This window comes from Lampris incognitus, chromosome 11 (genome assembly GCF_029633865.1).
Source record: "Lampris incognitus isolate fLamInc1 chromosome 11, fLamInc1.hap2, whole genome shotgun sequence".
NCBI classification, from domain to species: Eukaryota; Metazoa; Chordata; class Actinopteri; order Lampriformes; family Lampridae; genus Lampris; species Lampris incognitus.
In genome coordinates, this window is record NC_079221.1 from 51,350,933 (window position 1) to 51,423,021 (window position 72,089).

The window sequence follows — 72,089 nt, forward strand, 5'->3', positions numbered from 1 at the left end:
AAACTGACAAATTTGAAAAGAATATTTAATATTTTTTTTATTTGTGCATTAGTATGAAAGCAGTAATACAATAACAATAATAGAATAGAAAAACAGACAATGCAACTAATACCATATATTAGAAGAAGACCAAGAACAACATATTACTATTATATTTTTATTATTACTATTATTATTATTATTATTATTTTATTATTATTATTATTATTAATGGTGATGTTGTTGTTATAGAGCTTACCGTATGTCCCAGCTGGCAGATCAGTCACTGTGAAACAGAGGGAGGTTTTTGTACGGCTCTCTATCACCGTGTGAATACCCGCTGACTATTGATAACGTGGACACTCTGACAGTAGTAAACTGCTGTATCCTCAGCCTGGACTCCACTGATGGTCAGGGTGAAGTCAGTCCCAGACCCACTGCCACTAAACCTCGATGGAGTTCCTGACTGAAGAGTGTTTGCGTTATAAATGAGGAGTTTAGGAGTTTCTCCAGGTTTCTGTTGGTACCAGGAGATACGTGGATTGCTCTGATAAATATAAGGGGGTTGACTCAGTTTGCATGCCAGACTGACTGATTCTCCTACATTGGCAGCTTTCATTGAAGGAGTCTGAGTCACAGTGACCTGACTGCTTGATCCTGAAAACAGAAACACACAAACAGACTGAAAGTGAAGGCCTTCATTGTCTCACATGTACATCTGGAAATATCTGTGAAAGGACAGATGTGTTACTCATTACATCACATAAACACATAGAATTCCTTTTTTCAGGTGTTGTTTTAACTGAAACTCAACAGTGTAAAACACAAACAGGGACCTGGTAGAAACAATGTGCAGGTGGGGAAACACAAACTGGTGAGATCAGAGAAAGATCTTTCAGGAGAGGAAAAGTTCAGATGAGGAAAACAAGGAAGACAGTGAATCATCTCTGCCGGTCTTACCTTGAATAAAGGCAGCACATGTCAGGATGAAAATGCTGCTCCAACACATGGTTTTTACCTTTGCTGTCACAATGAACAAGTGTTGGTGGCTTTGCTTTGGACTTGCAGAGTTATAAAGGTTTCATGAGCACTGAAGCATGTCCTTCAAATAAGAAGTGTCCTCTCTATGTAAATGAGCTTCCTGGTGAGACTGCTGTTAGTAGCAGATGTGTATATCATGTCCTGTGAGGACACACCGTCTTGTGTGTGCTACAGCCACTTATTACAGTAGTCACCACCACCTTCTGTGACTAATGCCAAGTTAGATGAAGAAGAAATGATCTTGGATTAAGAACACTCTATAACACTTCGTAACACCTTGAGAAGTTATGTGAAATTGTCATGCTTTGATTTCATGATATTCAGATTATACCGTTCACACACTCGAACACAAATCCAGTTCATGATGAAACTGGAAGAAAAAAAAAACTTCTCTCAGGGTTTTTCATTTATGTCCAAATACAAGCTCCCCTACATATGCCGATCTTCTTGTTTGTCTTTCAGCTTGTTTCCTGTTTCTCAGGGGTCACCACAGTGGATGTTACAGTTTCCATCGTACTGATGGAAACTGGGCGCAGCACCAATGGAGGCCGTTGTTAACCCAGGTCTTGACAGATCCGGTCTGGTCTTGTCCTCCCCTTTAAGTCCCTTAATAACCTAGCTCCTTCGTATCTTTCTGAACTCCTTCATATCCACACGCCCTCCCACACTCTCAGATCCTCTTCTGCTCTCTAACTCACTGCACCTTTGGCCCGCTTGACTACCATGGGGTCTAGAGCCTTCAGTCATTCTGCCCCCCGCCTATGGACCTCTCTCCCACAAGACAGTCACAAGACTGACTCTCTTTCAACCTTCAAATCTCATCTCAAAACGCACCTTTTCAAACTGGCATATTCAGTCTGATCCACGCTTCATTGAGTTTGGTGCAGATGATGATGTTATACTTATCTGTTGTGTTAACTTCTTATTGTCTACCTGCTTTGTTTTGATGCTCTGCTGTCTGATACAGTGCTGCTTGTTTTTTACTGTGTTCTGTAAGGTGCCCACAGATAAAATGTTTTGTTATTATCATCATCATCATCATCATCATTTATTTATTTATTTATTTTTATTTTTATTTTTACTTATTTATTTTTAATCAGCAAAACGATTTGACAAAATTCACGCTGGATACCCTTCCTGACACAACCAGTAACCCTCTGGACGGGGGCACAGGTAAAGCACCGGTTTGGCGCCACATATACAAATAACCTCCCTGAAATCAGTTGCTATTGTCTAACATTCCTGATTGTTGTGTCCAGAGATGAACTTAATCCCAAATCAAGTATTGTCTGAGAAGATCTGTGCACCAATAAGAAACAAACAGGGGAGAACAAAACTGGGTGCTAACTGAAGCTACAGTCTACTACTACTACTACTACTACTACTACTACTGCTGCTACTACTACTACTACTACTACTTCTACTGCTACTACTACTGCTACTACTACTACTACTACTACTTCTACTACTACTACTACTGCTGCTACTAATACTACTACTACTACTTCTACTACTACTACTACTACTTTCGGCTGCTCCTGTTAGGGGTCGTCACTGCGGATCATCCATTTCAGTCTAATTCTAAAACAGTCTAAGTCTAAGACAGTCTAAGTCTAAGACAGTCTAAGTCTAAGTCAGTCTAAGTCTAAGTCAGTCTAAGTCTAAGACAGTCTAAGTCTAAGACAGTCTAAGTCTAAGACAGGGGCATGGACACACGTGCTGTTGCATCATGGTACCTTTTTTGTTTCTAAACTGTGTTGAAACAGTTAAGTTGTGTTCCACTTGATGTCAGACGTCAGAAATTCTAGCTGGTTGGTCACAAAAAGAAGTGCAGCACCTCCCAGTGGCCAGACTGGAAATAACAGGGGACAAATATGGACACCCACAAGAGACTGACGTTAATATGGCTGGCATTATGTCAGTAATATTTGGCAATGTAAACTGGCCCATTACCAAAGAAATGTATCAGCTGTGTTGTAAATTAATATTTCAAACTTGTGTTTGGCCATTTAACACACTGTTTTTATTTTTCATAACGTTGAGACCATTCAATGTTGAAAATCAAAGTTATATGTATTTAAGAGAAGACATTGTGAATAATGCTGTGTACTATTATGCTATACAGCCTTGCTGAGCTCTAATAAGTGCATCTTGGTGACCTACAGACTGAAAAGAAATGCTCTGAGTTTCACACTTCAACTTAAAGGACCAGACGACCCCATTTTTCCAGTAAGAAGTTGAAATTTCGGACTTTCCAGCACATCCGGAACACATAAGTGCATAGTGTAGTATATGTTTTTGTGCTCGCATTACAATGTGTACTCACAACTCTTTTAACAGAGATACGTATGTATGTGTTTATTGAAGACGTTGATCACTTCTCCTACTTCGGCAGCCTTCTCTCCTCGTAAACTGACATCGAGTCTGAGGTCAACCATCTCCTGAGTTGTGTCAGTGGTGCTTATGCCAGACTCAGTAAGAGTCTTTGAAGACCGAGACCTAAAGGCCCAAACAAAACTCCTGGTCTACAGAGGGGTGGTTCCCCCCACCCTGCTGTATGAAGCAGAGTCATGGACCACCTACAGCAGGCACCTGAGAGTCCTGGAACAATACCGCCAAAGATCCTTATGAAAGATGCTGAGGATCAGCTGGAAGGACAGACGCACCAACATCAGTGTTCTGGAAGAAGCCAACATGACTAGCATCACCACCACAATAATGCAGCACCAACTCTGATGGACAGGCCGTGTCATCCACATGTCCAACACACGTCTTCCCAAAGAGATCCTGTACCCCAGCTGAAGGAAGGTCAGTGAGCTCCCGGCAGGCAAAGGAAAAAAATCCGTTTCAAGGACAATATCACGCCCAGTCTGAAGAAATTCACCATCACATCGAGCACCTGGGAAGACATTGCACTGGATAGATGCTCCTGGAAGAAATCCGTGCAGGAGGTAGCTGCATGTCATGAAATGGAGCTCCACTGTGCTGCAGAGAAAGAACCACAGCACCACAAGGAGACAGAGAACAAGACTCAACCACCACCACAAACCACCACCACCACTTTCCCCTGTCCACACTGCACCAAAGTATGTGGATCGCAGATCTGCCTCTACAACCATCTGAAGACCCACAAGTAGACAAACCAATTGAGAGGACAGTCATACTCGCTTCGAGTGACCGCCGATGATGATGATGATGATGATGCATGTGTGTGCGTATGTACTTATGTTTAATGATAACTGTTGCTCAATTCTGATGGTTGTAAAGCACTTTGGCACAAACCTGGCTTGGTGTTGAGTTGCTCTAAAAATAAATGTGACCTTGACCGAGACCTTGTTATTATATCACATGACAGGAACATGTTATAGGAAATGTTCCATCATCTCAGCCTCAATAACATCCTCAAACATGTTATGAATGTTGCAGTGAGACTGTTATTCCTTTATTTTGAAACATTGTGGTAATGTTTCGTAAAATAAAATGATATAATCTGCTACCTCAACAACGTCCCCAAAACATCCTCACAATGCTGCAGACAAAACCTTCTACCTGTGTTAGAATACCACACTACAGGAAGTCTGTGATGTTCTCATTCATCCAGGTCATGGTTGTCCAAAGGAATTGAATCGAGTGCAGCTGGATTTGGTACATATCCGTGAAGAAGTTTCGCCTCTCATCCAAGAGGCTTCATCAGTTCGTGCCTTTCTGACTAGACCAAGCTAGTCTGACTGGCTGGTGATGAAACTCAGATATTTATCCTCTTTGGAGTCGTTATCAGAGCTATTGATGTCAATGGCTCTTTGTGATCCGATGTTAAGCAGCGACGGTCGTTGGAGGTGTTAGTTTTGACTTCGTTAGTGCTCCATTCAGTGGTCATGAGTCGTTTGGAGCCGTTAGTGAGCGACTGTTGTTCTTGGAGGCTAGGCTTCTTGAGTCTCCTGGGTAGAGATGAAAGGACGGCATTGTAAGTGGGAGGTAGGTGGTGTGGCAGACCTCCTCCTCTGTTGAGGGATGGTTTTTCCAGTTTCGCATAGATGGCTTCCTTCACCCCTCTTTCAAACCATCTATCTTCTCTGTCCAAAATGTGTACGTTGCTGTCCTGGAAGGAGTGTGTCTTCTCCTTTAGGTGTAGATAGACTGCTGAGTCTTGTCCTGAGGAGTTTGGCCTTCTGTGTTGGGCCATCCGTTTGTGTAGTGGTTGTTTGGTTTCTCCTATGTATAGGTCAGTGCAGTCCTCATTGCATTGTACAGCATACACCAGATTGCTTTTCCGGGTGTGTGGTACACGGTCTTTGGGATGAACCAGTCTTTGTCGGAGTGGGTTGCTGGGTTTGAAGTATACCGGGATGCGGTGTTTGTTAAACATTCTCCTGAGTTTCTCGGAGACCCCAGAAACATACGGGATGACTATGTTATTTCTTCTGTTCCTCTTCTCCTCATCGCTCACCTGGTTGGTCTTTCTGGAACGTGTTATGTTTTCACAAAGGTCCAACTGGGGTAGCTGCAGGTTTTTAAAGCTTCCCTCAGGTGTTTGTGTTCTTCTCGATGGGCCTGAGTGCTGCTGGGCACATTATCAGGTCTGTGTTGCAGAGTTCTGATGACGCTCAGTTTGTGTTCCAGAGGGTGGTGTGAGTCGAAAAGTAGATATTGGTCTGTGTGTGTAGGTTTCCTGTAAACCCCAATGTGGAGGCTCCTGTCTTCCCCAATGTGGACGTCACAGTCCAAGAAGGGCAAACTGTTGTACTTTACGTCTTCCCTTGTGAACTTAATGTTCTTGTCTACTGAGTTGATGTGTTTGATAAACGCTTACACCTCTTATGTTTGGATTTTGACCCATGTGTCGTCCACATACCTGAACCAGTGGCTCGGAGGTGTTCCTCTGAAGAAGTTCAGGGCCCTGTGTTCTACCTCTTCCATATATAAGTTGGCTACAATGGGAGATACCGGTGAGCCCATTGCACAGCCGTTTTTCTGTCTGTGAAACTGGCCCCTGTATTGGAAATACGTAGTGTTCAAGCAAAGGTCCAGTAGTTGGCAAATCTGGTCTGGGCTGAGGTTGGTCCTATTGTGGAGGGTGTTGTCACGTAGCAAACGTTGCCTCACAGTTTCCAAAGCCTCCATGGTTGGGATGCAGGTGAATAATGAGGTCACGTCATAGCATACCATGGTTTCATCCAGTTCCAGTTTTACGCCTTGGACCTTGTCCTCGAAATCAATGGAGTTTTGGATATGGTGAGGTGTTTCGCCCACTAAAGGGGTCAAGATGTTGGAACTCCATCGAGGTTTAGTGGCAGTGGGTCTGGGACTGACTTCACCCTGACCATCGGTGGAGTCCAAGCTGAGGATACAGCAGTTTACTACTTCCAGAGTCTCCACAGTATCAATAGTCAGGCTGTGTTCACACGGTGATAGAGAGCCGTACAAAAACCTCCCTCTGTTTCACAGTGACTGATCTGACAACTGGGACATACCGTAAGCTCTATAACAACAATGATAATAATAATAATGACAACAACAACAATAATAATAATAATAATAATAATAATGGTAATATTAATAACAACAACAATAATATTTATAATAATAATAATAATAATAAATTTAGCCACAAGCGGCGATTAATGGAGTCCAAGCAGTATTGCAGTCGCCATGTGTCCGATCTGTTTCATATTTGGTACATGGCTTCTATGTGCCACAATGAATAAGCCTATCAAGTTTCATGAAGATTGGCCATTTACACTAGCAGATATTAGCTGCTGAATTTTGATCGGCTGTTTGGCAGCCATTTTGTAATCCAGCCAATCAGCACTTTAGGCAATGTAGCCAAATGGGTCCAAGTATAAGTATACCAAATTTCAGATTTTTTGATAAAGCGGTTTTTGAGATGTCGGATTACTTGTGTCGCCTGTGTCCTAGACGATTACCGTAATTTTTTAAAATGTCGTAACACTTCCATTGCTTCAGAAACATGTGCCAGAGTATCCAAAACTGGACCAGATGGTGTCTGATTTCTTGCGTCCTAGCCGACTGCCGTAAAAAGAAAAAGTATGTCGTTATACCCAGGTGTCCTGGCGTGTGGTATGTAGAGCTGCAGCGCTTACACACCAAATAAGTCAAAATAGCGGGCAAACTATATGACTGACATATGTGGTCCCAATAACAAAGTTGTAGAGCACATTTAGATGCATAGGTCTGTGCAGTTTTATGTTGATCTGACTTATGGTGTGGGAAATACGCATGACCCTTTGTTATAGCGCCACCATCTGGCTGACATAGGTGATTTGTGGTGCCTGAGTAGTGAGGGGCCATAGGAATCCACGTACCAAAGTTGGTTGGTCTAGGACTTACGGTTGCTGAGCCTCACACACTTTTAGCGGAGAAAAATAATAATAATCCTAACAAATACAATAGGGTTCCACCAGCTTCACTGCTTGGACCCCTAATAATAATGTACAAATGTTCCTGTCATGAGTAATATTAGTATTGTGGCGGACACTAGGGGCTATGCCTCTCACCCAGCAGGGCTGTGAGCTGGGGGCGTGGTTTACGTTCCCGGGCTCGCCGGTGCAGGGTTGTTCCTGCTGCAGTTGGTTTTTGGAGTTGACGAATAAACATCAAACTCGCCTTCATCTGCTGTGTTTTTCCTCATCCTGCCACATTGGTGACCAGGCACGGCGCTACACCGGGGCTAGGGGGTGCTATAGCCACGTCACAAATCTGTGTAGCCCCAGTTAAGCCCAATCAAGCATTTTAGTATTTTTTATTTTTAAATATAGAAATATGTAAAATTAATAACCAGCCATTCTGTTCCCAATCCGATCCCTGGCTGCCTGTTCGTGCTGCGCGTGTACCCTATGACGTGTGTGTGTGGGGGGGGGGGTCTGGTGTGTGGGCTCGCGCAGACGCGCACGTTACGTTATGTGACTGAGCTAACTTCTGGCTAGCTAGTCGCTCATCTCGCCCATTGCGATAGACCGTTATTTGATAAAGAGAATAGTTCGGGTAGAAAATAAAAATCCAGACGCAGACCCTTTCTCCGAGGGGGACAAATAAGAACAGGGCGATGAAGATGAGTCGGAGAGGGAAACTCTTGAGCCACGACGTGACGGAGCACCAGAGCAGTTCCATGCTGCTATTGCTAGCTGCTCCACACTCACAGCCACCGGCACCGTTAGCTCCACTGTTAGGCCTATGTCTGTTAGCAGTAGCACAGCCACCGCTCCTCCTGACGTAAGCCCGTCATGTCACATATCGGGAAAGAACCCAAAAGCTGACGGGACAACCAGGTAAGGGAAGAATCCAGTCTTTATTGACGTGACCGATCTCGGGGGTAGAGCAGGAGGTGGTTCTGTGGCAGGTAGGCAGGCAGGCAGAAGTCCATGAATGGCGACGTTCCAGCGAAGACTGGTCCATAATGGAGGCCTTTTAAGGGTGAGGGCGATTGCCGGGGTGAAGGGGGGGTCAGCAGGTGTCAGCTGGTGTAGCAGGTGTCAGCTGGTGTAGCAGGTGTCAGGGGCGATCGCTTTGATGTCAAGGGCGAGAGGCTGTGACAGTACCCCCCCTCCGAGGGGCGCCACCGGGCGACCTACCAGGCCCGTCAGGGTGCGTCCTGTGGAAGTCCCGGATGAGGTTCGCGTCCAGGACAAGGCGACGAGGGACCCAACACCTCTCCTCCGGGCCATATCCCTCCCAGTCCACGAGATACTGCAGGCCGCTACCGCGGCGACGAGAGTCCAGGAGACGATGCACGGTGTAAGCCGGATGATCGTTGATCATACGAGGAGGTGGGGGCGGGGGGGGGGCGGGGGAACTAGAGGGCTGGTAGAGACAGGTTTGAGGCAGGACACATGGAAGGAAGGGGGAACCCGGAGAGTGCGGGGCAGCTTCAGACGGACCACAGAGGGGTTAATGACTTTGACAATGGGAAAGGAACCAATATACCTGGGGGACAGTTTTTTAGCGTCCGATCTCAAGGGTAGATCCTTGGTAGAGAGCCATACCTGGTCACCGGGGGAGTAGTCCGGAGCAGGGGTGCGATGACGATCCGCCAAGTGCTGGTAACGGTCGGAGGCCCTGAGCAGTGTAGCACGGGCTCGCCGCCAGGCCCGACGGCACCGACGGACATGGGCCTGGACAGACGGAACCGGAATGTCTACCTCTTGAGAAGGAAAAAGGGGGGGCTGATAGCCGTAAAGGCATTGAAAAGGGGACAACACAGTAGCAGACGATGGCAAGGTGTTATGGGCATATTCTACCCAGGGAAGTTGTGAGGACCAAGAGGATGGGTTGGCAGAAGCCAGACAGCGGAGGACAGTCTCCAATGCCTGGTTGGCCCTCTCGGCCTGGCCGTTGGTCTGAGGATGGAACCCCGATGACAGGCTGATGGTGGCACCGATGGCATAGCAGAAAGCCTTCCAGACAGCAGAAGTGAATTGGGGGCCACGGTCAGACACTATATCACGGGGAAGACCGTGGACCCGGAAAACCTCCCTGACCAGCAGATCCGCAGTCTCTCGGGCCGAAGGCAGTTTAGACAAGGGCAAAAAGTGAGCAAATTTACTGAAGCGATCAACAACAGTCAGTACAACGGTGTTACCGTCGGAGGCGGGCAGACCAGAGACGAAATCCAAGGACTCAGACTCCTCCCCATGCACACGAGACAGAGCATCGGGCTTGGCATTCCTGGAGCCAGGTCTGTACGTCAAAGAAAAATTAAAACGACCAAAAAAGAGCGCCCACCGGGCTTGGCGCGCGGTGAGTCGCTTTGCTGACTGGATGTATTCCAGGTTCTTATGGTCAGTCCACACTATAAAAGGAAGCTCAGACCCCTCCAGAAAATGTCGCCATTCCTTCAGTGCCAATTTCACCGCCAGGAGCTCACGATTCCCCACATCATAGTTCCTTTCAGCTGGGGAGAGACGGCGAGACAGGAAGGCACAGGGGTGTGTCTTGCCATCCTCACTGGAGCGCTGAGAAAGGACCGCCCCCACCCCAATCTCAGAGGCGTCTACTTCTACAACGAACTGCTTGGTTGGGTCTGGCTGGATGAGGATAGGAGCAGTGGTGAAGCGGTGCTTGAGGGCTTGGAAAGCTGCCTCTGCTACAGGGGTCCACAAGAACGGTCTGGAGGTGGAGGTAAGAGCGGTTAGTGGGGCCGCAACGCGGCTGTAGTTGCGGATGAACCGTCTGTAGAAGTTGGCAAACCCGAGGAACCTCTGAAGCTGCTTACGGCTGGTCGGGCTTGGCCACTCAAGAACCGCTCTGACCTTGGCGGGGTCCATTCTCACCTGCCCATCAGCCACGATGTAGCCCAGGAAGGTGACTGAGGGGGCATGGAATTCGCACTTCTCTGCTTTTACGAAAAGGCGGTTCTCCAGAAGCCGTTGAAGGACTTGGCGGACGTGCATGACATGCTCTGACAGGTCTCTGGAAAAAATCAGGATATCATCCAGGTAAACAAAAACGAAACGATCCAACATGTCACGTAGGACGTCATTGACCAGACTCTGGAAGACAGCTGGGGCATTAGTGAGACCAAACGGCATCACCAGATATTCAAAATGCTCCAGGGGGGGTGTTGAAGGCAGTCTTCCATTCATCTCCGTCTCGAACCCGGACCAGGTGGTAAGCATTGCGGAGGTCTAGTTTAGTGAACACTGTGGCTCCCTGGAGAGAATCAAAAGCGGAAGTCATGAGGGGCAGAGGGTACTTATTCTTGACTGTGATGTTATTGAGGCCTCTATAGTCAATACACGGCCGGAGGGTCTTGTCCTTCTTGGCCACAAAAAAGAACCCCGCACCAAGGGGTGATGATGACGGGCGAATAAGACCAGCAGCCAAGGAGTTCTTGATGTACCTCTCCATGGACTCCCGCTCAGGCTTGGAGAGGCTATATAGGCGGCTGCTGGGGAGGGGAGCGCCTGGCAGCAGGTCAATAGCGCAATCATAGGGGCGATGAGGAGGCAGGGAGAGAGCTTGCTGCTTGTTGAACACGGCTTGGAGGTCATGGTTCTCTGGAGGCACCAGTGACAGGTCAGAGGTCTCAGAGCTTGACACCTGACAGGGGACAGACTGAGGCAGAGCAGACTGGAGGCATATGGCATGACAGACGGGACTCCAACTTGAAATTCTGGCCGATGACCAATCAATATGGGGACTATGCTTAACCAGCCAGGGATGACCAAGTATAATGGGAACAAATGGAGAATTGATAACGAAAAAAGTTAACTCCTCTTGGTGGTTTCCCGACAACAGGAGGCGCACAGGCTCGGTCTTAGAGGTTATCCGGGCCAGGAGACGTCCATCCAGGGCAATAGCTTCAAGAGGCTGGTCCAGACTCACAGTGGCAAGACCTAGCTGCTTCACAACACTTGCCTCCAAAAAGCTTTCATCAGCTCCAGAGTCAATTAAAGCCAAAAGTTTAGTGGACTGACCTTTAAAACTGATGGTAGCTTGCAACTGGGTACGTGGACGAGGAGACAGAGGGCAGACAGTTGGGCTCACGAGGATCCTCCCCCTCCCTCGTGAGCGTGCTAGTTTGACGGAACGGTGAGGGCAGGAGGCGAGAAAGTGACCAGGCTGACCACAATACAAGCAGCTGTTCTCAGTGATGTGGCGTAGACGCTCCTACGGGTTGAGCCGGAAGCGGCCGAGTTGCATCGGCTCCGAAGCTGGGGAAGAGTCACGCCTCGGGCTTTCTCGGAGGACGGCAACCTCAGTCGAGCGAGCTCGGCCCCCAGAGTTTGGAGGTGTGGCCCGTGGTAAGTTGTTGTGACCAGGAAAGCGGTGTGTCCTCTCTCGCCTCCGCTCCCGGAGACGGTTGTCCACACGAATGGCCAGGGTAACCAATTCCTCCAACCCTCCAGGCTCGGGGTAGGAAACCAATTCGTCCTTTATGGATTCGCTTAGCCTGTTGGAAAAGCCGGCCTGGAGGGACTCGTTGTTCCATCCGCTCTCCGCTGATAGCGTACGGAACTCAACTGAGTTGTCAGCGACGCTGCGGGAACCCTGGCGGAGAGAGATCAGTCTTTTTGACGCATCCTTTCCCCGCACGGGATGATCAAAAACCTGGCGAAAAGCCGTGGTGAACTCTGCGTAGGATGAGGAAGTGGAGGCCCACATCTCCCACACCGCTGTAGCCCAATCCAGGGCGCTTCCCCGGAGAAGACCCATGATGTAAGCGACTTTGGCTCCATCCGTGGAATATGACTGGGGCTGCTGGTTAAACACAATCTCACACTGCATCAAAAAAGGGCGACAAAGTCCGATACCTCCACCATACTTATCGGGCGGGGCAACCCATGGTTCCTTAGCCGAAGTTGATGGCGCTGGGGGTGGCGAAGCTGGAGGGGCGGATCCCGGGCTAGCGGAGGCACTAAGTTGGGTCTGGATTCCGGAGATCTTTGAGCTGAGCCCACGGAGGGCGTCAGCCATCCCCTGTAGCACCTGGCTGTGCTGGCCGAGGACCGATTCCTGGTTGGCTACAGCCTGGCAGACCGTGGCCAGGTCTGTGGTGGGATGGTCTGCTGGGTCCATAGTGGCTGGAACGTACTGTCACGTATCGGGAAAGAACCCAAAAGCAGACGGGACAACCAGGTAAGGGAAGAATCCAGTCTTTATTGAAGTGACCAATCTCGGGGGTAGAGCAGGAGTTGGCTCTGTGGCAGGTAGGCAGGCAAGCAGAAGTCCATGAATGGCGACGTTCCAGCGAAGACTGGTCCATAGTGGAGGCCTTTTAAGGGTGAGGGCGATTGCCGGGGTGAAGGGGGGGTCAGCAGGTGTCAGCTGGTGTAGCAGGTGTCAGCTGGCGTAGCAGGTGTCAGCTGGCGTAGCAGGTGTCAGCTGGTGTAGCAGGTGTCAAGGGCGATCGCTTTGATGTCAAGGGCGAGAGGCTGTGACAAGTCACCTATTGAAAAACCAAGGCGCCCACTTCTTCAGCGTTATCCAGCCAGAAAAGTTGGACAGCAGGATCGCTACTTCAATCGTAGATGGTACGAGGATTACAAACGGCTGGAATATTCTATTTCAAAGGACCGTGCTTTCTGCTTTGCATGTCGCCACTTTCAACGTCCAGGAAACCATGGAGAGAAGGCGGCATTTACCCACTATGGCTACCAGAACTGGAAGACGGCGACAGGTTCGTTCAAGACACACAATGCTAGTGTGGAGCATAAATATGCAATGACAGCGTGGAATGAGTGGACTATTCAGAAAGAGTCTGGTTCAACAATATGCAATGCACTGAGTGATGGACATTCGAAAATAGTCCGAGCGAACAGAGAGTATATGAGAGCAGTTGCGGAGTCATTGCGTTACACTGCATACCAGGGACTTTCACAGAGAGGAGACATAGAAAACGACATGGCTGTCAAACAGGGAAACTTCCTTGAACTTTTACAGGTAATAGGCAAATTCGACAAAACAGTTGCACAGAAAATCTCAGATAATCCTAGAAATGCTAAATACACGCATCATGATATACAGAATGAAATACTAGACATTATGGCAAATAAGATTAAGGATCAGATAAGTTGTGAAATACAAGATGCTGAACTATTTGCATTGATGGTAGATGAGAGTAGGGATCTGCGGGCGCCGTGGGCAGTGCAAAAAACCCTTCCAGCCATCATTGCAACTTTAAATGACATCAAGTGGCAGCCAAATTCACGCAGATCGACTGACGCGCGGTCACTACTCTCACTCATTGATGCTGAATTCATCCTCCACCTTATCCTGTTTGAGGACCTGTTCCGCACAGCAAAGTTCATGTCTGACACTCTACAGTCCCCTGATCTTTTGCTCGAGACTGCCACTGACCTCGCACACTCGGTCATCACGAGCATAAAAGAAAAGCGCACAGAGGACTCTTGGAGAGCCATATGGAGCAAGGCAGAGGCCCTGTGCGCAATGGTCGGTGTCTCCGTACAACCCCCACAAGAGAAGAGACAATCCCAACAGCCTCGCCATCTACAGGACTTTATAGTTGAAGCTCCAATTCAAACAGAACATCCATCCATGTCCTCTCCGGATGAAACCCGAACGTCCTCATTCTACCCTGTCATTGACCGACTTGTGAATGTAATGACCCGACGCTTTTCCACAGAAGCAGGTCTAGTTATCATGGGAACGTCAGCCCTCAACCCCAAGCATGTCACATTCCTTCAAAAGGAGAGCCTTGTGCCCATGGCACATCACTATGGAATCAGAGAGGACAAATTGCTGGCCGAGGTGCACCAAGTGCGCCGGCTCTTGGAAAGAAAAAAAGAACAGGGCGAGACAGTTGGCAGCACACCTGAATTCCTGTCCATGCTTAAACCTTACAAAGACTCCTTCGTGGACATCTATAAACTTTTACGCATATCTGTCATACTGCCGGTAACCTCCGCGTCATGTGAGTGCAGTTTTTCCTGCATGCGGCGTGTAAAAACCTACCTGAGAAACAGAATGGCAAACCCTCGACTCAGCAACCTTGCCTGCCTGTCCACACATGCAGAAAGAACCAAGGCCCTGGATGTCCAGAAGATAACAGACTCATTTGCACTGAACCACAACAACAGACGCACTGTCCTTCGATAAAACAACACTTTGACTTGGTGAGTACTAACTGATTAATTTATTATAAATATGCCATAGGATATTGTATTGTTATGTGGTATTAAGTTGGCTAATTTAGTTTATTGTGCGCCTGTCGTAGGCTCATCTATTATTATGATTTTGCAACTTAAAGGCCTTTTATTTATTGACAGAGCCGCCGCGCCTATCTGGTGGTGGGAATATGATTCAATGGCGCTGATCTGGATCTGGAAGGAGCAACCAGACGCGTGCATAGGCCTTTTGTTGGCCAACAAGCACTTTTGCAAATATAATCGCTAAATTCGTTTTACAAGTGTGTGCACAGTGAACATGCATAGGCTAAATGCATTGCACTTCTCGTTGTGGCAATCCTTTGGATATTATTGATTTAATTTTACTGACGTTGTGATTGCCATGTCATCCAAACATTATTAGATGTATTACCAATGCACAGTTGTCTGTTTATGCATATGGTATAAATGCACTTATTTTTGTTATCGCATTGTGGATGTAGGCCTGTGTTGTTATTAATTGCGGCTGCATCGGCGCTGCCCGGTGGGAAAAAAAACCTTTGCACGTGAAAGGTGGTTTTTGTCATTGCCTTGTGATGTGAAGTTGCGGTCACTTGTATTAGGCTACACACTACACTATAGCTATTTTGTTTAATATTCTTTGGCCAAATTCAATTAAAAACGACATTTATATCGAATGTGCTGTGTGCCATATCTGTTTTTATTGAAAAAAACGAGAACTTCCTTCTAAAGTAACTCTGAACTTCTGAAAATCAACTATTTTCTTAGCACCCCCACGTATTGGTCTAGCCCACCTTCAGCACCAGGAGAGAAACAATCCTGGCGCCGGCCATGTTTGCATGGTAAAAGCACAGGCCGGGCTCCTGTCGCCGACCGGGGGTTGCCGCGGCGACCACCATGGAGTCACCAGGTGGTGGCGTGTGGGGGTGGGCAGGGGTGAGCGCGGACGCGCAGTGCTGCTGTTGGCTGGCCAGGAAGAACTTGTCAGCTTCTTCAGCTAGCTTGCGGCAATCGGTGATGCTGGTGTTAGCCAAAGCGGCCCGCACCTGAGCAGGCAGCTGCCGCAGAACCAGCTCGGGTGGCCTGCTGTCACCCAAGCCTTGCAGAGAAAAGAGGCGGTGGGCCCTCTCGGCGTCGGACAGTTCAAAAAGCTTCAAGAGGTGGTCTCTGAGCCCCTTGTATTTGTCTGCCGCCGGAGGATTTGTAAGGAGACTCACCACTCTAGTTGCAGTCCAACCCCCGAGCGCCGATACCACGTGGTAGTATTTAGTAGCGTCGTCCGTTATCTTGCGGATAGCAAACTGCGCTCCCGCCTGGGCGAACCACGTCGTTGCCGATGACTCCCAGAACTCTGGCAGTTTGAGAGAAACCGCGTTGATGTCGTCAACCATGTTCGTTTGAAAGATTGTCTCTGATAACTACCAAGAGACAAACGTCGGGGTCACCAGTGTAGAGGAGCTCAAGCAGGAGTCGTGACAGCTTTCTCTTTCGGCTACACAACGTGCACCATTTATTCCTTCCCCCATTACAACAACAAAAACCCGCGCAGCGGAAGTGCGTCACTGCAAACCCGAACTGGGAAAACAGCAGCTGTAAACCAACGTTCCTACCAGCTCAATAAGGGGAATTATGTAGCCCCATAACCACTACAAGGTTATATTTGGTTAAAATCATAATTCTTTACATTGCTCTCAAACAACAAGGCAACGTGACTGGAAACTCTGAAATCAGCAGTTTTCTAAATATATTGTGTGAAGCACCGACTTTTATCAATGGATGACCACATTTATTTTGTCCATTTTCTCAGGAGGCTAAACTCTGGTTTCAGAGGTTAGGGGATTCAGTAATCGTTCAAAGTAAATCTCACACTTTCATGTCATGTAGGATTTACTTTCCATTTTATTGAAATGGTACTTTTTGTGTGATCATAGGATGTATACAGATGTGAGGACAACACAAGAGAAACACTGACAAAACTGACAAATTTGAAAAGAATATTTAATATTTTTTTATTTGTTCATTAGTATGAAACCAGTAATACGATAACAATAATAGAATAGAAAAACAGACAATGCAACTAATACCATATATTAGAAGAAGACCGGGAAAAACATATTACTACAATTATATATTTGTTATTATTATTATTACTATTATTATTATTATTATTATTGTTATTATCATTATTGTTATTGATGGTGATGTTGTTGTTATAGAGCTTACCGTATGTCCCAGCTGGCAGATCAGTCACTGTGAAACAGAGGGAGGTTTTTGTACGGCTCTCTATCACCGTGTGAACACCCACTGACTATTGATATTGTGGTGACTCTGACAGTAGTAAACTGCTGTATCCTCAGCCTGGACTCCACTGATGGTCAGGGTGAAGTCAGTCACAGACCCACTGCTACTAAACCTCGATGGAGTTCCTGACCGAAGAGTGTTTGCGTAATAAATGAGGAGTTTAGGAGTTTCTCCAGGTTTCTGTTGGTACCAGGAGATACAGGGTGTCCCGCTACTATCACAACCAGTAGAAGCAGGTTGACTCAGTTTGCATGCCAGACTGACTGATCCTCCTACATTGGCAGCTTTCATTGAGGGAGTCTGAGTCACAGTGACCTGACTGCTTGATCCTGAAAACAGAAACACACAAACAGACTGAAAGTGAAGGCCTTCATTGTCTCACATGTACATCTGGAAATCTCTGTGAAAGGACAGATGTGTTACTCATTACATCACATAAACACATAGAATTCCTTTTTTCAGGTGTTGTTTTAACTGAAACTCAACAGTGTAAAACACAAACAGGGACTTGGTAGAAACAATGTGCAGGTGGGGAAACACAAACTGGTGAGATCAGAGAAAGTTCTTTCAGGAGAGGAAAAGTTGAGATGAGGAAAACAAGGAAGACAGTGAATCATCTCTGCCGGTCTTACCTTGAATAAAGGCAGCACATGTCAGGATGAAAATGCTGCTCCAACACATGGTTTTTACCTTTGCTGTCACAATGAACAAGTGTTGGTGGCTTTGCTTTGGACTTGCAGAGTTATAAAGGTTTCATGAGCACTGAAGCATGTCCTTCAAAGAAGAAGTGTCCTCTCTATGCAAATGAGCTTCCTGGTGAGACTGCTGTTAGTAGCAGATGTGTATATCATGTCCTGTGAGGACACACCGTCTTGTGTGTGCTCCAGCCACTTATTACAGTAGTCACCACCACCTTCTGTGACTAATGCCAAGTTAGATGAAGAAGAAATGATCTTGGATTAAGAACACTCTATAACACTTCGTAACACCTTGAGAAGTTATGTGAAATTGTCATGCTTTGATTTCATGATATTCAGATTATACCGTTCACACACTCGAACACAAATCCAGTTCATGATGAAACTGGAAGAAAAAAAAACTTCTCTCAGGGTTTTTCATTTATGTCCAAATACAAGCTCCCCTACATATGCAGATCTTCTTGTTTGTCTTTCAGCTTGTTTCCTGTTTCTCAGGGGTCACCACAGTGGATTTTACAGTTTCCATCGTACTGATGGAAACTGGGCGCAGCATCAATGGAGGCCGTTGTTAACCCAGGCCTTGACAGATCCGGTCTGGTCTTGTCCTCACCTTTAAGACCCTTAATAACCTAGCTCCTTCATATCTTTCTGAACTCCTTCATATCCACACGCCCTCCCACACTCTCAGATCCTCTTCTGCTCTCTAACTCACTGCACCTTTGGCCCTCTTGACTACCATGGGGTCTAGAGCCTTCAGTCATTCTGCCCCCCGCCTATGGACCTCTCTCCCACAAGACAGTCACAAGACTGACTCTCTTTCAACCTTCAAATCTCATCTCAAAACGCACCTTTTCAAACTGGCATATTCAGTCTGATCCACGCTTCATTGAGTTTGGTGCAGATGATGATGTTATACTTATCTGTTGTGTTAACTTCTTATTGTCTACCTGCTTTGTTTTGATGCTCTGCTGTCTGATACAGTGCTGCTTGTTTTTTACTGTGTTCTGTAAGGTGCTCACAGATAAAATGTTTTATTATTATTATCATCATCATCATCATCATCATCATCATTATTATTATTATTATTTACTTTTTTTATTTTTTTTAATCAGCAAAACGATTTGACAAAATTCACGCTGGATACCCTTCCTGACACAACCAGTAACCCTCTGGACAGGGGCACAGGTAAAGCACAGGATGGCGCCACATATACAAATAACCTCCCTGAAATCAGTTGCTATTGTCTAACATTCCTGATTGTTGTGTGCAGAGATGAACTTAATCCCAAATCAAGTATTGTCTGAGAAGATCTGTGCACCAATAAGAAACAAACAGGCGAGAACAAGACTGGGTGCTAACTGAAGCTACAGTCTACTACTGCTACTACTACTACTACTACTACTACTACTACTACTGCTGCTACTACTACTACTACTACTACTTCTACTGCTACTACTACTGCTACTACTACTACTGCTAGTACTACTACTACTGCTGCTACTACTACTACTACTGCTACTGCTACTACTACTACTACTATTGCTACTGCTGCTACTACTACTACTGCTACTACTACTACTACTGCTACTGCTACTAATACTACTGCTACTATTTTCGGCTGCTCCTGTTAGGGGTCGTCACTGCGGATCATCCATTTCAGTCTAAGTCTAAGACAGTCTAAGTCTAAGTCAGTTTAAGTCTAAGACAGGGGCATGGACACACGTGCTGTTGCATCATGGTACTTTTTGTTTCTAAACTGCGTTGAAACAGTTAAGTTGTGTTCCACTTAATGTCTGACGTCAGAAATTCTAACTGGTTGGTCACAAAAAGAAGTGCTGCACCTCCCAGTGGCCAGACTGGAAATAACAGGGGACAAATATGGACACCCACAAGAGACTGACGTTAATATGGCTGGCATTATGTCAGTAATATTTGGCAATGTAAACTGGCCCATTACCAAAGAAATGTATCAGCTGTGTTGTAAATTAATATTTCAAACGTGTGTTTGGCCATTTAACACAGTTTTTTATTTTTCATAAAGTTTGAGACCATTCAATGTTGAAAATCAAAATTATATGTATTTCAGAGAAGACATTGTGAATAATACTGTGTACTATTATGCTATACAGCCTTGCTGAGCTCTAATAAGTGCATCTTGGTGACCTACAGACTGAAAAGAAACCCTCTGAGTTTCACACTTCAACTTAAAGGACCAGACGACCCCATTTTTCCAGTAAGAAGTTGAAATTCCGGACTTTCCAGCACATCCGGAACACATAAGTGCATAGTGTAGCATATGTTTTTGTGCTCGCATTAAAATGTGTACTCACAACTCTTTTAACAGAGATACGTATGTATGTGTTTATTGAAGACGTTGATCACTTCTCCTACTTCGGCAGCCTTCTCTCCTCATAAACTGACATCGAGTCTGAGGTCAACCATCTCCTGAGTTGTGTCAGTGGTGCTTATGCCAGACTCAGTAGGAGTCTTTGAAGACCGAGACCTAAAGGCCCAAACAAAACTCCTGGTCCACAGAGGGGTGGTTCCCCCCACCCTGCTGTATGAAGCAGAGTCATGGACCACCTACAGCAGGCACCTGAGAGTCCTGGAACAATACCGCCAAAGATCCTTATGAAAGATGCTGAGGATCAGCTGGAAGGACAGACGCACCAACATCAGTGTTCTGGAAGAAGCCAACATGACTAGCATCACCACCACAATACTGCAGCACCAACTCTGATGGACAGGCCGTGTCATCCGCATGTCCAACACACGTCTCCCCAAAGAGATCCTGTACCCCAGCTGAAGGAAGGTCAGTGAGCTCCCGGCAGGCAAAAGAAAAAAATCCGTTTCAAGGACAATATCAAGCCCAGTCTGAAGAAATTCACCATCACATCGAGCACCTGGGAAGACATTGCACTGGATAGTTGATCCTGGCAGAAATCCGTGCAGGAGGTAGCTGCATGTCATGAAATGGAGCTCCACTGTGCTGCAGAGAAAAAACCACAGCACCACAAGGAGACAGAGAACAAGACTCAACCACCACCACCAACCACCACCACTTTCCCCTGTCCACACTGCACCAAAGTATGTGGATCGCAGATCTGCCTCTACAACCATCTGAAGACCCACAAGTAGTCAAACCAATTGAGAGGACAGTCATACTCGCTTCGAGTGACCGCTGATGATGATGATGATGATGATGATGATGATGATGATGATGCATGTGTGTACGTATGTACTTATTTTTTTATGATAACTGTTGCTCAATTCTGATGGTTGTAAAGCACTTTGGCACAAACCTGTCTTGGTGTTGAGTTGCTCTAAAAATAAATGTGACCTTGACCGAGACCTTGTTATTATATCACATGACAGGAACATGTTATAGGAAATGTTCCATCATCTCAGCCTCAATAACATCCTCAAACATTTTATCAATGTTGCAGTGAGAATGTTATTCCTTTATTTTGAAACGTTGTGGTAATGTTTCATAAAATAAAATTATATAATCTGCTACCTCAACAACGTCCCCAAAACATCCCCACAATGCTGCAGACAAAACCTTCTACCTGTGTTAGAATACCACACTACAGGAAGTCTGTGAATGTTCTCATTCATCCAGGTCATGGTTGTCCAAAGGAATTGAATCGAGTGCAGCTGGATTTGGTACATATCCGTGAAGACGTTTCGCCTCTCATCCAAGAGGCTTCATCAGTTCGTGCCTTTCTGACTAGACCAAGCTAGTCTGACTGGCTGGTGATGAAACTCAGATATTTATCCTCTTTGGAGTCGTTATCAGAGCTATTGATGTCAATGGCTCTTTGTGATCCGATGTTAAGCAGCGACGGTCATTGGAGGTGTTAGTTTTGACTTCGTTAGTGCTCCATTCAGTGGTCATGAGTCGTTGGAGCCGTTAGTGAGCGACTGTTGTTCTTGGAGGCTAGGCTTCTTGAGTCTCCTGGGTAGAGATGAAAGGACGGCATTGTAAGTGGGAGGTAGGTGGTGTGGCAGACCTCCTTCTCTGTTGAGGGATGGTCTTTCCAGTTTCACATAGATGGCTTCCTTCACCCCTCTTTCAAACTATCTATCTTCTCTGCCAAAAATGTGTACGTTGCTGTCCTGGAAGGAGTGTGTCTTCTCCTTTAGGTGTAGATAGACTGCTGAGTCTTGTCCTGAGGAGTTTGGCCTTCTGTGTTGGGCCATCCGTTTGTGTGGTGGTTGTTTGGTTTCTCCTATGTATAGGTCAGTGCAAACCTCATTGATTGTACAGCATACACCAGACTGCTTTTCCGGGTGTGTGGTACACGGTCTTTGGGATGAACCAGTCTTTGTCGGAGTGTGTTGCTGGGTTTGAAGTATACCGGGATGCGGTGTTTATTAAACATTCTCCTGAGTTTCTCGGAGACCCCAGAAACATACGGGATGACTATGTTATTCCTTCTGTTCCTCTTCTCCTCATCGCTCACCTGGTTGGTCTTTCTGGAACGTGTTATGTTTTCACAAAGGTCCAACTGGGGTAGCCGCAGGTTTTTAAAGCTTCCCTCAGGTGTTTGTGTTCTTCCCGTTGGGCCTGAGTGCTGCTGGGCACATTATCAGCTCTGTGTTACAGAGTTCTGATGATGCTCAGTTTGTGTTCCAGAGGGTGGTGTGAGTCGAAAAGTAGATATTGTTCTGTGTGTGTAGGTTTCCTGTAAACCTCAATGTGGAGGCTCCTGTCTTCCCCAATGTGGACGTCACAGTCCAAGAAGGGCAAACTCTTGTACTTTACGTCTTCCCTTGTGAACTTAATGTTCTTGTCCACTGAGTTGATGTGTTTGGTAAACGCTTACACCTCTTATGTTTGGATTTTGACCCATGTGTCGTCCACATATCTGAACCAGTGGCTCGGAGGTGTTCCTCTGAAGAAGTTCAGGGCCCTGTGTTCTACCTCTTCCATATATAAGTTGGCCACAATGGGAGATACCGGTGAGCCCATTGCACAGCCGTTTTTCTGTCTGTAAAACTGGCCCCTGAATTGGAAATATGTGGTGTTCAGGCAAAGGTCCAGTAGTTGGCAAATCTGGTCTGGGCTGAGGTTGGTCCTATTGTGGAGGGTGTTGTCACGTAGCAAACGTTGCCTCACAGTTTCCAAAGCCTTCATGGTTGGGATGCAGGTGAATAACGAGGTCACGTCGTAGGATACCATGGTTTCATCCGGTTCCAGTTTTACGCCTTGGACCTTGTCCTCGAAATCAATGGAGTTTTGGATATGGTGAGGTGTTTCGCCCATTAAAGGGGTCAATATGTTGGAACTCCATCGAGGTTTAGTGGCAGTGGGTCTGGGACTGACTTCACCCTGACAATCGGTGGAGTCCAAGCTGAGGATACAGCAGTTTACTACTGTCAGAGTCTCCACATTATCAATAGTCAGGCTGTGTTCACACGGTGATAGAGAGCCGTACAAAAACCTCCCTCTGTTTCACAGTGACTGATCTGCCAGCTGGGACATATGGTAAGCTCTATAACAACAATTAATTAACAATAATAACAACAATAATAATTATAATAATATAATAATAATAATCATAATAATAATAATGACAATAATATAACAATAATAATGACAACAAACAATAATAATAATGATAACAACAACAATAATATTAATAATAATAATAATAATAAATATATCCGCAAGGGGCGATTAATGGGGTCCAAGCAGTATTGCAGCCGCCATGTGTCCGATCTGTTTCATATTTGGTACATGGCTTCTATGTTCCACAAAGAATAAGCCTATCAAGTTTCATGGAGATTGGCCGTTCACACTAGCAGATATTAGCTGCTGAATTTTGATTGGCTGTTTGGCAGCCATTTTGGTAATCCAGCCAATCAGCACTTTAAGCAATGTAGCCAAATGGGTCCAAGTATAAGTATACCAAATTTCAGATTTTTTGATAAAGCTGTTTTTGAGATGTCGGATTACTTGGGTCGCCTGTGTCCTAGACGATTACCGTAATTTTTTAAAATGTCGTAACACTTCCATTGCTTCAGAAACATGTGCCAGAGTTTCCAAAACTGGACCAGACGGTGTCTGATTTCTTGCGTCCTAGCCGACTGCCGTAAAAAGAAAAAGTATGTCGTTATACCCAGGTGTCCTGGCGGGTGGTATGTAGAGCTGCAGCGCTTCCACACTAAATAAGTCAAAATAGCGGGCAAACTATATGACTGACATAGGTGGTCCCAAAACAAAGTTGTAGAGCACATTCAGTTACATAGGTCTGTGTAGTTTTGTGTTGTTCTGACTTATGGTGTGGGAATTATAGGCTTTTACGCATGACCCTTGGTTATAGCGCCACCATCTGGCTGACATGGGTGATTTGTAGTGCCAGAGTAGGAGGGACCGTATGAATCCACCTACCAAATTTGGTTGGTCTAGGACTTATGGTTGCTGAGCCTCAGACACATTTAGCTGAGAAACCGCGCCAAAACTAATACAAGTCAAAATGGCGGGCAAACTATATGGCTGACATATGTGGTCCCAATAACAAAGTTGTAGAGCACATTCAGATGCATAGGTCTGTGCAGTTTTGTGTTGATCTGACTTATGGTGTGGGAATTACGCATGACCCTTTGTTATAGCGCCACCATCTGGCTGACATAGGTGGTTTGTGGTGCCTGAGTAGTGGGGGGCCATGGGAATCCACGTACCAAAGTTGGTTGGTCTAGGACTTATGGTTGCTGAGCCTCACACACTTTTAGCGGAGAAAAATAATAACAATCCTAGCAAATACAATAGGGTTCCAGCAGTTTCGCTGCTTGGACCCCTAATAATAAGAATGTACAAATGTTCCTGTCATGAGTAATATTAGTATTGTGGCGGACACTAGGGGCTATGCCTCTCACCCAGCAGGACTGTTAGCTGGGGGCGTGGTTTACGTTTCCGGGGCTTGCTGGTGCAGGGTTGTTCCTGCTGCAGTTGTTTTTTGGAGTTGAGGAATAAACATCAAACTCGCCTTCGTCCGCTGTGTTTTTCCCCATCCTGCCACATTGGTGAGGGCAGATAGAATCCTTTCCCTATCCGGTTTGGGCGACGGGACGGCTGTGGATCTCATGGACAATATGCTGTCGCTGCTAGGCTCAGACGAAGGTGGATTCCTTTTCCCGCACGTTTTCATGCGCCAGCTCCCGTCTCCTGTGCGCGCGGCTTTGGCTAACTCCCCGTGTCTGGCCGCTGGTGACTGCCGAGGTTTGGCTGAGGAGGCCGATCGGGTCCTGCTGGCTACCAGACGGTTCTCTGTGCAGAGTGTGGCATCGGAGTCTCTCCAGCCGGCGTCGGAGGACGCGGACCCGGCAGTGGTGGCTGGAGTGACTGCCCGGAGACGGCGCGGGAGCGGCCTCTGTTTCTTCCACCGGCGGTTCGGCGGCAAGGCGAGGCGCTGCGTCCCTCCGTGCACGTTTGAGGCGGCGGGAAACTCCCGGGCAGCGCTCAGTAGCAGCTGTGGGCGCTGGCGGACGTAGTGAGCTGCTCTTCATTAAGGACACGATGTCAGAAAGACGGTTTCTGGTGGACTCAGGGTCGCAAAAGAGCCTACTCCCTCCTGCTAAGACAGACAGGTCGGCCGAAGGCGGCGGCCCACTGTTGAGTGCAGTTAACGGTTCGTCCATTGCGTTGTTTGGCACAAGGTTGGTGACTGTTTGCTTCCGCGGGCGCCATTTTGAGTGGGACTTTGTAGTGGCCGCCATTACTGTTCCTATTATCGGCGCGGATTTTCTGTGTGCTAATGGTCTGCTGGTTGATGCTGCAAACCGCCGTTTAATTGATGCTGTGTCTTTCGCCACTTTTCCGTGCGAGACAGGGGGAGCCGGGCCGTTAACACACGCTAACTTTTTAGCATTAGGGGATGTTTTTCAACGTTTGCTGGCGGATTCTCCATCGGTGACTACGCCTGCCTTTTCCACCGCGGTTACTAAACACGGGGTAGAACATTTCATTCCCACTCTGGGACCGCCAGTTTTTGCGCGCGCGCGGCGCCTCGACGCGATAAAACGGGCTCCAGCTAAGGAGGAGTTCGCCATCATGGAGCGTCTGGGTATAGTGAGGCGTTCCAACAGCCCGTGGGCCTCGCCGCTTCACATGGTGCCCAAGGCGGATGGGTCGTGGCGGCCTTGCGGCGACTTTCGCCGCCTGAACATCCCACACATTCAGGACTTTTCCATACGCCTGGCAGGTACCACTACTTTCTCTAAGGTGGACCTGGTGCGCGGCTATCATCAGGTTCCTGTGCGCGCAGAGGACGTGCCCAAGACCGCAGTGATCACCCCGTTTGGGCTTTTTGAGTTCATGCGCATGCCCTTTGGCTTGAAGGGGGCAGCGCAAACCTTTCAGAGGCTGATGGACTCGGTGTTGCGTGACCTTGCCTTCGTGTTCGTTTATCTCGACGATATATTAGTGGCCAGTCCGTCAGCTGAAGAGGACCTGGCGCACCTGAAACAGGTTTTCCGTCGCCTGGACGAACACGGCCTGATAGTCAACCCGGCCAAGTGTCAGTTTGGACTGCCGGTGATTGACTTCTTGGGTCACCGCATTTCGCCGCAAGGCGCGGTCCCGTTGCCTTCTAAGGTGCAAGCGCTGGCGGAATTTCCCCGCCCAGTCTCTGTTAAGGCATTGCAGGAATTCTTGGGCATGGTGAATTTCTATAACCGTTTCCTCCCTCGCGCTGCCCACCTCCTTCAGCCACTTTACGAAGCCCTGCGGCTTAAGAAGGCTAACGACCCAGTCGACTGGACTCCCGAACGGGTCCAGGCCTTTGACGGAGCTAAGTGCGCCCTGGCTAACGCTGCCCTCATCGCCCATCCCACACCCACGGCGTCCATAGCTTTAACAACCGATGCGTCTGACATAGCCGTGGGGGCTGTGGTTGAACAGCGCGTGGCGAATGCGTGGCAGCCACTCGCATTTTTTAGCCCCAAACTGCGAGACAGCGAGGGCAAGTACAGCGTTTTTGACCGGGAGTTGCTGGCACTGCACCTTGCAACCCGGCATTTCCGCTTCCTGCTGGAGGGTCGCCCATTCACGGCTTATGTGGATCATAAGCCGCTGACTTTCGCCATGTCCAAGGTGACTGAGCCGTGGTCTGCTCGTCAGCAGCGCCACCTAGCGGCAATCTCCGAGTTCACAACGGACATTCAGCATGTGGCCGGGAAGTCCAACCCTGTTGCTGATTGTCTGTCGCGTGTGCTTGTGTGTCCTGTGCACCTCGGTGTGGATTTCTCCGCTATGGCTGCCGACAGCCCAGCGACCCGGACGTCCTTGCCCTTAGGTCAACGCGTACCGGTCTCAAGCTAGAGGACGCTGTGATGCAGGAAGGCAGTCCTCCCCTCCTCTGCGTTGTCTCCACCGGCCGTCCCCGCCCCGTTGTTCCAGTGGCCTGGCACCGTCGAGTTTTCGATTCGATTCACTCCCTCTTGCACCCTGGAGTTCGGGCGTCGGTGAAGTTGGTCGGTTCCAAGTTCGTTTGACCTGGCCTCCGCGAGGACATCAAGGGGTGGGCAGCTGCATGTGTAGCGTGCCAGCGCGCTAAGGTCCACCAGCACACTAAATCGCCCCTCGAACCATTTCCGATCCCGGCCAGACGTTTCGACCACGTGCATGTGGACCTGGTGGGCCCTCTACCTTCTTCACAGGTTTTACGCACCTGCTCACAATGGTAGATCAGACCACCAGGTGGCCAGAGGTTGTCCCTCTGTCCTCCACAACATCCCCGGATGTTGCACGCGCTTTTCTTTCCTCCTGGGTCGCCCGTTTCGGCACTCCGTCAGATATCACCTCAGACAGGGGCCCCCAGTTCGTGTCAGAGCTCTGTTCGGCACTTGCGCGATCCTTGGGTGTGCAGGTACACCGCACTACCACGTACCACCCTCAGGCTAACGGCTTGTGTGAACGTTTTCACCGGTCGCTCAAGGCAGCTCTGTGCGCTGCGCTCTCGGATGGTAACTGGGTGGATCGTTTACCTTGGGTTTTGCTCGGGTTGCGCTCGGCTCCTAAGGAGGACCTCGACGCTTCCCCCGCTGAACTGGTGCTCGGTCAGCCGCTCCGCGTCCCTGGGGAATTTTTGCCTGGGAGTTCCGCTCCTCGACCCCGCCCGGCCGTTTATCCTTTTTTGTCCAACAGCACTCGGGTTCCAGGCCCCGTTCACCACTGTTTTCCGCGGTCGTTCGTGCCTGCGGAGCTCATGTCGGCTCGTTTTGTTTTGTACGGCATGATGCTCACCGCTCGCCCCTCCAACCCCCATACGATGGCCCATTTCGGGTTCTTGAGACGGGTCCTAAGGGTTTTGTGCTGGATATGGGTGGGCGTAGGGACTGTGTCACGCTTGATAGGCTTAAACCCGCGCACAGGGTGGCAAGCGAAGTTGTGTTTCCGGCCCAGGTTCCCCGTCGGGGTCGTCCTCCTTCCAGGACCCCGGCAGTATCTTCACGGGTTCAGCGTTCTGCTTCTCAGCCGGCTTTGGACTGTGTTTCACCTACTGTTTCGGCTGAGGGACGGCGCAGCCGTTATGGCAGGCTGCTTAAGCCTCCAGTGAGACACTAATTTTCTATCCAGGAATCCCTTCTGGGTGTTCGAGGGGGGCTGCGTGGGCGTGGTTTACGTTCCCGGGCTCTCTGGTGCAGGGTTGTTCCTGCTGCAGTTGGTTTTTGGAGTTGAGGAATAAACATCAAACTCGCCTTGGTCTCCTGTGTTTTTCCTCATCCTGCCATAGTATCACTATTGATTGTGTTTTATTTCTTATTACTATACTGCTATGGGCTTCTTTATTCAGCTGGTGGCATAGCTGTCCCATTTGGTACCCTACTGAGACAACTAAGTTAGCTGTCCTTTGCATCCACTGTGTTGTTGTCGTTCAACAATGCTGCATAGCACATGAGTTGTTTATTTTATGTCTTTATTTCACTGTCCTCCCATGTGACATAATAAACATGACTGATATGATTTATGAATAAAATAATAGTAAAAGCTCCATGTGTTTTGTTTCAGGGTGTAAAGGAGACACTTTACTGACCCAGACTCCAGAGTCTGTCTCAGTCCAGACAGGAGGTCCTGTCTCCATCAGCCAGTGGAGCCATTGGTAATGACTTAGCCCGGTATCATCAGAAACCAGGAGAAGCTCCCAGATTCATTACTAATTTCTATTGGGGTTTTATTTCAGGTGGTTACAGCAGCAGTGGCAACGGTTATGATTTCAGAATCACCATCAGTAACATACAGACAGAGGACACAGGAGTTTACTACTGTCAGCAACATGAAGTCTCACCACTCACACAGTGATGAAGACCTGCACAAAGACCTTCCTCTGATGAAAGACAAGGTGTCTGTAACAGCTGAACAGGACCCATCAGAAGACATTTCTAGATGAAACAGTGACTTGTCACATTAACCAGACTGCCTGAAATGTGTCTCCACTGATTCAGGAGATGAGCTACAAATATACAAGTAGGCTAACCCACCATATACCTTCAACGTACCCAACAATGTCAAGCCTGGTACTACCAACAACCAGAACAGTCCCCAAAGCCTTGACTGGCACAGGGACCACTCTCCTGGCAGGAAGTCCCTCTCGGTTCAGCGCCGGCGGATCTGGGAGTGACTTCACCCTGACTGTCACAGCAGTTCAGGCTGAGGATGCAGGGATTTCCTACTGTCAGAGTGATATCTGTGTTCATGGCTGAGCAACCACACAGTGATAGAAGGCTGTACAAACATCTGCCATGTAGGCAGGACCACCTAAGGTATAAGACAACTAAGCTGCCTCTTAGACTGTGAAGTCCTACGATTAACAAAGTGCTGCTTGGACACCAGGAGGACAAATCAAATTCTGCTTAGGACCCCAACAAGACTTGAACAGGTCCTGTTCTCAGGTGACATGTCAGTAGCACCACATGAACCCGTTCCTTTTCTTCCATACGTGGTGTCAATTTATGGACCTTTTTTGATCTTCATCTTTGGTATTTCAGACATTTATGACAGATGCATCTTGAAAGGACACAGTTAAAACACAGGGAACTCTACACAGCATTAACAGTTGATGTGTAGGGATTCACACAGGACATCTATTGCCTACAGGGGGCACACTACAGAGGACCATGCAGTCGGACAAAGGAAAAATGCAAAGTCTGAATGGCCAAGAAAACAGAAATCCCTGTGGGGACTGGATCAACATGTTGGCCACAGGATGTCCATGGTGGACAATATGGCAAGCTGTTCCAGCTTTTAATGTCCTTTATTATCATCACCAACTCATTTTTTTACTTGTTAAAATATCCAATTTTCATACCAGAAATTGAAATTTAAGTAGTTATAATTCACTTTTAAGTAGTTGAAATACCAGTTGTTGATATAAGAGGTTCAGTTGTTGATGTCACACATTTCTTTTTTGATATCAACAATTATGTTCCAAATGTTGATATTGCAAAAAAAAAAATATATTTCAATGATTGGCACTTTAACTACTTAATATCCCACTAATTTAAATTCCAGTTCTCACTGAAATGAATGGTGGAAAGTTGTAATACTCAGTAGTTATGGTTTAATTTGATGTCAAGATTTGAATTGTTGATGTGCAAAATTACATTTTAACTAGTTAAAATATCATTTAGAATATAACTTTTGATAGACAGGATACTTAATTTAGAATATAACTTTTGATAGACAGGATAGTTAAAATATAATTTTTGATAGACAGGATAGTTAAAAGATAATTTAGAATATAACTTTTGATAGACAGGATAGTTAAAATATAATTTAGAACATAACTTTTGATAGACAGGATAGTTAAAATATAATTTTTGATAGACAGGATAGCTAAAAGATAATTTAGAATATAACTTTTGATAGACAGGATACTTAAAATATCATTTAAAATATAACTTTTGATAGACATGATAGTTAAAATATCATTTAGAATATGACTTTTGATAGACAGGATAGTTAAAATATCATTTATAATAAAGCTTTTGATAGACAGGATAGTTAAAAGATAATTTAGAATATAACTTTTGATAGACAGGATAGTTAAAATATAAATTAGAATATAAATTTTGATAGACAGGATAGTTAATTTAGAATATAACTTTTGATAGACAGGATAGTTAAAATATAAATTAGAATATAAATTTTGATAGACAGGATAGTTAATTTAGAATATAACTTTTGATAGACAGGATAGTTAAAATAGAATTTAGAATATAACTTTTGATAGACAGGATACTTAAACTATCATTTAGAATATGACTTTTGATACACAGGATAGTTAATTTAGAATACAACTTTTGATAGACAGGATAGTTAAAACAGAATTTAGAATATAACTTTTGATAGACAGGATACTTAAAATATCATTTGAAATATAACTTTTGATAGACAGGATAGTTAAAATATAATTTAGAATATGACTTTTGATACACAGGATAGTAATTTAGAATATAACTTTCGATAGACAGGATAGTTAAAATATAATTTAGAATATAACTTTTGATAGACAGGATACTTAAAATATAATTTAAAATTTAACTTTTGATAGACAGGATAGTTAAAATATCATTTACAATATAACTTTTGATAGACAGGATACTTAAAATATAATTTAAAATATACGTTTTGATAGGCAGGATAGTTAAAATATCATTTAGAATATAACTTTTGATAGACAGGATACTTAAAATATAATTTAAAATATAACTTTTGATAGACAGGATAGTTAAAATATCATTTAAAATATAACTTTTGATAGACAAGATAGTTAAAATATCACTTAGAATATAACTTTTGATAGAAAGGATAGTTAAAATATAATTAAGAATATAACTTTTGATAGACAGGATAGTTAATTTAGAATATAACTTTTGATAGACAGGATAGTTAAAATATAATTTAGAAAATAACTTTTGATAGACAGGATAGTTAATTTAGAATATAACTTTTGATAGACAGGATAGTTAAAATAGAATTTAGAATATAACTTTTAATAGACAGAATACTTAAAATATCATTTAAAACATAACTTTTGATAGACAGGATAGTTAAAATATCATTTAGAATATAACTTTTGATAGACAGGATACTTAAAATATAATTTAAAATATAACTTTTGATAGACAGGATAGTTAAAATATCATTTAGAATATGACTTTTGATACACAGGATAGTTAATTTAGAATATAACTTTCGATAGACAGGATAGTTAAAATATAATTTAGAATATAACTTTTGATAGACAGGATACTTAAAATATAATTTAAAATTTAACTTTTGATAGACAGGATAGTTAAAATATCATTTACAATATAACTTTTGATAGACAGGATACTTAAAATATCATTTAAAATATACGTTTTGATAGGCAGGATAGTTAAAATATCATTTAGAATATAACTTTTGATAGACAGGATACTTAAAATATCATTTAAAATATAACTTTTGATAGACAGGATAGTTAAAATATCATTTAAAATATAACTTTTGATAGACAGGATAGTTAAAACATCACTTAGAATATAACTTTTGATAGAAAGGATAGTTAAAATATAATTTAGAATATAACTTTTGATAGACAGGATAGTTAATTTAGAATATAACTTTTGATAGACAGGATAGTTAAAATATAATTTAGAATATAACTTTTGATAGACAGGATAGTTAATTTAGAATATAACTTTTGATAGACAGGATACTTAAAATATAATTTAAGATATAACTTTTGATAGGCAGGATAGTTAAAATATCATTTAGAATATGACTTTTGATAGACAGGATAGTTAATTTAGAATATAACTTTTGATAGACAGGATAGTTAAAATATAATTTAGAATATAACTTTTGATAGACAGGATACTTAAAATATCATTTAGAATATGACTTTTGATAGACAGGATAGTTAAAATATCATTTAGAATATAACTTTTGATAGACAGGATAGTTAATTTAGAATATAACTTTTGATAGACAGGATAGTTAAAATATAATTTAGAATATAACTTTTGATAGACAGGATACTTAAAATATCATTTAGAATATGACTTTTGATAGACAGGATAGTTAAAATATCATTTAGAATATAACTTTTGATAGACAGGATACTTAAAATATCATTTAAAATACAACTTTTGACAAACAGGATAGTGAAAATATAATTTAGAATATAACTTTTGATAGAAAGGATAGTTAAAATATAATTTAGAATATAACTTTTGATAGACAGGATAGTTAAAATATAATTTAGAATATAACTTTTGATAGACAGGATAGTTAAAATATAATTTAGAATATAACTTTTGATAGACAGGATAGTTAAAATATAATTTAGAATATAACTTTTGATAGACAGGATAGTTAAAATATAATTTAGAATATAACTTTTGATAGACAGGATAGTTAAAATATAATTTAGAACATAACTTTTGATAGACAGGATAGTTAAAATATAATTTAGAATATAACTTTTGATAGACAGGATACTTAAAATATCATTTAGAATACGACTTTTGATAGACAGGATAGTTAAAATATCATTTAGAATATAACTTTTGATAGACAGGATAGTTAAAATATCATTTAGAATATAACTTTTGATAGACAGGATAGTTAAAATATCATTTAGAATATAACTTTTGATAGACAGGATAGTTAAAATATCATTTAGAATATAACTTTTGATAGACAGGATAGTTAAAATATCCTTTAGAATATAACTTTTGATAGACAGGATAGTTAAAATAGAATGTGGATATCATGAGTTTGGTATTTTGCCTGGATACTTGTGATGTACAGTGGGATTATAAGTAGGCTGGTTGTCATCCAGTTTCTGATAAGGAAATGGCTAAGTGGTGGAGCTGGAGTTAAAACAGAGGGTTAAAAGCTAAAACTTCCTGCCATATACACTAATAAGGCTGAGCTGCAGTACGTGAGCGTGTTGAGCAGCAGCCATCGAGGTGTGTCAAGTGGAAAGGAGGTTTTTGTACGGCGTCTTAACCAGGCTCTATCACTGTGGATCACTTTTGGTGGCGGCACTGAGGTCATCGTCTCATGTAAGTGATTTCTCTTGTACATTTGTGTGTCCATAGTCATTTTCTACATTAGCTGCTTCTCACAACGTGTTGCTACGTATGTCGAGTGTTGGTTTGGGAAAACAAAACTAGATTTTGATTTGTTTAATGATTCATTTGGAGTCAGTCGTGACATTTAACAGGACTCCAGGGTGGAAAGGCAATGGTTGAATATTGTAAAGTAGTCCATGTTATTCTAACAACATCAGTATGCCGTAGCATCGTCACATAACTTGACATTACAGCTTTAGTCGACCATTGGTTAAAGCCTGAACAATGCTGTCAGTTTGGAAATCTTACAAGACAAACTGAAATCACAATCTTCAACACTGAGCTTTTTATTCGACGTTTGGTCTCTAACCCGTGTATATTTTAGGTGTCTTGTATCAGTAAAAGCTGCCGAAATTGTTGCATGAGGATTGCACCGCAGCAGTGTAAATCAGCTGCAGGTACAACGGTGGTTAAATGAGCTTTACTCACACTGAACATGTTGAATAGAGGCTGCACACAGTGTACAGTCCCATGTAAAGCCGTGTTTAACTTACACATTTATAATCTGCTAAATCACTGGCAGTCTGAGAAATGAGCTCATCCATATTCACTTTATGTGCCACACACATTCATATACGCACACCTGAAAACTGCTTTTAAAACTAATTTTATTGTAAACTTGCAGAATATTTAACTGGTGATTTACAGCCTATGGCATATTGTTTATTTCATCCTTTATTTACTGTTAAGGTTGTAAAAAGTCATGTAAATTGTGAGTATTAGTCTAGTTTGTTGCCTTTAGTTACACACAGACGGGGCACATTGATACACATTTGTGTAAATGTGGCAGTTTAGCAGCATCACTCATTTTCAACTGTGGTCCTGCAGGTACAGTAGAGACGGCAGATTAAAGGAAACACACATAGACTACTGTACAAATAGATTATGGAAAACACACTGCACACATAAAGACATGGAAACAAAGACTACAACATGACACACTGATGCTGCATGTGCTTATTCACACAGCACAGTAGCATTAACATGGTCCTGGTGAGTAGTGGTGGTGCTGCAGTGCTCTCAGTAACACATAGTTCAGCAAGTCGGTGTATTCAGTTGTGTCTCTCTTTACAGCGGGGGTCTCAGTCAAACCCACCCTCTCCCTGCTCCCCCCCTCTTCTGAGGAGTTGTCCAAGGGCTCGGCCACGCTGTCCTGTCTGCTGAGCAGCTACTCCCCAAAAGGAGCGCTGGTGACTTGGCAGAAGGATGGGAGGGAGGTGACGGCGGGCGTCCTGACGGGACAAGAGGTGTGGAGCAGCACTGGGTACAGCCGCAGCAGCATCCTGACCCTCAGCAAAGCCAGCTGGGATGAAGGAGACCTCTACACCTGCTTGGTGGCCCATGATGGCCGCAGGCAGTCCACCGAGCTCAGGAGGACACAGTGCAGCGGCTAGAGAAACGCCCCCTACTGGCTGGAAGCAACCTTCCCTCAAACGCATGGGGTTATAAAAAGAGATGAATAAAAATGAGGCAGGGATGTGAACACAAAAGCCCCCTTGCAGTTTCTAACATGTGTGTGCTTAGGTGTGTTGTAGTTAAGTGTGTAGGGGTGAGTTTGGGGAGAGGGGCACTTTGGTTAAGTTCATCTGTTGCTTCTACTGTTGGTTTCTGTTGCTGAATGTATTCCTGCTTGTCTGCTGCTCAGAACTTAATAAAGTTTTTGTCAAATGATCCAGTTTTGTATTTGTTGGTTTGTCATGAATTTACAAACTGTGGCACCAGCTAAAGCTGAAATAAAAACCCTTTAAATAATTTACAAATCCTGGCCAGCCCACAGCAGGCAGGCCTGTAATGTGGGTTTATAATCTGCTGTAGTAACAAGATAGGGACTCTAACCTGCGCTGTAGAGAGTTCATCCCAGTAATGACAATAAAGTGAGATGAGCTTTTACACTTGTGTCATAGCTGACATGTTTATCCAGAGTGCCTCACTATGAGTACAGCCCTGACCAACTAGTCCCATCAGCATGTGCTCACCATATATACCCACAAGCCCTTGCTGGAGTTGGAAACAAGAGAAGTGCAGCTGCAGAAGTCCTGAAGGGAAGCTAATACTTCAGAGCAGCAGCAGCAGGACTAGGTTGGTCTGGAAAACACAATTAGAAATGGACTGTGGCATTACAGAGCACATATTGTTGACCATGAGCTGAAACAGAAGGGTTAGAAACCTGGTGTAGAGTCCCTCTGAGACGTGGACATGTGTTGACAGGGCTTATTCTGGCCCCAGCAGGGAGCAGTGAAGCTTGACTATGCAAACCACAGGGTGGAGGCAGCACACCACCCATTTGAGGAAGTCCCACAAGTCCTTCCTGTAGTCTACAGCAGAGTTTGCATATGGAGCATGAAACAAACACCTTCTGAAGTGCATCTCTATTCTTGGACCGGGGGAACCAGTGAACCTCGACTATGGAAATTACAGCTTTCAGACACGTTTCACCAAAGAACTGAGAAGTTTATTTCCAACATGATATAAAATCCTGTTTGGGGGAGAAACAAACAGTTGACAGGTGCTAATTGTTTGGTGTGTGTGAGGTTTAGAGCGGAGCATCTGTAAAAGTGTTGTCCTTCTGTCAGACAGACTTAAACTGTCCTTTAAAATGAGCTTGACCCGCTTAAACGTTGAGCAGCTTTTCTAACAGTGCTCTTATTTCAGATGGTCTTATGGTGATCCAGTAATAAACCAGTTTATCATCTTGCTGTGCTCTTGCTCCTGCTCATCTGTCATGTGACAAAGGAACATGTCTCTTCTAAGGTCTCTCTATATAATCTGACAGCAGTCAAAACCAGGAAGTGCTGAGTATGTACATTACACACTAATATTCCCCGCCAGCTGGCCATCATATTGACTTTCAGTCCTCTTATGAAATAACCGCCACTATTGAAATAATCCACCTGCTGTGATGTCATCTGGTAGACTATTGGTGATATTTCAGTCTGAAGGTTCACCTGAGCAGGAAATGATATTCTCCTTGGTAGAAGTATGAAAGTCCCAGGACATGTGTTAACCCTTTTAACTGTAAATGTGTGTGTATTAACAATGTGCTGCAACATGGCTGAGTAATGCAATGACAGTAAAACCCACTGCTGTAACTGTGGATAAGAGACTGATATAGACAGTCAGCAGCCTGCACCCGGACCACTCAGACAGTATGACACACATTCATGTGTATTACTACTACCACTACTGCTACCACTACCACTACCACTGCTACTGCTACTACTGCTACTGCTACTACTGCTACTGCTACTGCTACTGCTACTACTGCTACTACTGCTACTGCTACTACTGCTACTACTACTGCTACTACTGCTACTACCACTACCACTACCACTACCACTACCACTACCACTGCTACTGCTACTGTTACTGCTACTGCTACTACCACTACCACTACCACTGCTACTGCTACTGCTACTGCCACTACTGCTACTACTACCACTACTACTACTGCTACTACTGCTACTACCACTACTACTACTACTACTACTACTACTACTGCTACTACTACTACTACTACTACTATTACTACTACTGCTACTACTACTACTACTACTACTAGTAATAGTACAACTGCTACTATCACTACTACTACTGTTACCGGCCTAGACCTAGGGGAATCTGGGTGGTAGCAAGGATCCACAGACAGTGGGTACTGTGGACCGGTGAGGTGAGCTGGGTAGATGAACTGTGGATCATAGAAGAGAAACGCATGAGTCCATGTTCACTCCAGCTTGAACCAGTTTATTCTGAGCTGCTTAAGAAGCCTGGAGTAGCTTGACTCCGGGGATCCACAGAAGCGCTACAGCGCCCTCTACTGGCTTGGTGGAGAAACACCCTTACTGCATTGCAATTACGTATCTAAGTTAGATCTAAATATAAAAATAGGGGTGGGGGTATAGTTTTTAAGATAAACTTTTCATTGAGGCTATTTTCAACCCCTTACACTACCACTACCACTACTACTGCTACTGCTACTGCTACTACCACTACTACCACTAGTACTACCACTACTACCACCACTACTACCACTACTACTGCTACTACTACCACTACTACCACTACTAATACTACTACCACTACTACTACCACTACCACTACTACTGCTAGTACCACTACTACCACTACTACTTCTACTACTGCTACTACCACTACTACTACGACTACTGCTACTGGTACTACCACTACTACTACTACTACTACTACTGCTACTACCACTACTACCACTACTAACACTACTAGTACCACTATCACTACTACTGCTACTACAACTACTACTACTACTACTGCTACCGGTACTACCACCACTACTACTACTACTACTACTACTACTACTACTACTGCTACTGCTACTACCACTACTACTACTACTGTTACTACTACAACCACTACTACCACTACTACTGCTACTACCACTACTAATACCACTACTGCCACTACCACTACTACAACTACTACTACTACTACTACTACTACTTTCGGCTGCTCCCGTTAGGGGGCGCCACAGCGGATCATCTGTTTCCATTTCTTCCTGTCCTCTACATCTTCCTCTGTCACACCAGCCACCTGCATGTCCTCCCTCACCCCATCCATAAACCTCCTCTTTGGCCTTCCTCTTCTCCTCTTCCCTGGCAGCTCCATATTCAGCATCCTTCTCCCAGTATACCCAGCATCTCTCCTCCACACATGTCCAAGCCATCTCAATCTTGTCTCTGTTAGAAGACTAGACTAATACTTTATGTCTATCTCTGCGCAGATGAAGTGGATTATTAAACCGTTATAAAGAATCGTACTGACTACCGAACTTCTGCTGGAGGGAAAAAATGCAGCCTTCGTTTATTCGGTAGTTTTGGGAGATGAAGAAAAATGAACAGCGTCTCAGTGACGTAATCAATCCGCGCATGCAAGCACAACACCGCCCACTTGTGGACAAACAAAGTCGTAAACAAAATAATAGTACACAGTAACACATAGTCATACAAATACACTGGTGTCATATCTCAACACTCCCACTTATGAATCATGTGCTTACTGTATACCTTTTCTTATTCATAGAACAAATGAAAAGAAACTTGGTATAACCCATACCACTCACATTTCACACACCAAACATTGCCTTAGCAAATGTCTTCAGTTTTACCTTGGATGCGGGCTTCGTCATTACATCTGCAACCATTTCGTCTGTAGGGCAATACACCAATGACATCCTTTCCTTTGACTCCTTGGAGTACACACAATGGTCTGATTGGTTTTGTGTAAAACCATCACCTGTCAAACACTCGTGTAACAGTAAGTTCCAATTGCGGCCAGACTGCTTGAGGCCGTAGATTGACTTCTCTAGTTTACACACTAGTTTTTCTCCCTTCTCAATATAACCCTCAGGTTGTTCTATGTATATGTCATAGTCTATGGGGGCATGAAGATAGGCCGTCTTTACATCCATCTGGTGTAAAATCAAGTCATACTGAGCCGCCTTCTGTAGAAGCACTCGAACACTTGTTAGGTTGGCTGTTGGCGAAAATGTCTCCCCATAATCCACCCCAGCTCTCTGGCTATATCCCTTTGCTACAAATCTAGCCTTGTACTTGTCGTGTCCGTCTATATCTGTCTTTATCACATACACCCACCTTCCTCCCACTGTTTTCTTGCCCTCTGGCAATTTCGTAAGGGTGAATGTTTTGTTGTCTCTTAGAGACTCCATTTCCTCGTCCATTGCCCTGGACCACTTTTCTGATTCTGGCGATTCCATGGCCTCTTTAAAGGTCAGAGGGACACCGCACACTGCCCTGTATGCATAATCTATAGTAGTGAGTGAGCTGTCATCACTGTCGCCCTGACTATAGTCAATCAGGTATCTTGGAGGGTTGCGTTCCCTTTGGGGGTACCTCCCACTGGCTGAGGCTTGTGACGTCACCCTTGGGTGCTCCTCGTCATCATCCTCGGGTGTTGACTGTGTACCATCAGTCTGTACTCTAGGCTGAGTTGCAGCTGTCTCAACAGACTTTCTCTCTCTTACCCAGTCTTCTGGGTGCAGACCTGGTGTCTGAGTCTCATTTTCACTAGTTGCCTTGTGTACAAATTTAACTAGTCTGTGTTTCTGTACTTTCTCTTGGTCAGGGTAGTAGACTAGGTAGGCCGGGCTGTTCTTGTCGTGTCCTACAAAACGCCCCCTCTCACATCTAGAATCTAACTTTTCCTTGTCCTGCTGGTAAGCATAGCATTCTGTCCCGAACTTTTGCATTCTAGCCACGTTGCACTTTTTTCCTGTCATTGCCGTGCCTGTGTGCTTGTTGAAGCATCTGTTTCTGGTGTGGGCTACCTCCTGTGCGGCATAATGCCAGAGGCTCTTTGGTAGACCACTATCTATTAGCATACACCTTGCCATCTCGAATAGTGTGCGTCCTTCTCTCTCTGCAACACCATTTTGATGGGGAGAGTATGGGCAGGACGTCTCATGTCTTATTTTATTCCGTCTCAACACGGTTTGAAACTCCTTGCCTGTAAACTCAGTTCCATTATCCGACCTTATGCATTTCACTGTCCCATAGGGAGCTACATCTGCCAGAAATTTCTTGGTCGCTTGCACTGTGTCACTCTTTGTTTTTAAGAAATAAACACACACTGCCCCTGTGCACACATCTGTAAATGATTGCATGTACCTGAAACCATTAATGGACTCGTTTGCCACCGGACCGGCTAAATCAGTGTTTACCAACTCCAGTGGTGTCTTGGCTTTGTCTGTAGATTTCCTGTTCCTGTTTTGGGTAAACTTCCCTTCTATGCATACTGCACACTCTTTGTCAGGTTTACACACTTTACCCTTTATATGCATACCATCAGTGATATCCTGTAGCTTTATGATATTGTCATAGTTGCAGTGGCCCATTATCTCATGCCAAGTTTCTATATCATGGCTCACATGGCACTTTTCAACAACACATTCAGTTTGCAAATAGTACATTTTCCCCTGTACAAAAATGTCAAACCTGGTACCATCCGGTGACATCAGGGCACCTCTGCCCTCTTCGAAGAACACACTGGCTCCGTGTGCTGTCGCAGACTTCACAGAGAAGAGCTCTTGGGGGTACGATGGAATATATAGTGCGTTCCGCAGTGTCACTCTACACTGTCGCCCCTCACTGTCGAGCAGACATACCGTAGCATCTCCCCTGCCCTGCACCACACCAAAGGTGCGCTTACCGTCCGCCAGCTCCATGCAGTGTTTCTCTGGCTCGAACGAGCTGTCAAAGCTCTTGAACTTCTTCTTATCATTGACTATGTGGGAAGAAGCCCCACAGTCCACAATCAATCCTGGTTTGAACTGTTGCCGTCGTCCTTGTCCTGCTGAGCTGGTCTCTCCAGCCTGCACTCTGAAGATGTAGTTCTCTTCTTCCGCAGCATTCCCCGGTCCCTGACCTCGACCTGCTCCGTGACCACCGCCGCCGCCGCCACCTTGCTCGCGTGCACACCTGGCTCCATCAGCGCGGTCCTTCTTCTTGCACACTTTGTCCGTGTGACCCTTGATCCGGCAGAAGCTGCACCACACGCTGCGTGAACAGTCCGTTTTCCGATGGCCTTTGTCACCGCATCGCCAGCACACCGTTTGTTCATCATCTCCCTCACAGCGTTTCACTGGCTTTTTCTTAGGCGCTGCGTGGGCCTTCATCACCCTCTCGGACGTCTCGTCCGATGCTGTAGCATTAGCTACATCTTCTGCCGCCTCAAAGTTTCTCAATTTGGCCTTAAATTGTCCCAATGTCAACTCACTGTCGCCATGTGTCACCATTAGAGTGAATGGCTTATATCTCTCAGGTAACCCCCTCATCACCATGGCCATCATTAGTCCCTCACTCGGTGCTTCTCCCGCCCCTTTGAGAGCCGTAATGATTTGTTCAGCTCGGATAATGTATTCGGTGATCGTCTCATTATCAGCTTTCTTTAGCCCAGTCAATGTTACATACAGAGTGACAATCCGGGGTCTGCCCTTACCAATGTAATGTTCCCGCAACACCCGTAGACTCTCTCTACCGTTGTTCTGCGTTTCTCTGAAGATCAGTCCCAAGCTTGTGTTGTCCAATAAAGGCGCCAATGCGCAGTAGGCGTCCGCGTTCCGCTCCTCGTCTAGGGCCTGCTCTTCCACTGTCAAAGGTCCCACGGGCTCGGTAAGAATGGTGGTTTTCAGCCCCACATCCTGCATGCAGCAGAGCATTCGCTCTTCCCACAGTTCATACTCATCGGCCTGTCCGTTGAATGTGGGCCACCTGCTCTTCTTTCGCTCCATCTCCCTAGGTAGCGTTAGCTTAGCTTAGCGTTCCGTTAGCTTCCCGATAGCCTCTCTCGATGCTAACTAGCTTCACACTTGCTAACTTGCTACTCCGTGCTAACCTGTGCGCATCCCGCCATCCGAGGTTATCACACTTTGTGTACTTCTTTTATCAAGCTACTAAATAATCCAACGTTATCTGGGCCCATAACCTGTTAGAAGACTAGACTAATACTTTATGTCTATCTCTGCGCAGATGAAGTGGATTATTAAACCGTTATAAAGAATCGTACTGACTACCGAACTTCTGCTGGAGGGAAAAAATGCAGCCTTCCTTTATTCGGTCGTTTTGGGAGAAGAAGAAAATGAACGGAGTCTCAGTGACGTAATCAATCCGCGCATGCAAGCGCAACACCGCCCACTTGTGGACAAACAAAGTCGTAAACAAAATAATAGTACACAGTAACACATAGTCATACAAATACACTGGTGTCATATCTCAACACCACCCCATGCTTAGCGGTGGGTGCAGAGAAGGTAGGCTGGGTGAGGTCGGGGAACTAAGCGAGGAGGCGGTTGAACTTGTCTGCCTCTGAGAGAGAGTTGGCTAGACCTGCCTAGGCCGCTTCCCTCCGCGTACATGCGAAGGAGGAGAAGGTTAAGGCGTCGACCAGACGGCTGTTCTGAATGTCCACTAGCAAACCGTAAGCGCATAAAAAATCAGCTCCGAGGAGGGGAAGCGTTACATTGGCCATGACGAACTCCCACGTGAAACGTTGTCCACCAAAACACAGTTCTACAGACCGCACGCCGTAGGTGTGGATAGGGCTGCCGTCGGCCGTCGCCAACTGGGGGCCCCGCTCCCCGCCCATGATGTCGACGTCAGTAGCAGGGAGCACGCTTCTCTGTGCGCCCGTGTCACAGAGAAATCGCCGACCGGAGATGGTGTCGAGGATGAAGAGTAGCCTGCTCGTATCGCCAACACTCATGGCCACTACTGAGTGTTGGCCCTCTCGTTTCCCGTCGGCCTGTAGTTGCAGGGGGAACGGCACCGTTTAGCTTTCGCACCAAATCGAGCGTGGTACATACAGAGTCCAGAGGGCTTGTAGCGGTCTGACGCTGTGGCGCCACCGTCGGGCCACGCCCGCGATGTCGGCGGGGGGCCAGTGAAGGTAGGAGCCAGCACCCCGGCATGGGAGGAACGTTGTGTAGCGACGAAGAATCGGTCAGCCTCCTTTGCCAGCTCACGGGGATCAGTGATGGTGGAGTTAGCGAGCGCAGTCTGGACGTGGGGCGGCATGTTGCGCAGAAACAGCTCCATAAACAGGAAACATGGCTTTTCTTGACCCAGTAGGTTTAACATCCTGCTCATTAGCGCCGATGGTTTGCCATCTCCCAAGCCCTGAATTGCGAAGAGGCGACGTGCTCTCTCCGTTATTGACAGTTCAAAAGTTTCAAGGAGGAGATGTTTAAGTGCGGCGTCGTTACCATCGGCCGGTGGGTTGGTTATGAAACCGCTTATCCTGGAAGCCGTAGCGCCCCCCAGCGCCGCCACTACGTAGTAGTACCTGGTCTCGTCCGCTGTTATGTCTCTGAGCGCGAACTGTGCCTCAGCCTGCGCGAACCATGTAGCCGCGGAAGACTCCCAAAACTCCGGCAGTTTAATTGCAACGGCGTTCGTAGCCATAATGTGTGTGGTTTCAGAAAACTTATCCGAAAATCACGTCGGGGTCACCAGTGTAGAGCCGAAGGAACGGAGAAGACCGTAGGTTCACACTTTAGCCGTGTAGGCAACTTTCTTTAATCCACGGTAAATCCGAGAGACAACAAAACCACAGCTCGACTGAGCGGAGGCGGCAAGAAGAACCAGAAAACTGGCTGGACAACCATAACTTAACCCTGCGTTAACCTGCCAGGGCAACCATGACTTAACCCTTAGTTCCCGGGGGGAATTCTATCCCCAATACGTGTCCACCACACTCCTCTTGTTCGAACGCCGGAGCGCGGTGTGGGTGTGTGTCATTTTCCGCCTGAATGGCACACTTTATGTTTATGTCTTGGCAAGACAATTAATTCGCTGTAGGATGGCTAACGTTAACTCAGCAGGTTCTGGGCCCAGCACTATGTCTAGCCAACGATTTAGCCGGCTGTTGTTTGACGGCGATGAAAGGTGGTACGAACTGTGGGAAACGAGATGCCTCGCACATTTGGAACTGCGCGGGCTTTCGGCAGCAGTCAAAGCCGAGCCGCAGGTTGGCGGAGATGAGGACGCCAACGCTGTACCAGCAGCCGACGCTGCGAAGAACGCACAGGCACACGCGGAACTGCTGCACGTTTTAGACGACAAGAGTTTGCCGCTTGTTATGAGAGAGGCGGCAGGAGGCGGACGCAAGGCGTTGGCGATACCACGGGGGCATTATGCAGGCAAAGGAAAGCCGCGTGCAGTGAGTTTATACTGCGAGCTCGCGGCCCTCCGCGTGCAAAGCAACGAGGCTGTCACAGAATATGTTGCTCACGCTGAGACAATACTCGCTTGGTTGGCGGGGCGGACGAGAATATCAGTGACGGGCTGAAAGTTGCGATGGTAGTGAAAGGCCTGCCGGACTTATTTAAACCGTCTGTGGTCCACATTACTCAGACGGGCGAGAATCTGACGTTCGGTGACTTCAAGGCAAAGCTGAGGAACTTCGAGGACGCCGAAAGATTCAAGCCGAGTGACCTGACCGAGGACAACGTGATGCGAGCCGCGGGGACAGCCAGCTACCAGCCGCGGGGACGAGGCGGAGGACCGGAGGACCGGAGGACGGAGGACCAGATTCGACCAACGTTGAATGCTGGAGATGCCACCGTAGGGGACACATTTCCAGGACGTGTCCCAACAACAACCTGCCTGACGAGAGGAGACGAGACCGCAGGAGCGACACGCCACGCCGGGGAAGACAGCGGGACTCCATGTCGTGGGCGATGGGAGGAGAGCCGCAAAGAAGAGCCGCAGACCAGCATGGGCGAAGACGAGACGCAGACGATGGGGACTGCGGCGATAAAAGGTCGTATTGTTTTAAGCTGATCGGTAGCGGTAGTCCAGTGAAGAGGACGGTTAACACTAAAGGCTTAATGGTGGACTGTGGTGTGACATCGCACATGATAAGTGACTTTAAGAAGTTTAAGACTATCGATAAAGCTTTCAGACCTGAGAACCATGTGACTGAACTAGCTGATGGTACAAAAGTTACTGGGGTTGCCAAAGCCAGAGGAGAAGCAGAAATCTCCCTTGTAGACAGTAAGGGTCACAAGGTGAGAGCACTGCTGAAAAATGCTTTGTATATACCAACCTTTCCACAAGATGTGTTCTCTGTGAGGGCAGCTACAGGCAACGGGGCAGAATTGCATTTCAAAGATGGTGATAACTGGATGGGTGTCAATGATGCTACAAGGTTTAACATTGAGGTATGTGGTCAACTGTATTATCTGACCACGGTTACTGATGAAAACAATGACAAGGTCAAGGTGTGTCATGATATTCAACCGTGGCACAGAATACTTGGACACTGTAACTTTGATGATGTCTCCCGATTGGAGAATGTGGTCGATGGCATGAAAATCAAGGGAAAGTGTGATAAGTCCACTCTCAACTGTGACATATGTATAGAGGGCAAAACTGTTGAGATGAGAAACAGACAGGTCGATAGCAAAGCTACAGAGATACTAGAAGTAGTTCACACTGACCTGTGTGGTCCTATGGACCCAACCGACAGAGACGGGTATAGATACACAGTAGCCTTCACAGATGACTATAGTGGTATTACTTGGACCTATTTCCTTAAGACAAAAAGCGACACATCCAGAGCCACAGAGAAATTCCTAGCTGATACTGCCCCATACGGGAAAGTCAGGACTATACGCTCTGACAATGGTACAGAATTCACGGGGAGAGAGTTCCAAGACCTTCTTAGGGAGAACAGGATCAGTAATCAGACTAGTGCTCCTTATTCACCGCATCAAAACGGCACAGCAGAGAGAAATTGGAGAACATTATTTGACATGGGCCGGTGCATGCTTACTGAGAGTAAATTACCAAAACAGCTATGGAGGTTTGCAGTGCAAACGGCTGCACAGATACGCAACAGATGCTATTGCAAGCGACTTGGGCTAACTCCATATAGTGCTTTCACAGGTAAAACTCCCAATATTGCTCACATGATGGTATTTGGTACTGAGTGTTATGCTTATAAGCAAGACAAAAAGAAACTTGATCCAAGGTGTGAAAAGGGCATTTTCATAGGGTATGACAAATATAGCCCTGCATACAACGTGTACTTCCCAGAGATAGGGAGAGTGTCAAAGCACAGACAAGTCAAGCCCATATTGAAGGGCAGCCAGATCCAGACAGGTCTACATGACTATTCTGATGATGATTGTTATGATGACACTGAGCTGAATGGAGCACCAACTAGGATGGGTGAACAGCCCCAGGCTAGTCAGACAGCGCCTACAGAGGCAAGGGGTGAAAGTGGCACATCACCTAGGGTTCAAGGTGATAGTGGGGGCACACGCCGCTACCCAGACAGAAGTAGAAGACCACCAGCATATCTTTGGGACTATCAGTGTAAGACTGAACATATTGAAGATGAACAGGAGGTGGATTATTTCTATAGAGCTGTCTATGATGTACCCAAAACATATACAGAGGCTATTAGCTCTGAAAGATCTCAGAAGTGGGTCAAAGCAATGGAGGACGAATTTACCTCATTAAAAGAGAATGACACCTTCACCCTGTGTCCACTGCAAAAGGGAAAAAGAGCAGTGGGGGAGCGTTGGGTTTTTGCTGTCAAAGAAAGCCCTGACCAACCTGAGACTTTCAAAGCTAGATATGTAGCAAAGGGGTACAGCCAGGTAGAAGGTATAGATTACAAGGAGACCTTCTCTCCGACCGCTAGCATGACCTCAGTGAGGATTCTCATGCAGAAAGCCGCACAGGATGATCTTGTGCTCCACCAAATGGATGTCAAAACAGCTTATTTACACGCTCCAATAGATGGTGAGGTTTACATCGAGCAACCTGAGGGATTTGAAGTAAAGTCTAAAACTAATGAACATTTAGTATGTAAACCCAACAAGTCTTTGTATGGTCTAAAGCAATCTGGACGTAATTGGAATAAGCTATTTCATGATCACCTGGTAGAAAATGGTTTTGAACAGAACGCAGCAGATAATTGTGTCTATGAAAAACAGTCTACTGGTGTATGGGATCATGGGTGACGTTATTTTGTTTCTGTTATTTTGTTATTTTGACACTGCTATAAAGATGAGCCTGAGTGGGGGTGTTGAACATGTGATCTAATGCAGTCTCATCCACGCATTGTCAATGGCCAGCTTTTTGATCCTGTGAGGACCCGTATTGTATATATAGATCTGCACATGTGTCAAATAAATATTCTTCTCTTGTTCGAACGCAAGAGCACAGTGTGGGTGTGTGTCATTTTCCGCCTGAATGGCACACTTTATGTTTATGTCTTGGCAAGACAATTAATTCGCTGTAGGATGGCTAACGTTAATTCAACACGTTCCCAGGCCAGATTGGACATGAAGTCCCTCCAGCGAGTTCTGGGTCTACCCCGGGATCTCCTCCCAGTTGGCCGTACCCAGCGGTTTCTCAGCTAAAGGTGTCTGAGGCTCAGCAACCATAAGTCCTAGACCAACCAAATTTGGTAGGTGCATTCATACGGCCCCCCACTACTCTGGCACTACAAATCACCCATGTCAGCCAGATGGTGGCGCAATAACAAAGGGTCATGCTTAAAAGGCCATAACTCCCACAGCATAAGTCAGATCAACACAAAACGTAATCGACCCATGCATCTCAATGTGCTCAACAACTTTACTATTGGGACCACCTATGTCAGTCATATAGTTTGCCCGCTATTTTGACTTATTTGGTGTGGAAGCGCTGCAGCTCTACATACCACAAGCCAGGACACCTGGGTATAACGACATACTTTTTCTTTTTACGGCAGTCGGCTAGGACGCAAGAAATCAGACACCGTCTGGTCCAGTTTTGGAAACTCTGGCACATGTTTCTGAAGCAATGGAAGTGTTACGACATTTTAAGAAATTACGGTAATTGTCTAGGACACAGGCGACCCAAGTAATCCGACATTGTCATATCTAGTTGGAAACTCGGGTAGGCTACTGTTTCTGAAGCAAGATTCTTCAATCTTTATTACATTACCAACAGCGGTTTAGTTTCATGTTGGAACGGTAGTCTATTACAGGCTAGGTGTATAAAAGGCCCCTACGTATCATAGCGTTAATTATTTACGTTGGGTGAAGGTATATGATCATGAGGACAAAACCATTCAAATTGCTCCATAGGGGGCGCAACAGTGCAAATGCTTGGACCCCTCCCAATGCAGCTTGCGAATTTAATTATTATTATTGTCATTATCATCATCATTATTATTCATTCATTCATTCGTTCATTCATCATAAGCCGCGTCTCCGCAATGGCCGCAAGCTAAGTAGGACACTCCAGACGTCTCTCTCCCCAGCAACGTTCGCCAGCTCCTCCTGGGGTTTCCAAGGTGTTCCCAGGCCACATTGGACATGTAGTCCCTCCAGCGAGTTCTGGGTCTACCCCGGGATCTCCTCCCAGTTGGCCGTACCCAGTAAACCTCCAAAGGAAGGCGCCCAGGAGGCATCCTAATCAGATCCCTGAACCACCTCCACTGGCTCATTTCGACGCGAAGGAGCAGCGGCTCTACTCTGAGCTCCCTCCGGATGTCCGAGCTCCTCACCCTATCTCTAAGGCTGAGCCCAGACACCCGACGGAGGAAACTCATTTCAGCTCATGACCATAGGTGAGGGTTGGAACGAAGATTGACTGGTAATTTGAGAGCTTTGCCTTCCAGCTCAGCTTCGTCTTCACCACAACGGTCTGGTACAACGTCCACATTACTGCTGATGCTGCAACAATCTGCCTGTCAATCTCCCGCTCCATCCTACCCTCACTTGTGAACAAGACCCCGAGATACTTGAGCTCCTTCACTTGAGGCACCAACTCATCCACAACCCGGAGGGAGCAATCCACCATTTTCCGGTAGAGGACCATGGCCTCAGACTTGGAGGTGCTGACTCTCATCCCGGCCATTTCACACTCCGCTGCAAACCGCCCCAGTGCTCGCTGGAGGTCACGTTCTGATGAAGCCAACAAAACCACATCATCCGCTAAGAGCAGAGACGCAATTCTGAGGTTTCTAAAACGGACACACTCCTCACCTTGGCTGCGCCTTGAGATCTTGTCCATGAATATCACAAACAGAATCGGAGACAAGGGACAACCTTGGCGGAGTCCGACACGCACTGAAAATGTGTTTGACTTTGTGCCGAGATTGCAGACACAGCTCTCACTTTGGTTATACAAGGACCGGATGGCTTGTAGCAACTGTCCCGGTACCCCATACCCCCATTATTATTATTATTGTTATTGTTATTTATTTCCAGTGTTTTCTGTTTCCTCCAAAAAACATTTCCCTTGGGATTGAGAGTCTTTCTCACTACACATACAACCAAATAGTTTTAACACCAGAAATGTTAAAAATGGACACAACATTGACAAATGATAAAAAACAAAAGAAAAATTCGGTCATTCTAAAATATGACTGCTTTTATTAAACTTTAAATAAATGTCAGGATGATATTTTGAAAAGATATTTGGGCAGCAAATTCTCAATGTTGTTAAGTAAAACTTCTGCTTTCAAAACTGAACAAAATATATTCTAATTTGTAACTTTTCAAGGAATTATTTTAATTTTGAATTTGATTATACGTTTTATAATTACCACTAAATAAATATATAACTTGATAGAAAAAAAATCTACTCGACATGTCAATAGGAGATTATTTTGTACACAAAACCAACGAAAATATTTTAAGTGGCAAATTCTTACTTACATACTTGTTGTGGCAGTTTTATGTTAATTTATTTAAAGAAGGTAATAATCACACCATTAATGATCAATTGATTTTAATTATTGCACCATGTAGGTGAACACATCATTAAACATGTTGGTGCATCAGGTTATATTTGGTTAAAATCATAATTCTTTACATTGCTCTCAAACAACAAGGCAACGTGACTGAAAACTCTGAAATCAGCAGTTTTCTAAACATATTGTGTGAAGCATCGACTTTTATCAATGGATGACCACATTTATTTTGCCCATTTTCTGAGGAGGCTAAACTCTGGTTTCAGAGGTTGGGGGATTCAGTAATGTTTCAAAGTAAATCTCACACTTTCATGTCATGGAGGATTTACTTTCCATTTTATTGAAATGGTACTTTTTGTGTAATCATAGGATGTATACAGATGTGAGGACAACAAAAGAGAAACACTGATAAAACTGACAAATTTGAAAAGAATATTTAATATTTTTTTATTTGTGCATTAGTATGAAACCAGTAATACAATAACAATAATAGAATAGAAAAACAGACAATGCAACTAATACCACATATTAGAAGAAGACCAAGAAAAACATATTACTAAAATTATATTTTTGTTATTATTATTGCTATTATTATTATTATTATTATTATTATTATTATTATTATTATTATTATTGTTATTATCATTATTGTTATTAATGGTGATGTTGTTGTTATAGAGCTTACCGTATGTCCCAGCTGGCAGATCAGTCACTGTGAAACAGAGGGAGGTTTTTGTACGGCTCTCTATCACCGTGTGAACACAGCCTGACTATTGATATAGTGTTCACTCTGACAGTAGTAAACTGCTGTATCCTCAGCCTGGACTCCACTGATGGTCAGGGTGAAGTCAGTCCCAGACCCACTGCCACTAAACCTCGATGGAGTTCCTGACTGAAGCGTGTTTGCGTGATAAATGAGGAGTTTAGGAGTTTCTCCAGGTTTCTGTTGGTACCAGGAGAAACAGGGTGTCCTGCTACTCTCACAACCAGTAGAAGCAGGTTGACTCAGTTTGCATGCCAGACTGACTGATCCTCCTACATTGGCAGCTTTCATTGAAGGAGTCTGAGTCACAGTGACCTGACTGCTTGATCCTGAAAACAGAAACACACAAACAGACTGAAAGTGAAGGCCTTCATTGTCTCACATGTACATCTGGAAATCTCTGTGAAAGGACAGATGTGTTACTCATTACATCACATAAACACATAGAATTCCTTTTTTCAGGTGTTGTTTTAACTGAAACTCAACAGTGTAAAACACAAACAGGGACTTGGTAGAAACAATGTGCAGGTGGGGAAACACAAACTGGTGAGATCAGAGAAAGTTCTTTCAGGAGAGGAAAAGTTGAGATGAGGAAAACAAGGAAGACAGTGAATCATCTCTGCCGGTCTTACCTTGAATAAAGGCAGCACATGTCAGGAGGAAAATGCTGCTCCAACACATGGTTTTTACCTTTGCTGTCACAATGAACAAGTGTTGGTGGCTTTGCTTTGGACTTGCAGAGTTATAAAGGTTTCATGAGCACTGAAGCATGTCCTTCAAATAAGAAGTGTCCTCTCTATGCAAATGAGCTTCCTGGTGAGACTGCTGTTAGTAGCAGATGTGTATATCATGTCCTGTGAGGACACACCGTCTTGTGTGTGCTCCAGCCACTTATTACAGTAGTCACCACCACCTTCTGTGACTAATGCCAAGTTAGATGAAGAAGAAATGATCTTGGATTAAGAACACTCTATAACACTTCATAACACCTTGAGAAGTTATGTGAAATTGTCATGCTTTGATTTCATGATATTCAGATTATATCGTTCACACACTCCAACACAAATCCAGTTCATGATGAAACTGGAAGAAAAAAAAAACTTCTCTCAGGGTTTTTCATTTATGTCCAAATACAAGCTCCCCTACATATGCAGATCTTCTTGTTTGTCTTTCAGCTTGTTTCCTGTTTCTCAGGGGTCACCACAGTGGATTTTACAGTTTCCATCGTACTGATGGAAACTGGGTGCAGCATCAATGGAGGCCGTTGTCAACCCAGGCCTTGACAGATCCGGTCTGGTCTTGTCCTCCCCTTTAAGACCCTTAATAACCTAGCTCCTTCGTATCTTTCTGAACTCCTTCATATCCACATGCCCTCCCACACTCTCAGATCCTCTTTTGCTCTCTAACTCACTGCACCTTTGGCCCGCTTGACTACCATGGGGTCTAGAGCCTTCAGTCATTCTGCCCCCCGCCTATGGACCTCTCTCCCACAAGACAGTCACAAGACTGACTCTCTTTCAACCTTCAAATCTCATCTCAAAACGCACCTTTTCAAACTTTCATATTCAGTCTGATCCACGCTTCATTGAGTTTGGTGCAGATGATGATGTTATACTTATCTGTTGTGTTAACTTCTTATTGTCTACCTGCTTTGTTTTGATGCTCTGCTGTCTGATACAGTGCTGCTTGTTTTTTACTGTGTTCTGTAAGGTGCCCACAGATAAAATGTTTTGTTATTATTATTATCATCATCATCCTCATCATCATCATCATTATTATTTATTTTTTGTAATTTTTTTTTAATCAGCAAAACGATTTGACAAAATTCACGCTGGATACCCTTCCTGACACAACCAGTAACCCTCTGGACGGGGGCACAGGTAAAGCACAGGATGGCGCCACATATACAAATAACCTCCCTGAAATCAGTTGCTATTGTCTAACATTCCTGATTGTTGTGTCCAGAGATGAACTTAATCCCAAATCAAGTATTGTCTGAGAAGATCTGTGCACCAATAAGAAACAAACAGGCGAGAACAAGACTGGGTGCTAACTGAAGCTACAGTCTACTACTACTGCTACTACTACTACTACTACTACTACTACTACTACTACTACTTCTACTACTACTTCTACTACTACTACTACTACTACTACTGCTACTACTACTACTACTACTACTGCTACTACTGTTACTACTACTACTAATACTACTGCTACAACTTTCGGCTGCTCCTGTTAGGGGTCGTCACTGCGGATCATCCATTTCAGTCTAAGTCTAAGACAGTCTAAGTCTAAGACAGTCTAAGTGTAAGTCAGTCTAAGTCTAAGACAGCCTAAGTCTAAGTCAGTCTAAGTCTAAGACAGGGGCATGGACACACGTGCTGTTGCATCATGGTACTTTTTTGTTTCTAAGCTGTGTTGAAACAGTTAAGTTGTGTTCCACTTGATGTCAGACGTCAGAAATTCTAGCTGGTTGGTCACAAAAAGAAGTGCTGCACCTCCCAGTGGCCAGACTGGAAATAACAGGGGACAAATATGGACACCCACAAGAGACTGACATTAATATGGCTGGCATTATGTCAGTAATATTTGGCAATGTAAACTGGCCCATTACCAAATAAATGTATCAGCTGTGTTGTCAATTAATATTTCAAACTTGTGTTTGGCCATTTAACACACAGTTTTTATTTTTCATAAAGTTTGAGACCCTTCAATGTTGAAAATCAAAATTATATGTATTTAAAAGAAGACATTGTGCATAATGCTGTGTACTATTATGCTATACAGCCTTGCTGAGCTCTAATAAGTGCATCTTGGTGACCTACAGACTGAAAAGAAACGCTCTGAGTTTCACACTTCAACTGAAAGGACCAGACGACCCCATTTTTCCAGTAAGAAGTTGAAATTTGGGACTTTCCAGCACATCCGGAACACAGAAGTGCATAGTGTAGTATATGTTTTTGTGCTCGCATTAAAATGTGTACTCACAACTCTTTTAACAGAGATACGTATGTGTGTGTTTATTGAAGACGTTGATCACTTCTCCTACTTCGGCAGCCTTCTCTCCTCATAAACTGACATCGAGTCTGAGGTCAACCATCTCCTGAGTTGTGTCAGTGGTGCTTATGCCAGACTCAGTAAGAGTCTTTGAAGACCGAGACCTAAAGGCCCAAACAAATCTCCTGGTCTACAGAGGGGTGGTTCCCCCCACCCTGCTGTATGAAGCAGAGTCATGGACCACCTACAGCAGGCACCTGAGAGTCCTGGAACAATACCGCCAAAGATCCTTATGAAAGATGCTGAGGATCAGCTGGAAGGACAGACGCACCAACATCAGTGTTCTGGAAGAAGCCAACATGACTAGCATCACCACCACAATAATGCAGCACCAACTCTGATGGACAGGCCGTGTCATCCGCATGTCCAACACACGTCTCCCCAAAGAGATCCTGTACCCCAGCTGAAGGAAGGTCAGTGAGCTCCCGGCAGGCAAACGAAAAAAAAAGGTTTCAAGGACTTTATCAAGCCCAGTCTGAAGAAATTCACCATCACATCGAGCACCTGGGAAGACATTGCACTGGATAGATGCTCCTGGCAGAAATCCGTGCAGGAGGTAGCTGCATGTCATGAAATGGAGCTCCACTGTGCTGCAGAGAAGGAACCACAGCACCACAAGGAGACAGAGAACAAGACTCAACCACCACCACCAACCACCACCACTTTCCCCTGTCCACACTGCACCAAAGTATGTGGATCGCAGATCTGCCTCTACAACCATCTGAAGACCCACAAGTAGACAAACCAATTGAGAGGACAATCATACTCGCTTCGAGTGACTGCCGATGATGATGATGATGATGATGCATGTGTGTACGTATGTACTTATGTTTAATGATAACTGTTGCTCAATTCTGATGGTTGTAAAGCACTTTGGCACAAACCTGGCTTGGTGTTGAGTTGCTCTAAAAATAAATGTGACCTTGACCGAGACCTTGTTATTATATCACATGACAGGAACATGTTATAGGAAATGTTCCATCATCTCAGCCTCAATAACATCCTCAAACATTTTATGAATGTTGCAGTGAGAATGTTATTCCTTTATTTTGAAACATTGTGGGAATGTTTCATAAAATAAAATTATATAATCTGCTACCTCAACAACGTCCCCAAAACATCCTCACAATGCTGCAGACAAAACCTTCTACCTGTGTTAGAATACCACGCTACAGGAAGTCTGTGAATGTTCTCATTCATCCAGGTCATGGTTGTCCAAAGGAATTGAATCGAGTGCAGCTGGATTTGGTACATATCCGTGAAGACGTTTCGCCTCTCATCCAAGAGGCTTCATCAGTTCGTGCCTTTCTGACTAGACCAAGCTGGTCTGACTGGCCTGTGATGAAACCCAGATATCTATCCTCTTTGGAGTCGTTATCAGAGCTATTGATGTCAATGGCTCTTTGTGATCCGATGTTAAACAGCGACGGTCGTTGGAGGTGTTAGTTTTGACTTCGTTAGTGCTCCATTCAGTGGTCATGAGTCGTTGGAGCCGTTAGTGAGCGACTGTTGTTCTTGGAGGCTAAGGCTTCTTGAGTCTCCTGGGTAGAGATGAAAGGACGGCATTGTAAGTGGGAGATAGGTGGTGTGGCAGACCTCCTCCTCTGTTGAGGGATGGTTTTTCCAGTTTCACATAGATGGCTTCCTCCACCCCTCTTTCAAACCATTTATCTTCTCTGCCCAAAATGTGTACGTTGCTGTCCTGGAAGGAGTGTGTCTTCTCCTTTAGGTGTAGATAGACTGCTGAGTCTTGTCCTGAGGAGTTTGGCCTTCTGTGTTGGGCCATCCGTTTGTGTAGTGGTTGTTTGGTTTCTCCTATGTATAGGTCAGTGCAGTCCTCATTACATTGTACAGCATACACCAGACTGCTTTTCCGGGTGTGTGGTACCCGGTCTTTGGGATGAACCAGTCTTTGTCGGAGTGTGTTGCTGGGTTTGAAGTATACCGGGATGCGGTGTTTGTTAAAAATTCTCCTGAGTTTCTCGGAGACCCCAGAAACATACGGGATAACTATGTTATTCCTTCTGTTCCTCTTCTCCTCATCGCTCACCTGGTTGGTTTTTCTGGAACGTGTTGCAGTTTTCACAAATACCCAGGGGGGAAACTGATTTTTGCACGGGTCGGATGCTGTAAAAGGTTGTTCTCCAGAAATCATATCTAGGACCTACATGGATCACAACGTGGGTGGACAACCCGGAAAACAAGTTGCAGGAAAGTTACAGGAAGCGTCCAAAGTTGCCCACCGGGCCTATGAACATTAACCAATAGGGGTAGATAGATTTAAAATTTTAACCAATAGATATCTGCATGAAAATCACAGTGTTGATTGCTCACATTGAGACAAACAAAAAATGTATTGGAAGTTTTTTCAAAAATGTTTTTTACTAGAGTAAATGACGCATATATAATTAAGTATGCACTAATTTGCATAAATAGCACATAGCTGGAGGAAATGGTTTAACGACATGTTGTAAAGAGTTGTCTAGCAGAAATCATATCTAGGACCTTCAGGGATCACAACCTGGGTGGACAACCTGGAAAACAAGTTGCTGAAATGCTACAGGGAGTCCCCAAACATGCCCCCACCCCCGATACGAAAACAGGCATTAAAGCTGATTGGGTCATATTGCACAATCCTCCTTGTGAATTTATATCTCTGTAAGAGTTCACAGTAAAGACACATCAAGACAGCTTATGGAAATTAGAAAATATGCTCTGATCTTATACCTTGGTTTGTTCCCAGTAGAAACATGAGATGGGCCTATACCTTAAATTAATCACGAAACAAACATAATTCCTGTAACTGTAAATAATGTAAGATTTATTTCTTATTTTATACATTGAACACAATATACTTACTGAACACAAAATAATTATCTGTGCCAAAACTATAACAAATTATTTAAAATAAATAAATAAATCATATCTAGGACCTTAAAGGACAACAATGAGATGGGTATATGCTTTAGTATACACATGAAACAAACAAAACAATTTATACTTTGAACACAATATGCTGAACACAAAAAGTTAGCCCAGAATTTGAAAAGTAGGACTTTTTGAAGACATCTTTTATAGAACTTTGCCCATGTTTTCTCACTCGCTTTCTGAGTCACAGCTGCTATCACTGCTCTCAACCCTAGCAGTATGTATTCTGCTGCATTTGCTCGCCAGTCCTTGGCAAAGGCACCCGATGTAGCACAGAACTGCCTTCCATGCACATGAACAGTTCTTCTGACAACCCTTGACACATGCACGACATTGTCATTTTCATTGAGACAGGCCAGGGTGGCTTTGTTGCCGGAACAGGAACTGCATGTCCATCAACCAGAGACCAACCAAATTCAGTGCATGGGGGAATTTCTGGCTTGGCGATATGTGCATTCTTGTCAATGATAGTTGCCAGCACAGCCCTTTTCAGGTGTAGCATAAATGCATCTTCTGTTGGGGGTAGAAGCTTTAATAGAGTTGACTTGTTGTTCAAAAATTTGTACACTCTCAATTTGCCCAGATTGGCCCCCTCAAACTGATCAGCTGTGGATGTGTACACTGATATGGCGAGGTCTCGCGCCTGATTGAGAAGGTCATCGGTTATGGTATCGCTAGGGTTCTCACCAAAGTCTTCAAGTGCAGGGATGTCACGGCTTATGCTGCTCTTGAACCATACCTTCTTCCAGTGAAATATGGGTAGCTAGTTGTGTCTCTACCACTCAGACTGTGGATGAATGGCATGGCACGACACTGTGAAGGTCCCAGAGCTACAACCATCTCATGTATAGGCAGGTATGCATTCTGACCTGTTCTAACCCACATCTCTGGTAGATCACTCAAGTGTGTTTCACCATAGTACAGACATGTTGTAATGATATCAGTGTCATTAGCATGTATGACAACTCTTTCAACTCCCTCATTCTGGACAGTGTAGAGTGTGTGGAGGATTATCCTAGTGTCAGCCTCCTGCTGTGTTGATTCCAGAGCAGGAACATCCATCACAGACCCTGCGGAGAGCACCACACTCTTTGTCTCTTCCTTGAATCCACCACCCAGGTAGAGATGAGTGTGGCCAAGATCACTCCCCAGTTGCTCCTCCTCACACCATCTTTCACAGAGAAAGCTCAGCAAGTTTGCTTTGTTAGTAGACACAGCAAAAAACCCATGTGGATCTGGAGCTGTGTACTGTTCACTGACTTCATACACTTTGGCTGGTTTGGATCGAGCATATCTCTGTTGTTGCTCAGCTGACTTGATACTGGTTCCACTGTATCTGTCACAACAGAAGTGTATTATTTCAGTACCACGAGGCACATCAGTCAGCAGCAGGTGTTTGTATCTGTCAGCGATTAGTCCAAATCGTTCATCTTTGTGAAAAGACCAGTGTCTCATGGCAGACATAGCATCTACAAGTACTGCTGTCTTGAGGATGTTTTGGGGTAGAAAAGCATTGATGGTTACTTTGGTCTCCTCTTTCAGGACCTTTACAAGGCTGGACTTGGTGCCAGTTCTCATACTGCCATCTTCCTTGAAGAGGGATGGGGGAAGGTCACCGTACTCGTGGTTGCCTACAAAGTCAACATTGTCGAGTTCTCCACCACTAGCAATGATCTGTGTCATACACAGAAGGGCAGGAACGTCATTGCTCTTGCCAGTGGTGCAGGTTTTCCCCCTAGACTTCTTTGGTTTCATGTGTTGTGTGTAGAAAGTGTTAAGCTTAACAACACTTGTCTTTTTATGATGACTGGTAAGTGACTCAGACAGTGCCTTCAAACCAATTTATTTTACACTTAACAGGTTGTCCTTGACTATAGCATCTGCACACTCACCAGTAGATATATTGATCAGGGATGATGTGGCTGTTGTGAATGGGTTGGTCTCTACTGCTGCTGTGACCTTGACTACCATCTCTGCATCCTTGTTGACACGACTCTTGCCAGATTCATGGTGTGGGCTTGAGGTATGGAGGTGCAGCATAGATTTGAGCTCTGCAGAAATGGCTGCAGTCAGTGGTTTTGTGTAGATCCACTTCCTCCTGGCGGCAGGGTTGAGGGTAATACCATCCAGACCACTGGCCTCTTTGGCATCTGCGTTGTACGTCTGCTCTAGAATCATGTCAGGAGAGACACCATTGTGGTTTCCATTTACTCTCCTCCCTACAAATGCACCTGCGATCAAAGCTTTTTGTGCCTCTGGAGCTGTCTCTGGCAGTTTCTTCATCTCAGACAAATACAAAGGCAAAGACTGCTGCCCATATTTGTAGTGACCTGCTGCAGTGAGATAAGGTAGCATCTGTGCTGACTCACAGAGATGTCCTTCCCAGTTGCCTTCTCGCTGGTAATAGATGAACCTGTGGAGAATGTCTGACATCTCAAGAAAGCTTGACCAAAAAACTGCAGTTGGTTGATCCTCAAGAGATTCCTGGAAAAGTGACATCTCTTCTCGTAGGATAGATAACTGTGGACTTGACATTTGGATGATCTCTAGCTTCTCAGGACCTGTGGTGCCTTTCTCAAACAACACCTTCACAACATTTTCGACTTGTGACTGCCAGTGTTGTGATTCTCTCTCTGCTGACCACGCCTCAAATGCTTGCCAGTACAGGCGCCACATGGCCTCACTGAGGATCCTGAGGGCATGCATTGTTTGGTAGTAGTCAGCCTTCTCCCCAAACATCTTCTTGGCAGTCGCTTCCTGACACAGGCCAGCTGCTACAAGGATATCTTCTGCACCTGCATCCCTGATGATCTTGCAAACAGCCTTCATGTAGTTATAAGCTTGGTGAAAGCCCCCCAGCAGCAACACCACATTGCAAAACTCTTCTCTGTGTTTGTCTCTGATGGCAACTGCCAGTTCATATGTAGCTTGATCTCCAATAATAATTGTATATTTGTCTCCCAATGCACGGGATGTCTTGACCAGCCGTTTCATCTCTTCTTTCAGAACAGCAGGATCGGTTAGAGATGCTGGGATGAGAGGAAAATAGCCAATGATGCTGGCCGGTCTTTGTGGGTGGAGCTCTGCACAGAATGCAGAAGAGCCAGGCAGTCCTACCTCTGTATCTTGCGGAGGATTTAGCAGTTCTGAAGTTGTAACCATTCTTGCTATGCGCCACATAAGCAACAGGTCTTCAGCTGTGCCATCTGAGGAAGTCTCCAGACTTTCTTGCTTTTCAATATGCTCAAGTGACCTGGACCTCTGCCTGTCTTTAGGTGATATGTGACACATGGGAGCAGGTTGTAAAGTGATATCAGAGAGGGTTTGTCTTCTGTTAGTGCTAGATGTGGGGAGCCTGGCACCCTCCTGGCCTTTCACAATGTTTTGGTTTTCGATTATTATTGCAGTGGTGGCATTAAATATGCAAATTAGTGCATACTTAATTATATATGCGTCATTTACTCTAGTATAAAAACATTTTCATAAAACTTCCAATACATTTTTTGTTTGTATCAATGTGAGTAATCAACACTGTGATGTTCATGAATAAATCTATTCGTTAAAATTTTAACCCTATCTACCTCAAATGGTTGTGTTCAGGCAGGGTGGGCAACTTTGGACGCTCCCTGTAGCTTTCCTGCAACTTATTTTTCGGGTTGTCCACCCAGGTTGTGATCCCTGAAGGTCCTAGATATGATTTCTGGTGAACAACCTTTTACAGCATCCGACCCACGTTTTCCCCCCAAAATGGGGTTTTGCCCCCTGGGTAAAAGGTCCAACTGGGGTAGCCGCAGGTTTTTATAGCTCCCCTCAGGTGTTTGACCGTCGCTGCTTAACATCGGATCACAAAGAACTTCTGCTTTCAAAACTGAACAAAATATATTGTAAGTTATAACTTTTCAAGGAACTATTTTAATTTTGAATTTGATTATACGTTTTATAATGACCAATTAATGAATATATAACTTGATAGAAAAAAATCCACTCGACATGTCAAGAGGAGATTATTTTGTACACAAAACCAACGAAAATATTTTAAGCGGCAAATTCTTACTTACATACTTGTTGTGGCAGTTTTATGTTAATTTATTTAAAGAAGGTAATAATCACACCATTAATGATCAATTGATTTTAATTATTGCACCATGTAGGTGAACACATCATTAAACATGTTGGTTCATCAGGTTATATTTGGTTAAAATCATAATTCTTTTACATTGCTCTCAAACAACAAGGCAACGTGACTAAAAACTCTGAAATCAGCAGTTTTCTAGACATATTGTGTGAAGCACCGACTTTTATCAATGGATGACCACATTTATTTTGTCCATTTTCTGAGGAGGCTAAACTCTGGTTTCAGAGTTTGGGGGATTCAGTAATGTTTCAAAGTAAATCTCACACTTTCATGTCATGTAGGATTTACTTTCCATTTTATTGAAATGGTACTTTTTGTGTGATCATAGGATATATACAGATGTGAGGACAACAAAAGGGAAACACTGACAAAACTGACAAATTTGAAAAGAATATTAAATATTTTTTTATTTGTGCTTTACTATGAAACCAGTAATACAATAACAATAATAGAATAGAAAAACAGACAATGCAACTAATACCATATATTAGAAGAACACCAAGAATAACATATTACACCAATTATATTTTTGTTATTATTATTATTATTATTATTATTATTATTATTATTATTATTATTGTTATTATCATTATTGTTATTAATGGTGATGTTGTTGTTATAGAGCTTACCGTATGTCCCAGCTGGCAGATCAGTCACTGTGAAACAGAGGGAGGTTTTTGTACGGCTCTCTATCACCGTGTGAACACAGCCTGACTATTGATATAGTGTTCACTCTGACAGTAGTAAACTGCTGTATCCTCAGCCTGGACTCCACTGATGGTCAGGGTGAAGTCAGTCCCAGACCCACTGCCACTAAACCTCGATGGAGTTCCTGACTGAAGCGTGTTTGCGTGATAAATGAGGAGTTTAGGAGTTTCTCCAGGTTTCTGTTGGTACCAGGAGAAACAGGGTCTCGTGCCACCACCACAACCAGAATAAGCAGGTTGACTCAGTTTGCATGGCAGACTGACTGATCCTCCTACATTGGCAGCTTTCATTGAAGGAGTCTGAGTCACAGTGACCTGACTGCTTGATCCTGAAAACAGAAACACACAAACAGACTGAAAGTGAAGGCCTTCATTGTCTCACATGTACATCTGGAAATCTCTGTGAAAGGACAGATGTGTTACTCATTACATCACATAAACACATAGAATTCCTTTTTTCAGGTGTTGTTTTAACTGAAACTCAACAGTGTAAAACACAAACAGGGACTTGGTAGAAACAATGTGCAGGTGGGGAAACACAAACTGGTGAGATCAGAGAAAGTTCTTTCAGGAGAGGAAAAGTTGAGATGAGGAAAACAAGGAAGACAGTGAATCATCTCTGCCGGTCTTACCTTGAATAAAGGCAGCACATGTCAGGATGAAAATGCTGCTCCAACACATGGTTTTTACCTTTGCTGTCACAATGAACAAGTGTTGGTGGCTTTGCTTTGGACTTGCAGAGTTATAAAGGTTTCATGAGCACTGAAGCATGTCCTTCAAATAAGAAGTGTCCTCTCTATGCAAATGAGCTTCCTGGTGAGACTGCTGTTAGTAGCAGATGTGTATATCATGTCCTGTGAGGACACACCGTCTTGTGTGTGCTACAGCCACTTATTACAGTAGTCACCACCACCTTCTGTGACTAATGCCAAGTTAGATGAAGAAGAAATAATCTTGGATTAAGAACACTCTATAACACTTCGTAACACCTTGAGAAGTTATGTGAAATTGTCAAGCTTTGATTTCATGATATTCAGATTATATCGTTCACACACTCGAACACAAATCCAGTTCATGATGAAACTGGAAGAAAAAAAAACTTCTCTCAGGGTTTTTCATTTATGTCCAAATACAAGCTCCCCTACATATGCAGATCTTCTTGTTTGTCTTTCAGCTTGTTTCCTGTTTCTCAGGGGTCACCACAGTGGATTTTACAGTTTCCATCGTACTGGTGGAAACTGGGCGCAGCACCAATGGAGGCCGTTGTTAACCCAGGCCTTGACAGATCCGGTCTGGTCTTGTCCTCACCTTTAAGTCCCTTAATAACCTAGCTCCTTCGTATCTTTCTGAACTCCTTCATATCCACACGCCCTCCCACACTCTCAGATCCTCTTCTGCTCTCTAACTCACTGCACCTTTGGCCCGCTTGACTACCATGGGGTCTAGAGCCTTCAGTCATTCTGCCCCCCGCCTATGGATCTCTCTCCCACAAGACAGTCACAAGACTGACTCTCTTTCAACCTTCAAATCTCATCTCAAAACGCACCTTTTCAAACTGGCATATTCAGTCTGATCCACGCTTCATTGAGTTTGGTGCAGATGATGATGTTATACTTATCTGTTGTGTTAACTTCTTATTGTCTACCTGCTTTGTTTTGATGCTCTGCTGTCTGATACAGTGCTGCTTGTTTTTTACTGTGTTCTGTAAGGTGCCCACAGATAAAATGTTTTGTTATTATCATCATAATCATCAGTTCGGGCGTCGGTGAAGTTGGTCGGTTCCAAGTTCGTTTGACCTGGCCTCCGCGAGGACATCAAGGGGTGGGCAGCTGCATGTGTAGCGTGCCAGCGCGCTAAGGTCCACCAGCACACTAAATCGCCCCGCGAACCATTTCCGATCCCGGCCAGACGTTTCGACCACGCGCATGTGGACCTGGTGGGCCCTCTACCTTCTTCACAGGTTTTACGCACCTGCTCACAATGGTAGATCAGACCACCAGGTGGCCAGAGGTTGTCCCTCTGTCCTCCACAACATCCCCGGATGTTGCACGCGCTTTTATTTCCTCCTGGGTCGCCCGTTTCGGCACTCCGTCAGATATCACCTCAGACAGGGGCCCCCAGTTCGTGTCAGAGCTCTGTTCGGCACTTGCGCGATCCTTGGGTGTGCAGGTACACCGCACTACCGCGTGCCACCCTCAGGCTAACGGCTTGTGTGAACGTTTTCACCGGTCGCTCAAGGCAGCTCTGTGCGCTGCGCTCTCGGATGGTAACTGGGTGGATCGTTTACCTTGGGTTATGCTCGGGTTGCGTTCGGCTCCTAAGGAGGACCTCGACGCTTCCCCCGCTGAGCTGGTGCTCGGCCAGCCGCTCCACGTCCCTGGGGAATTTTTGCCTGGGAGTTCCGCTCCTCGACCCCGTCCGGCCGTTTATCCTTTTTTGTCCAACAGCACTCGGGTTCCAGGCCCCGTTCACCACTGTTTTCCGCGGTCGTTCGTGCCTGCGGAGCTCATGTCGGCTCGTTTTGTTTTTGTACGGCATGATGCTCACCGCTCGCCCCTCCAACCCCCATACGATGGTCAATTTCGGGTTCTTGAGACGGGTCCTAAGGGTTTTGTGCTGGATATGGGTGGGCGTAGGGAACTTGGCAGGCTTGATAGGCTTAAACCGGCGCACAGGGTGGCAGGCGAAGTTGTGTTTCCGGCCCAGGTTCCCCGTCGGGGTCGTCCTCCTTCCAGGACCCCGGCAGTGTCTTCACGGGTTCAGCATTCAGCTTCTCAGCTGGCTTTGGACTGTGTTTCACCTACTGTTTCGGCTGAGGGACGGCGCAGCCGTTATGGCAGGCTGCTTAAGCCTCCAGTGAGACACTCATTTTCTTTCCAGGAGTCCCTTCTGGGTGTTCGGGGGGGGGGGGGGGCTGTGTGGCGGACACTAGGGGCTATGCCTCTCACCCAGCAGGGCTGTGAGCTGGGGGCGTGGTTTACGTTCCCGGGCTCGCCGGTGCAGGGTTGTTCCTGCTGCAGTTGGTTTTTGGAGTTGAGGAATAAACATCAAACTCGCCTTCGTCTGCTGTGTTTTTCCTCATCCTGCCATAGTATCACTATTGATTGTGTTTTATTTCTTATTACTATACTGCTATGGGCTTCTTTATTCAGCTGGTGGCATAGCTGTCCCATTTGGTACCCTACTGAGACAACTAAGTTAGCTGTCCTTTGCATCCACTTTGTTGTTGTCGTTCAACAATGCTGCACAGCACATGAGTTGTTTATTTTATGTCTTTATTTCACTGTCCTCCCATGTGACATGATAAACATGACTGATATGATTTATGAATAACATAATAGTAAAAGCTCCATGTGTTTTGTTTCAGGGTGTAAAGGAGACACTTTACTGACCCAGACCCCAGAGTCTGTCTCAGTCCAGACAGGAGGTCCTGCCTCCATCAGCCAGTGGAGCCATTGGTAATGACTTAGCCTGGTATCATCAGCAACCAGGAGAAGCTCCCAGATTCATTATTAATTTCTATTGGGGTTTTATTTCAGGTGGTTACAGCAGCAGTGGCAACGGTTATGATTTCAGAATCACCATCAGTAACATCCAGACAGAGGACACAGGAGTTTACTACTGTCAGCAACATGAAGTCTCACCACTCAAACAGTGACGAAGACCTGCACAAAAACCTTCCTCTGATGAAAGACAAGGTGTCTGTAACAGCTGAACAGGACCCATCAGAAGACATTTCTAGATGAAACTGTGACTTGTCACATTAGCCAGACTGCCTGAAATGTGTCTCCACTGATTCAGGAGATGAGCTACAAATACACAAGTAGGCTAACCCGCCATATACCTTCAACGTACCCAACAATGTCAAGCCTGGTACTACCAACAACCAGGAACAGTCCCCAAAGCCTTGACTGGCACAGGGACCACTCTCCTGGCAGGAAGTCCCTCTCGGTTCAGCGCCGGCGGATCTGGGGGGGACTTCACCCTGACTGTCACAGCAGTCCAAGCTGAGGACGCAGGGATTTCCTACTGTCAGAGTGATATCTGTGTTCATGGCTGAGCAACCACACAGTGATAGAAGGCTGTACAAACATCTGCCATGTAGGCAGGACCACCTAAGATATAAGACAACTAAGCTGCCTCTTAGACTGTGAAGTCCTACGATTAACAAAGTGCTGCTTGGACACCAGGAGGACAAATCAAATTCTGCTTAGGACCCCAACAAGACTTGAACAGGTCCTGTTCTCAGGTGACATGTCAGTAACACCATATGAACCCGTTCCTTTTCTTCCATACGTGGTGTCAATTTATGGACCTTTTTTGATCTTCATCTTTGGTATTTCGGACATTTATGACACATGCATCTTGAAAGGACACAGTTTAAACACAGGGAACTCTACACAGCATAAACAGTTGATGTGTAGGGATTCACACAGGACATCTATTGCCTACAGGGGGCACACTACAAAGGACCATGCAGTCGGACAAAGGAAAAATGCAAAGTCTGAATGGACAAGAAAACAGAAATCCCTGTGGGGACTGGATCAACATTTTGGCCACAGGATATCCATGGAGGACAATATGGCAAGCTGTTCCAGCTTTTAATGTCCTTTAATATCATCACCAATTCATTTTTTACTTGTTAAAATATCCAATTTTCATATCAGAAATTGAATTTTAAGTAGTTATAATTCACTTTTAAGTAGTTGAAACACCAGTTGTTGATATAAGAGGTTCAGTTGTTGATGTCAGACATTTCGTTTTTGATATCAACAATTATGTTCCAAATGTTGATATTGCAAAAAAAAAAATATTTCAACGATTGGTACTTAAACTACTTAATATCCCACTAATTTAAATTCCAGTTCTCGCTGAAATGAATGGGGGAAAGTTGTAATCCTCAGTAGTTAGGATTTAATTTGATGTCAAGATTTGAATTGTTGATGTGCAAAACTACATTTTAACTAGTTAAAATATCATTTAAAATATAACTTTTGAAAGACAGGATAGTTACAATATCATTTAGAATATAACTTTTGATAGACAGGATAGTTAAAATATCATTTAAAATATAACTTTTGATAGACAGGATAGTTAAAATATCACTTAGAATATAACTTTTGATAGACAGGATAGTTAAAATATCATTTAAAATATAACTTTTGATGGACAGGATAGTTAAAATATCATTTATAATATAACTTTTGATAGACAGGATAGTTAAAATATCACTTAGAATACAAATTTTGATAGACAGGATAGTTAATTTAGAATATAACTTTTGATAGACAGGATAGTTATAATATAATATAGAATATAACTTTTGATTGACAGGATAGTTAAAATATCATTTAGAATATAACTTTTGATAGACAGGATAGAAATAAATGGCGCAGCTAAACAAGCTAGGAAAATATGTCGTGGAATCGGAGATGAAGGATTAAAAAGACTGAACGCCAGTGGTCTCACTGATGATGAAAAGAAAAAGCCCGCCAAACTATGGGACTTCTTTGAAAAACAGCTAAAGTTGAACGTAAATTTCAGAATCCATAGACTGCAACTGATGCAACACAGACAGAAACCACATGAGAATATTGATGATTTTGTGACCAGAGCCAGAACACTAGCACAGAAATGTCAGTTTTCAGACGAAGAGCTTAACGAGCGTATGATTGAGCGTATTATTGCGAGCACTCCCCATGATGCCCTGAGGAATGATCTATACAGCAAACCAAAAGGATATTCCTTAGCAGAGGTTCTGGCCGAGGGACGAAAATATGAAGCCCTGACAGCAGGCAATGAACAGTTAGACAAACTTAGCCTGTCACACAATGAGAGAATCCACGCTGTGGACAGGGACCGCATAGGTCGTAACTGTGGGAGAAGCCACAAACCACGTCGATGTCCTGCATATGATGATGAATGCAATGCGTGTGGTGCAAAAGGTCAATGGGAGCGGTGCTGCAGGAAGGCCAAACGAGAGCGCCAGGAACACTCCAGCCAGAGCAGGAGCGGGGGAAGTAAGTCCCACACACCACAAGACTAACAGCTCAAGCGCAAAACTTATATAGACAAAAAGCAACAGAGCAGGACTCGCATACATGCTGTAGAGAGTAGCAGTGAAACAGACAGTGAGAACGGAAGTACTTACCAGAAACAGTTCCACTCCATAACTATCAGTGAAAAGTGCATGCATAGCATAGACAGCAAGCCGGCCAGAGAGGAGGCGTACACAGTCCTGAAGGTGACACCACCTGACCTACCTGGTCGTGGATACACACTACGTCTGAAGATAGACACAGGTGCATCAGGCAACACACTCCCATTGCGTACCTTCAAGCAGATGTACGGTGAAAATGCATGCACCCAGAAACGACTGAAAAAAACCAACAGGAGGCTATCTGCATACAGTGGTCACGCCATCCCCTGCCTAGGCACCATTGACATTCCATGCCAGTACAAAGAATCCAAATGGATCAATGCAAAGTTCTATGTTGTAGACGTACCAGGGCCAGCCATAGTTGGGCTGCCAACATGTGAACTGTTAAACCTAGTGACTGTCAATGTAGATGCAGTGACCGAGAAAGGACATGCAAACCAGAAAAAAGCCAACACAAGACAGACAAAACCCAAAATGACCATATCTAACAGTGCAGACCTAAAGAGAGCATACCCAGACCAGTTTGACAAAATTGGCAACTTCAGTGGAAAGGCCAAGCTCTTCCTGAAAAAGGATGCTGAACCATCCATAGACCCACCACGTAAGTGCAGCATTCACATCAAAGACAAAGTGAAAGATGAACTGAATAACCTAGTCGAACAAGATGTGTTAAGAAAAGTAGAACAGCACACAGACTGGTGCTCGAGTCTGGCATACAGCACAAAGAAAGACGGTTCCCTTCGCATATGCTTAGACCCCCAAAAGCTTAATGCCAGCCTTAGGAGATGCCCACACAAGATTCCTACTGTGGAGGAACTGAACCCGAAGTTTGCAAATGCAAAAATATTCAGCAAACTTGACGCAAAAGCTGGATATTGGTCAGTACACCTAGAGGAAGAGTCACAACTGCTAACCACATTCCGAACTCCATTTGGTAGATACTGCTGGAAACGTTTGCCATTTGGTCTGAGTGTCTCTCAAGATCTCTTCCAGGCAAAGATGGACCAGATCCTGGAGGGGCTCGACGGTGTCGTCAGCATAGCCGATGATATCGCAGTCTACGGAGCAAGCGAAGAGGAGCATGACAGGAACCTGACCAACCTGATGGAGAGAGCAACCAAGACAGCTATTGTGTTCAACAGTGACAAGTGCAAAATCAAACAGACAAGCATCTCATTCTTTGGCAACCTGTACACAGACAAAGGTATCAAACCTGACCCAGCCAAAATCAGGGACATCCAGAAAATGCCGACACCCCAGAACAAAGATGAACTGAGCAGATTCTTGGGGATGCTGACCTACCTGTCACCCTACATCCCAAAGTTCGCAGACAAAGCACACACACTGAGGGTGCTGCTGAAAAGTGACGTGCCTTGGACATGGGACACTGACCACCAAAAGAGCTTTGAGGACCTGAAATCAGTTATCAACGAACATGACTGCCTGAAGTACTATGATCCAAGCACACCTCTGACACTTGAGGTCGAGCTGGACGAGCGCATTGACGGAATAGAGGCAGAAGTCGAGGATCCAGAGATGCTCACTGTTGCAATGATAAACTTCTCTCCCGAGAAACAGGACGCACTCCGCACGGAAACCACCAGCGACCCCAGACTCAATGCACTGAAAGAGCTGATCCACCAGGGATGGCCAGACAACATCAAAGCTCTACCAAGACAACTACGTGAGTACTGGTCATTCAGAGATGAGCTCGCAGTTGAAGCAGGAGTCATATTCAAAGGCAGACAGGGGCTCATCCCAGACTCCATGACTGATTCTATACTCGAACAGCTGCATGTAGGACACCAGGGCATCGAAAAGACACGGCGACTGGCGAGAGAAAGTGTCTACTGGATCAGAATGAACGATGACATCGAAAGAGTCTGCAGGTCATGTAGCGTATGCGTGGAACATCAGGATGCAAATCCAAAGCAACCTCTCAACCCACACAACACACCGTCAAAACCATGGCAATCCCTAGCTTCTGATCTATTCGAGATCGATGGACATCAGTATTTACTGATTGTGGACAGATATTCTAAGTTCCCTCTAGTGGATGAAATGCCCATGCCTGTGTCCAGCCGGGCAGTTGCACAAAAAATGCCTTACTACAGGTCAGAGCAACACCCATCGACAGTAAACTACCATCACCAGCAGAACTGATCTTCGGAAGGCCGGTCACCACCCTGCTGCTGAGTCGAGGGGACCCAGGCAAGGAGGAAAACCGACTCTACCTGGAGCAGGGGAGAACAGCAAACATGAAGGAACATCATGACCGCAGCAGCGGCAGAGAACTACCTCCACTCGGTCCCGGACAGCACGTATCTGTCCTAAACAAGGAAAAAGGGACTTGGTATCCAGCCACCGTCATACAAAAGTGCGATGAGATAAGGAGCTACATTGTGCAAACATCAAATGGGAACAAACTCAGACGTGGCAGGAGCCACCTGCGGGAAATTCACCACCCCCATGCACTGAGGAGCGCAAGAACCCGCTTCACAGAACCTCAACGGGACACTCATGCAGCTGGAACTTCTTCCAGCCAAACCTGTGAAACACACAAGACAGTACGCACAAGATATGGAAGAGCTGTTTCCAAACCAGCTCACTACAAGGACTATGAGTAGAGACAATCACACACAAAAGGAGGGCTCTGAATATGTTTGTATTTTGATACTGTAAAAATTGAAAACTAAACAGGGGGGATGTAGTGATATAACGCCATGTATATACACTGGAACTACACTAGGTGTTATGTACTACCCGGACTGTTATTATGGTTACACCACTACCATGTATGGTTATTATGTCTGCCTACTGGGACACGATTAAACCTGAGTTCTATAACCCGGTGTGGTCATTGATCCTCGACCAATACTACCCCAAGTATTACTTCAGCAACTAACCTAGACTGGCTAACCACCAGCGTAGAGTTCGTCACATCCAAACCAACACATCAATCAATTCCCAAAACATTGGACACTAGCAGCTCTTGCTGTCACCTATCTAGTTACCTTTCCCATGAACCAACCAAGCGCTTAATGTGTTGGTGCAGTGTACCTGTGGATCATAGAAGAGAAACGCATGAGTCCATGTTCACTCCAGCTCGAACCAGTTTATTCTGAGCTGCTTAGGAAGCTGGGAGTAGCTTGACTCCGGGGATCCACAGAAGCGCTACAGCGCCCTCTACTGGCTTGGTGGAGAAACACCCTTACTGCATTGCAATCACGTATCTAAGTTAGATCTAAATCTAAAAAATAGGGGGGGTATAGTTTTTAAGTTAAACTTTTCATTGAGGCTATTTTCAACCCCTTACACTACCACTACCACTACTACTGCTACTGCTACTACCACTACTAATACTACTACCACTACCACTACTACTGCTACTGCTACTACCACTACTACCACTACTAATACTACTACCACTACCACTACTACTGCTACTACCACTACTACCACTACTACCACTACTACTGCTACTACTGCTACTACCACTACTACTACTACTACTACTGCTACTGGTACTACCACTACTACTACTACTACTACTACTGCTACTGCTACTACCACTACTACTACTACTGCTACTACCACTACTACTACTACTACTGCTACTACCAATACTACCACTACTAATAACACTACTGCTACTACCACTACTACTACTACTAATACTACTACTACTGCTACTGCTACTACTACTACTACTACTGCTACTACCACTATTACCACTACTAATACTAATACCACTACTACTACCACTACCACTACTACTGCTACTACCACTACTACCACTACTACTGCTACTACTGCTACTACCACTACTACTACTACTACTGCTACTGGTACTACTGTGGGGTACTTGGGATTTAGTAGCCCCCCATCTATTTTTTATTTTATATACTTACCTTCATTGACCACTCACTAATAGTAAAGAGGAGAATTGTCTGCTGTGTTGTTGTGATAGCCGGTTCTCGCCACAGGAGGGCACTGCAGGTTAATTGCTTCTAGCCTGTGTGACGTAGTGCTGGCTCTCGCCGTGCACTCTGGGACATAGAGTCGTCAGATGAGTGTTGCCGTTCGTATAGTGAGCCATGCTCTGAAAACGTGTCCTCTGTAATGTCTATTTGACAGGTAAGCAGACTAGTTAGACATATGGAATTAGGATGGTGATTAAATATGATGTGGAGGTGGGATATGGATGCCTATTAGAAATACCCACGAAGGGACTTTCATATTTATTTTGATAACGTCATATCACTGGCTAACGTTAGCTAGATTGCTAGCGAGTTGCTAACGTTAGCATAGCCATAGCTCCCGCGGTCTGAACCCATTGT

General features: G+C 44.9%; 1 gene segment (V, D, J or C); it reads left to right on the forward strand.

Annotated features, from left to right (window-relative positions):
* The first annotated feature begins 29,131 nt into the window (after positions 1 to 29,131).
* On the forward strand, positions 29,132 to 35,416 carry LOC130120409 (Ig lambda-2 chain C region-like). The segment is given in 3 exon segments: positions 29,132 to 29,311; positions 33,628 to 33,682; positions 34,826 to 35,416. Coding segments are annotated over 3 exon segments (555 nt in total).
* The last annotated feature ends 36,673 nt before the right edge of the window (positions 35,417 to 72,089 follow it).